Here is a 72,089-nt window from a genome sequence, read left to right as displayed (position 1 = left end):
CAGCTGGGGATTTGGAGTGTTGCCGATATGACTCTTTCTGCTGGGGATTAGAGTCCTTTCTGTTGTGGAACAGAATGTTATATTCACCGGTAAGACTCTCATTTGTCTGACTTGGCATCTTTTGAAGACTGATCAGAAGGTCTTTCTTTGAACCGTAATGTAGGTTTTGGATAGGCTAGAAAGAAAGGGTATTTAAAGGCTCAAAAATAAATTTGGGGTTCAAAATTACAACCTTTGGAACCATATTTGCTTACAACAAGCGCAACTCTTGCCCCAGTTTCTTGCTTGGGGATTTTTTTATTTTTGTTATACTATGTTACACTATGCACATTATGCACATTATGTGCCCTATGACCGAGCCGTGAAGCGCCTACGTATCCTCTTTGAGGAATCAGGTCAAACGTAGTTCCTAATTCCTCTTTTCCATTTACCTATTATTTTATTTTCTTTTCTTTTTTTTCTTTTCTCTTTTTCCGTTTTGTTGTTTTCTTTTCTTTCCCTTTTTTTTCCTTTTGTTTACCTGCCATGCTTGCGTTTTCTAGTCGCTGCTACTGATTCTGAACGAGGGGTATGAAAGAAAAACAATAAGGCTCAAAAGGGGTTAACGAAGGATAAAGTGTTTAGATAGCAGAACAAAATTCCTTCGTCATTCCAGTCTTCAAAACATACCAAGTGCAAACAACACAATTTAAACAAAGATTTATAGTCTTTTCTGATGGTGCTGGACTTGACAATTATATTCAGCATATTGCTTTTCATTTGTCTTTTCTAAAACACCGTTGGGCGACACTCTCACTCTCATTATCATGAAAGGTGAATCTTGCTTTTAACGGTTTTCTTTATGTTTTACTTGCCCCAGTTCCATATGACTCGAGCTCTGAATAATCTCAAACCGTCCTTATTTTCTTTAAATGTTCTGATCACCTTTCCGGGATTTTATGATTTAACTTTTAAAATTAAGCCCAAACTGTGTGCGCATGTCATGTCACTAGAATCAGCGCTGAACAAAAATGATAAAAGGACTAAGCAAAAATGACTGGAAATAATAAAGGACCGGATTTGCTTTAGACTACCGGTGGAAGGGTTTGAATAACAAGACGAACAAAACAAATCAAAATAAAATCCTAAAACAAACTGGACAAAACTTAAACAAACTGCTATGACCAAACGGAAAGATAAGCGGAAAGATATTGACACAGAACAATATCCGAATTGCAATCCTAATAACCCGAACAATAGAAATGACAACAAAATAAGCCACCACAAGCTTCTCTCTTGCTAACCAAGGAACGGAGCGTCCTCCCACTTTATCAAAATTGGCATCTTAGCCACTAAGCTTCGCATTAATACTGCCAAGACCATTACCAGCTTTAATATCATCAACCTCCGTCAACAAGTCACCAATAGGATTCGAGTGCTTCTGTTATCAGGCCTGATCCCCGCAGAGTGTGTATCATGAGGTGCAAGTAAAGGATTCCGCGCGACATTCTGGGTGTCATTATCCGGCTTACCACAAACAAACCACCTTAACTTTCTTTGCGATTCAAAACAAAGCAGGTTAGAATGGACTCAGTCGGTCCTCATTATTAACAACATCTCTTTTTTTTCAAATCATTTTTTCTTTTCTTTTTCATTTTTTTTCATTTTTTTTTCAAATCATTTTTTTCATTTTTTTCTTCATTTTTTGTTGTGGTCTAATCTTATGGAGATTGCCTATGTATCATGACCCCGCATGAATCAGACCTTGCGTAGTTCGGACCAATAAAAGATAAACAATACTAAACATTTTTTTTCAATTTTCAAATTAAAACAAACTGGGTTTCAAACTCCAAAATCAAACAACCCACATATTCTAATTAAAAGATTTACAAACTCCAAAACAAATGGCCGGCTTCCTTTCTCCGTTTGACAAAATGCAACCGAACGGTTATTTTTGCAAACGTGGCCCCTTCCAAATTTCACATGAATTTTGAGGCCGGGGAGGATTATTTTATGACACTTTACAAACTTGTCCATTCTTTTACGAAAATAACCTTTCGACAACTGAAAGATACTCTAAGGCTATTTTGGAAAGAACGGTTTAAGACGCGGCCGAAGCTGGCTTGGCTTATTTTTGACTAAAAATTCAAACGGTGTTCACCTAACCGCTGACTCTTTTTTTTTCAAATTACAATGAAAACGTGGTGTTGCAAACACGGCCCTTCAGCGCCCCGGGGACGAAGATTTTTAAGGCTGTGTGGGTCAACTGGACCAAAAATCCTAAACATGACCCAAAAGGTGGCTGTTTATGCAAAGTCAGCCTTCCGGCGCCCCTTTCGGGAACATTCAGCTATTTATGACAAGACAACATCACCTGGTTATTTATTTATTTGATTCTGGCTATTTTAGCAAAAGGTGGGGTTGGACCCGATGAGGGTTGCCTACGTATCTCACATCCGGTGAGAATCAAACCCGCGTAGTTTGGGTAATTAACTGAACTATTTTAAAACAGGATTTTTTTTCATTTTCAGCAGCAAATAACAAAACCACTTTCAAAGCACGACTCTTTTCATTTTCATTTTAACATTTTCAGAAACAAATAAAAAACTATTTTAAAAGTAAGACTCTTTTTCATTGTCATTTTTCAGGGGAAGACAAACTATTTTCCTTTTCTATTTTTTTTTTGAAAAATAAGACAGAACAACGGCTCTTTTTTTTTCTATTTTTCCTTCGCTTTTAATAAAACTAACTAATAAGACATTTTTTTTTCATTTTCTCAAAATTTCGGCATAGTTTTGACGGTATTCGGGCATTGGTTTTTTTTTCAAAAATAAACAATCAATTCCCTAACCGCTATTTCTTTTTTTCTTCAATTTCACAATATTCCTGATATTCAAAAGTCGGTCAACACACAAGTCTGAATCAAATAAATGCGCAAGTAGCAGCAAGTAAGATGCATCAGGATGGTCATTTTCATTTTTTTGGTACACCTGTCCTAGACAGACCCAACCCCTGTGTTGAGCCTCCAAAGTCAAATGCACGTGATGCAAAACAAACGTTCCTACTAGGGATCCGACATGAAGCTGAGTTATTCTAGGTTCATAACCTGGGTATTTGTTCTAGACTGTGTACCCGAGCGGACAACTCGAGTCGAGGAGGGGGCTATGTACCGGGGACCCGCGGGATCGTCCGGTTTTGTAACTTGTCCGGCCTCTTTCTTATTTCAGGTATTGACACTAACAGAATAGGGAGTCTCGACCAGCAAGCACATCCCCGGAGGTGAAGAGAGAAGGGTTCGGCACAGTTTATATATACAGTCAAATAATATCAAAGCGGTAAAAGCAGCATTTAGCACATTAGGCTCAAACATGTAAAAATCAGATAAAGCTAAACATAACAATTTATTCTAAGCTCTGGCGACTCTGCTGGGGAATCAAACCCAGAAAACCGAAACGGGATTTATTTCAAATGTGGATTTATAAAAATAAAACGCCTTTCCTCGTTTCAGCAAGGTCCGTAAGTTGCTTGGTATAAGGAGCTCGATTTCTAACCCTGAACCAGTGGTTCTGGGTTTGATTCCCCAGCAGAGTCGCCAGAGCTTAGAATAAATTGTTATGTTTAGCTTTATCTGATTTTTACATGTTTGAGCCTAATGTGCTAAATGCTGCTTTTACCGCTTTGATATTATTTGACTGTATATATTGTGAGCACGTGATTTTTGTTTTTGCGCGACAGTCGCTCCAAGAGAATAAAAATTGGTCCTGCTGTACAATTTTGGATTTCTGTACGACACTTTGTTGATTTATTTGCGACTTTGGCCCATTTTTATTTATTTACTTTATTAAAACAAAATTCAAAAAATAAATGTGTACGTGTCATGCATAATCTGAACCGCAACATAGAAAGGCATAAACAGGCCCCTTTGTCCGTAATTTTGTTTTGTTTGATTTTACCTGTTTGAAATATCTTTAGTGTGTGTGCAAATAAATGTATTGAGTGTGTATTTAATTTTAATTTGATTTTTTTTTTGGCTTAGTTTTGTTTTTAAAATAAATAAGGAAAGAAATAAAAATAATAAAAAAAAAAGAGAAAAGGGCCCTTTCTTCTTCCGGATTGGGCCAATTTATTAAATAAATTGGCCCAAAACAAAATCAGCCCAAACCCGGTCCAGACCAGCTGGCCTCAGGGGCCTTCCAAACGACACCGTTTTACTGCAGTCTGATCTGGGCCGTTGATCTCAAATTGATCAACGGCCAAGATCACATTCCCCGTAACCCACCAACAAACCCGACCCGTTTCCACCCGGACCAACCCAAACCCCTTACCCTCGAAACGACACCGTTTCACTTAAGCCATCAGATCCAGACCGTAGATTTAAATTGATCTAACGGTCGAGATCCGCCTACTCATTCCATATATAAGACCTTAACATACCCTACCCCCCTATCCAATACCCCGGCCTCCGTCTTCAACCTCATCCCCCATCAAACCCTAGAGCCGCCCCTGTATCCTTCACCATGGAAGCCGGCGGCATGAACGCCGGTGACCTTCCCCTGAACACCATAGAACCCCCATGCCATCCTGAACCCAAATCTATCAACCCCATGCTTCGAATCTTATCCCACCTTCTCGAATCTTCATTTGAAGATTCGAGTCGGAACCTGATCTACACCGATCTGCTTCAAATTCATACCAGACACTCCCCAGACCCCCCTCGTGACCAAACCATACTTGGTTTGGTCCGAATCTGACCAGGGAAGCCCGAATCCTGGATCTAATTTTTTGGAACTTTAAAGGTCCTCGTCACTGGTCCATATCCGTTCAAACCAAAGGATTAAGGTCTAATGGACCTTAATCGAAGTGTTTCTCATCTGAGAAACACTTCGATTAAAGCCCGTTCAGCCTTAAGAAAGGTCTGTCCGAATCCGAGTTGGAATCTTTTGATTTTTCAAAGATATGAGGTGAGTCTTGCTTTTTCTTTTCTTATTTCTGTTTAGTCCATGTGATTGGCTAAAAGTTTGTTCATGTTTGTTTTGATTTTGTGTCTTTGAATTTTATCAACTGTGCCCTGTCCACCTCTCCTGAACCTTTGTTGTTTGATTGAGTCTTTCTTCTAATTGTTCTGATAATTTGTATGTATTTGCTGTGCAATTAATTGAAATTTCAAAGGTGAACTGACCAACTGATTCCTCCCATGTAATTTTGCTTAGTCAGTGCAATCCGAATCATGTGTTCGATACTGTTAAATGTCTGATTTTAGGTTACGATTGTATGAGTTATAACTAGTATAGTCGAGTCGACATATGTCGTCAATTAGTTTCAGATGTTTGAACAACATACAAATTGATCTGCTTCTGTTTAGCATTGTTGAATCAGTTAGGAATTGAATTCAGCTACTTATAGTTTGTTAATCTGAATCAGAAGTATAAAAGGTTTGGTTTTGTTTAGTTGCAGTCAGAATTGGAGGGCATGTGCACTTGTGCACAACATGTGCATTTGTGCACAACATGTGCATAAAGGCTTTTGTTTGATTTAAAAATAGTTTGACAGCATGTGCTGTCAGACTACATCCTGCTGCCCATATTCTGTTGTAAGTTTCAGAAATAATAAAACATTGCTAAAAGTTAAAGCCTGCCAAGGGAATGTCATGGGATTAATACTTAAATAGCTGAGTGGAAACTGAAAAGAGATGGGCACATGGGAGGGGTATCTGATTAATTTAACAGGCTGTAAAAGGTTTGATGTTGAGGCTTATAAAAGGGAGGCACATTAAGAGATAGAGGGAGAGACAGACATAGAGGGCATCTGATAGGCTGGAAGAGAGAAGAGAAGAGAGGGGAAAGAAAATACACACTCTAGACTTTGAGAGCTGATAGAAAATAGACACACACAGTGGAGAGATTAGAGAAAGAGAGTTGAAATACATACAGAGAGAGTCTACAGAGATAGAGAGAGACACTGAGAGGGAACACCTGAGAGTTCAAATTCCGAAAACAGAAACTGGAAAAGAATTCTTTTTGATAACCCAAATAGATTTCAAAACTGAGGATTGACATTCGAACTTGAAAAGAAAGATAGGGAAAGGGATATCGCAAAGATCAGAAATTGTCTCCTTCCTACTATTTGTTAGATTCTCGATTCTCAGTTTTGTTCAAACTGTCCAAATCAGTTCTGTCTTCTTTCAAGTGTCGGCTAAGTCTATTGTTTGGATTTGTATTGTTTGTTTCTTCTGGAATTGGATTGCCTGGATCTCTTATTCCATACTACTGGGAATTTGTTTCATTCTACCCTTCCTCCATTGGCTTTACTGGTCTTTTGCACTGGGATTTTGTTCTATCGGTACCTACTGTTACTGCTGCTGTTTGGTATCACTTCTATTGCTCAACTGACTGCCCTACTTTCTTCATTGTAAGCATTTCCTCAGGTACACATTTCGAATCTGTCTGATGTTGCAATAAAAGTTTGAATCGAAAGATCTGAAGGATGTTATAATCATCTGTTGCATTGCTTACAAATTTTTATATAAATGTTGTTAAGATATGTAAGTTTTCTAGTCCGTTAGCCTAATAGAGATACATTAGTAAGGTTGTAATTAATTAAAGTCTATGCCCATCTGAAACTGCGACATTTTATTCGTTTAGTAGCATACAAGATGTAAATACAATTCATGAAACGTGCAGCTATTCAATACGGTTGTTAACTTAAACTCGCTCTTTCAGCATGCTTTAAATATGTAAGGGCAAATGGTTGTTTTAAGTCTAGCTAAAGATAATGCAGTTTCAGATTCTTGAGTTTTCAGTTTCATTAGGCAGTTTATAGGATGAGTTTCAAATATCATTAGTCGCATTTTTCTAATAAGTAGTTTTAATTAATCTTGCCTAAATAAGTTAGGGTTAGGGAGCTCTTGCAGCAGTCGTAGCATTTCATCAATCTCGTATATAATTCTTCTATCAAGTTAAAAGCATGTTTCATGAGGTACAACGTCTCTTCATTCTGTAAATAATTAATCAGACGATTAACTAAAATCTTAATTCGGCCAAAGCATACAATTGTATTAGCATGCATCTTTTCTTCTATTTTAGAGACAAACACATTAAAAATGTAGTCTCTTTAGGATATCCTTTCTAAAATAGAGATGAGCCTCGCCAAATAAAAATGCAAAATTGCGGGGCCCTCAATAAATAACCATGATAATTATTTAGAATTCAGGATAGGCCATTTAATAAATTTCATGGCCTTCTACAAAATAATAACGCGTTAGATTCCGTAGGCGCGGCTTAATTAAATCATATTCTTAAATTCGGGTGCACATTGATGTGACCCAAATCCGAATCTCAACGAAGTCCGAATGTGTCGACGATCACGGGTGCATTGATTGTAACGTGGTTCAACATGCATTTTCACGACGTTGCAATTCTATAAAAATAAATGATAATAATAAAAGCGGTATAAATCTAATAAGAAGCATATAAATCACAACATGTACTTAGCCATTATAACAATTTAAGCGACCGTGCTAGAACCACGGGATTCGAGGGTGCCTAACACCTTCCCTCGGGTCAACAGAATTCCTTACTTAGAATTTCTGGTTCGCAGACTTCATTTGGAAAAGTCGAAAATTTCCTCGATTTGGGATTCAAGATAAATCGGTGACTTGGGACACCAAAAGCCAAACCTTTCCCAAGTGGCGACTCTGAATTAAATAAATAATCCCATTTCGAATATTGTCACTTAAATTGGAAAAAACTCCACCCGCGCATTTTAACCCTTCGGGGCTGGGCGCGCAAAAAGGAGGTGTGACAGCTCTGGCGACTCTGCTGGGGACTGTGACCCAGAACCACTGGTTCAGGGTCCAAGAATTCGAGCTTAGAATAATTGTTATATCTGGCTTATTATCTGATCTTTATTACATGTTTTGCATAAAAGTGCTAAATGTTGTCTTTTACCGCTTTTGATATTATCTGAACTGTATATAAACTGTGCCGAAACCCTTCTTTTCTTACCTCCGGGGAGAAGCTCGCTGGTCGAGACTCCCTATTCTGTTAGTGTCAATACTTGAAATAAGAAAGAGGTCGGACAAGTTACAAAGCCGGACGATCTCGCGGGTCCCCGGTACGTAGCCCCCTCCTCGACTCGAGTTGTCCGCTCGGGTACACAGTCTAGAACAAATACCAAGGTTTGAACCTAGTATAACTCGACTTCATGCCGGATCCCTAGTAGGAACGCTTATTTGCATCATGTTGCATTTGACTTAGGGGGCTCAACACAGGGGTTGGGTCCGTCTAGGACAAGCAACCTGAAATGAAAAGACCAACTTGCTGCATCCTATTTGTTTTGCGCATTTATTTGCTTCGGTTCCGCATGCTGACCGGTTTCTAAAAAAAAAGAAGGAAAAATAGCAGCGTAGGAAGATAATTACTTATTTTGGAAAAATAAAACCAATATCCCAGTAGTGTCGAAACCTCGTCGGAATTTTTCTAAAAAAAATATATAAAACCAAAAGTTGTCTTTTAGTTTGATTCATTAAAAAAAAAACATATAAAAATTGTTTCTTTTCTTTTAAGAAAAAAAAAGGGTATTTATTTCAAAAAAAAAAATAAAAAAAAAATGGAAAACTCATAATTCAAAAATGTGTTGTTTCTTTTGTAATACCCTTTTATAAATTCGGACTAATAGTCCAAATAGTGCAAAAAAAAAAAAAAAAAAAAAAAAATATTTTTTTTAGTATTTATCTTTCTCCAAAAATAATAAAAATGCTTATTCTTGATTACTAGGTTTATTTAATTTTCTCTATGACCGAACTACGCGGGTCTGATTCTCACCGGGTGTGAGATACGTAGGCAAACCTCATCGGTTCCGGCCCCAATTTTCAAAAATCCAAAAAAATATATTTTCCTTTAGTTCTTTCTTTATAAATCTTTCTTTAAAAAAAAAATAATAAAAAATAATATAGAAGTTTAAAAAAAAAAAAAAAAAAAAAAAACCAAACATATTTTAATTTCCAGAATTCAAGTCAGAAGCAAATAAATTTTTAGAAGCTTTTCTTTAAAATAAAACAAAAATCAAATAAACAAAATTTTCTTTCTTCTTTTAAAGTATTTCTTTCAAAAAATTTCCAAAAAAAAAAATGAACCAGTAAATAAACAAAGAATGGTCAAATCTTTTGAGTCCTATGAGCACTTGCTTCTTTATTTTTTTTAGCTTCGAACTACGTAATGATCTGATTCACGTAGGCATCGTGATACGTAGGCAATCCTCATCGGATCCGGTCGCGCTTCTTTTACTGCAAAATAATAAAACAAAAAGAAAAGAAAAGGAAAGAAAAAAAAACTAATAAGAGGGAAATACCTGAACGACGCATGCTCTCGTAGCAAACATATAGTAGTCCACTTAACTGTATAGGTGCATCATGCCTAACGTGAGATTAACTATCTGTTATTTGCTACAAATTAACCGTGCGCTTGTCGTTGAGTATATCCAGGGTTTTTGAAAAGACGGTTGGTTTGGTGAAAGTCTGGCCTCGCACTCATACTTCACAAGGTCGAGGGGAAGTGTTCAACTGCCTGTTGTTAGGGCCAGAAGCAGTACTCACACTTACTTCACCAGGTCAAAAGGAAGTGTGGAAATGTCTTCAGAAATTCCGTTGCAAACAACCCCGGTTTCCGAGGAAAGCTCGATCTCAGCCGTCCTCACACCTGAATCCGCAACTGCGGAGGAAAATAGAATCCTACGGCTCCGCATGCTGGAAATGCTGGACGACTGGAATAGTGGGAAAGAGCCGCCAAGTGTCATCCCCGGATTCCCTGAATTATTCTCCAGGTCAAGTGGGACTTCAAATGTTCCCATAAATTATCCTGCTACCCCATTCGGGTACCCAGCCACCTCAGCCTTCTCTGCTGGATCGCCTTCTGACCCTCATCCCCGAATGTCAGCCACCGATGCAAGCATGAACATCTTTACTGCATCGCCTTGCCCGATTACGGCACAGCCTGCCACGTACAAGCCAAGCTTTGACTCATCCTCTTTTACATTCCAAGCACCATCGTTCTCAATGGAACCAACTAGATTCGCTACCAGCACTAATCCTCTACCGCCTCAGTGCGAGCTTGCGCCCAGGCAGGATCAGAGCCCCAGGATTGCAGAACAAAATGAGATTGCCAAAAGAATGAGAAGCCTTGAACAAAGTTTGAAAAATATGCAAGGATTGAGCGGACAGAAGAGCGTCTCTTACGCCGACCTATGCATGTTCCCTCACGTGCACCTGCCAGCGGGTTTCAAGACCCCGAAGTTCGAGAAATACGATGGGCACGGCGACCCCATTGCACATCTTAAGAAATACTGCAACCAATTGCGGGGAGCCGGCGGAAAACAAGAACTGCTAATGGCATATTTTGGAGAAAGTTTGGTGGGAGTCGCTTCGGAATGGTATATGGACCAGGACATATCTCGCTGGCATATATGGGATGATCTTGCCAGAGACTTCGTAGGGCAGTTTCAATATAATATTGACATCGCACCAGACAGAAATGCTTTGTCAAACTTAAAGAAGAAACCCTCGGAAAGTTTCAGAGAATACGCCATCAAATGGCGTGAGCAAGCGTCAAGGGTAAAACCTTCCATGGACGAGATAGAGATGGTCACTACTTTTCTCCAGGCTCAAGAGTCCGACTATTTCCAAAACATGATGTCGGCCATGGGAAAGCCTTTCGCAGAAGCGATTAAGATCGGAGAGATGGTGGAGAACGGTTTGAAAACGGGAAGAATTTTGAGTCAGGCAGCCATAAAGGCAACCTCCCAAGCCGTCCAAAGCGGGTCTGGAGGAATAGCAAGAGGGAAGAAGAAAGAGGAAACATCCATGGTAGTGTCAGAGGTGGGAGAATATCATAATCCCGGGCTTTGTTCTTCGGAAAGAACCTCGCAACATTATTTCCCCCACCAAAATGCGACCTACGCTCCTCAGCCTTACATGGTTATGAGCACCCAGCCTTATATCCAGCGGTCATAACCAGTCAATCGGGGGCAGGCCCCACATCCTAGGAATCAGCCTCATCACCGAAACCACTACAATCCTCGACCTATTCAGAATAATTTCCGTCCTCGGGAACCACCCAGGAGACCCAACTACACACTAATCGGTGAACCCTATTCCGCACTATTCCCTAAGCTTGTCCAAATGAATTTGTTGCAGCCCATACCACCAAACGGGCAGAACCCGGGATCACCATCATATCAGCGGGGTGTTAGATGTGCATACCATTCAGGGGTAGAAGGGCACGACACCAACGACTGTTGGACATTGAAACAAGCTGTAGAGAATCTGTTAGACCAAGGGAAGATTGTGTTGAGAGACGAGGATATCCCAAATGTGACCAATAATCCGTTGCCCGCCCACGACAACGGGCCGATAGTTGGGATGATTTGTGAAGACGAGGAAGTCGATCTGGCACTGAAAGCCATAATTGCTATTGCTGATACAGAAAAGGGACCCAGGGTAACTCCGGAACAAGAAAAGGGAATAAGTGATGTATTCAAGCAGGCCTCCATGGTATGGGGGACGGTCAAAACATCTCGGCCGAACGAGCCAGTGTTTGTCGGACGCATACCACATGAGCCAAAATACAACAAAGAGGAAGATGATAAGGTGTCCCCGCTCGACGAAAGTGAGGAAATATGTGAGGCAACAAAGGAAAAGCTATGCGAAATGCACATGGTCCAGCCAGGAGAGGGCACTAGCACCGTTGAAGTATCGTACATGGGGCCAAGCACCAAGCTTCAAAACTAGAAGGCTACACCATTCTTGATCAAACGGAAGTCCTAATGAACCTGTCTTGCCACTTTCTCTGCATCACGAGTAACCCCCGAGGGTGACTCAGATGTTTTTCTTCAGTTTCATGTTTTTAATTTCCTGAATGTCGACCTTTTTCCTTATCTTCCCCAAAATGCCAAGAAATGAAATCGTGCTTGATTACTCACTTTCTTCTTCTATGTTTTCTTTTGTGTTCTCTTCAATTCTGATAAATGCAGCTTTAAATAACATGACATGTTTGAGGACTTCATGCCCGGATCACGAGAACTCCGATCAGATTTCAAATAATGAGTCAAAAATTTGAGATATAAAGGATTTGAAAAATAGGAACAACTAAAGAAAATTGGTTCATGGTTTGGAAAATGTCCGTCACTAAAGTAGAGTTTGAGAGCATGTAAATGGGTTTAGACCCGTACAGAATGATAACCTTAATAACTGCGGTTTGTCACGAGCAATTGTACCAAAAAGAAAGAAGGGTCCATACGTCATCGAAAAACGTTACCAAATGGAGCATTTGTATCTGGGCGACGTCGGAAGAAACGACGTCAGCCTTGCTTGGAAAGCAAGTGCAGTGATATGTCTAAATCACTCTGGCGATATCTTTGCACAGTTTGAGATGACGAAGGCTTTCATTCTCGCTACCCAAACACTATCAACCCTTTGCAAACCCATTTGAGCTAGTTACTCTTCTTTGATTACCCTCTTTGGAACCTGAAAATATTATTGAAAAAAAAATGAAAAAAAAAAAAAAGAAGAAGAAAGAATTGGAAGAATGAGGAAATATATACATAAAAAAAAAAATTTGAAATGAAAAAGAAAAAAAAAGAAAAAAAAAACAACAACAAAAATCCAAAAAAAGGGACCATATGAACTACGTCTGACTTGATTCCGAAAGGATACGTAGGCAACCTCTCCTTGGGGTTCAGTCACATCAAAATAAAATCCAGGAATTCCCCCGAAAGTAAAACTGGGGCAGAAGTTATAACGATTCAGCGATAATCCCACCCAAAAGGTTCCAAAGTTGTAGTTCAATCCAAATTCTTTTCACCCCAAACCTTTTTCAAGTCCTTCTGATCAATCAATGAAGCATTCCAAAATAGGAAGACGGAGTTATTTGGGTCCGATACAACAAATGAGGAGAATAAAGATAAGAGAGTCTTGTCGGTGAAAACCTTTGGGCACCGTGAGGCGATGCGAGAAGAGAAATTGAAAATGAGAGAGCTTGTTTAGTAAAAACTCGCAAAGAGTACTAGCAGGCGACAGTAAGAAGAGAAATGAGAGAGGTCGACTAGCGAAAACCCGCAAAGGGCGTTGTCGGCCAAAAAGATGATTCCACCTCAGAAAGTCCTGGCAAGGTTCCCGGGTTTTTGAAAAAAAAAATATATAGATCTGTTTTGATTCATGAGGAAATGCAAGTTCTCGGAGGTCGGGCATCCAGTCCAAAAGGCATGTCATGTCAGTTTGAAACTGGCATACACTCCAGATAAGTCCCTCTTTTCTCCCCGAAAGGGGCGTTTCTCTTTAAACTCATATGTTCTCCTTTACATAGTTTTCTTTGAGTTCTTTTTGATCTAACTCTTAATTCCGTAGTAATCGCAAAGAAAGGTGGCGGGACCGGTTTTACAGGGCTCCGTTTGGTGAGAGTCGAATAAAATGTACAACCTCGGTGGCGCGTCAGTCCCATCCCGACTAGCCATGATAGTTAATTTGCTTCCAAAACCGACAAATCCCCATAAGCTATCCCTTGTACAATTCCCCAAAGAAGTCCACCCCAGCACATCCCCAACAAGTTTGCTACAAAAAAAAAAAAATCCCCACAGAGTCTCCCTGATAAAATCCCCACCAAAATCCCCAAGCAGAAAGGGACAGAAAAGCCAAAGCCTTATAAGGCAAATCATCATAAAATCTGGAAACACAAGTCTTAGTAGTCCAAGAGTTTTCACATGTGAAATCCAATCAATAGCAGAGTTTCTCAACAAGAATTGGGCCAAGACAAAGCAATTGGAACAGTCAAGGCCCCCAAACCAACCGCCGTTTTCAAACTAATAATCTTTCTTTGTTTAGGAAAATTGAGACAGGTGCGACACAAAGCAGTTGTGCAAGAAGCAGGTGTAGCCCAAAAGAGATAAAGTGCGCAAGCATTGAAACAACCTTGCAGCAGAAAACGGCCAAAGGTAATATTTTTTTTCATGCATTTTGATTGAAAACCATGGATCTCCCTGGCATAACCCAAGGGGCTTTATCCACCCAAATTTTCCCGGCATAACCCGATGAATCTTTTCGGCATAATCCGATAAATCCCCCCGGCATAACCCGATGAATCTTCCCGGCATAACCCGATGAATCCTCCCGGCATAACCCGATAAACCTTCCCGGCATAACCCGATGAATCCCCTCGGCATAACCCGATGAATCCTCCCGGCATAACCCGATGAATCCTCCCGGCATAACCCGATGAATCTTCCCGGCATAACCCGATGAATCTTCCCGGCATAATCCGATGAATCCTCCCGGCATAACCCGATGAATCCTCCCGGCATAACCCGATGAATCCTCCCGGCATAATCCGATGAATCCTCCCGGCATAACCCGATGAATCCTCCCGGCATAACCCGATGAATCCTCCCGGCATAACCCGATAAACCTTCCCGGCATAACCCGATGAATCCCCTCGGCATAACCCGATGAATCCTCCCGGCATAACCCGATGAATCCTCCCGGCATAACCCGATGAATCTTCCCGGCATAACCCGATGAATCTTCCCGGCATAATCCGATGAATCCTCCCGGCATAACCCGATGAATCCTCCCGGCATAACCCGATGAATCCTCCCGGCATAACCCGATAAACCTTCCCGGCATAACCCGATGAATCCCCTCGGCATAACCCGATGAATCCTCCCGGCATAACCCGATGAATCCTCCCGGCATAACCCGATAAATCCTCCCGGCATAACCCGATGAATCTTTTCGGCATAATCCGATGAATCTTCCCGGCATAATCCGATGAATCCCCTTGGCATAACCCGATGAATCCTCCCAGCATAACTCAATAAATCTTTTCGGCATAACCCGAGAACTCTTTTCCATGTAATCAGCATTAGGGTTTTAAACCCTAAACTGAACTTTGTCCTTTCAGCCAACATTAGAGTTTTAAACTCTAAACTGAGCTTTTCCATGCAGTCAGCATTAGGGTTTTAAACCCTAAACTGAGTTTTCCATGCAATCAACATTAGGATTTTAAACCCTAAACTGAGTTCTTCCTTTGATCGGCGTTAGGGTTTTAAACCCCAAACCGAACCTCTCCCCAGCTAGCCGGTGTTAGGGCTCCAGCCCTGAACTGAGCATGCATATCCTCTTTCATCAATTTTATGAACTTCCTGGTGAATAATTAACGAAATTTTCCTAGTGAAACTGGGGCAGAAAATTTCGTTCGTTTGTTTGTTTTTTCCCGCAGGTCTAACCTCGAGCCACACGGATCGAAATGACCCACGAAATGAGTCTCAACTCAGAATCAAAGAAGAAAAAGAGATGTCCCAAGATTCGGAGTAAATGGAAGGCGGATTGACTCCAGCATTTAATTGAGGTCTTGAACCCTGCCAATCGCGCCTCACTCAGTATCCCAGAGATTAAACAGGTCACCACAACTCGCAAGCATCAAGATTCAGATCGGAGTCTACAAGCAGAATCAGCTAAGACCCAAGATCAAGTCGTAAAAGAATCATAGATAAGAATCTTGTAACTAGCAGCTGACATACACACAAGTAGTTAGCTCAGTTTCCAATTTCCATTTGGTTGTAATAAGGCGGTCAGTAACGTAGCAGTGACAACAGCAGAAGCAGTAGCAGCAAGCATTACAGTCTCATGGTAGTCCTAGCTACCAAAACTTTTCGAACTACATTGACCTGATTCATGTTTAGCCCAGGATATGTAGGAAATCTTTGAAGCAAGATTCGGTCAGATCTTTCAAAAAAGAATGCTTCATACGGAGTGGTCCATTGGCAAAAATCGCTCATACACGCTCACTTTATCTTTGCACGAAAACTCTTCGTGTTTCTGAACAAAGAGGGGCAGCTGTGAGCACGTGATTTTTGTTTTTGCGCGACAGTCGCTCCAAGAGAATAAAAATTGGTCCTGCTGTACAATTTTGGATTTCTGTACGGCACTTTGTTGATTTATTTGCGACTTTGGCCCATTTTTATTTATTTACTTTATTAAAACAAAATTCAAAAAAATAAATGTGTACGTGTCATGCATAATCTGAACCGCAACATAGAAAGGCATAAACAGGCCCCTTTGTCCGTAATTTTGTTTTGTTTGATTTTACCTGTTTGAAATATCTTTAGTGTGTGTGCAAATAATTGTATTGAGTGTGTATTTAATTTTAATTTGATTTTTTTTGCTTAGTTTTGTTTTTAAAATAAATAAGAAAAGAAATAAAAAAAATAATAAAAAAAAAGAGAAAAGGGCCCTTTCTTCTTCCGGATTGGGCCAATTTATTAAATAAATTGGCCCAAAACAAAATCAGCCCAAACCCGGTCCAGACCAGCTGGCCTCAGGGGGCCTTCCAAACGACACCGTTTTACTGCAGTCTGATCTGGGCCGTTGATCTCAAATTGATCAACGGCCAAGATCACATTCCCCGTAACCCACCAACAAACCCGACCCGTTTCCACCCGGACCAACCCAAACCCCTTACCCTCGAAACGACACCGTTCCACTTAAGCCATCAGATCCAGACCGTAGATTTAAATTGATCTAACGGTCGAGATCCGCCTACTCATTCCATATATAAGCCCTTAACATACCCTACCCCCCTATCCAATACCCCGGCCTCCGTCTTCAACCTCATCCCCCATCAAACCCTAGAGCCGCCCCTGTATCCTTCACCATGGAAGCCGGCGGCATGAACGCCGGTGACCTTCCCCTGAACACCATAGAACCCCCATGCCATCCTGAACCCAAATCTATCAACCCCATGCTTCGAATCTTATCCCACCTTCTCGAATCTTCATTTGAAGATTCGAGTCGGAACCTGATCTACACCGATCTGCTTCAAATTCATACCAGACACTCCCCAGACCCCCTCGTGACCAAACCATACTTGGTTTGGTCCGAATCTGACCAGGGAAGCCCGAATCCTGGATCTAATTTTTTGGAACTTTAAAGGTCCTCGTCACTGGTCCATATCCGTTCAAACCAAAGGATTAAGGTCTAATGGACCTTAATCGAAGTGTTTCTCATCTGAGAAACACTTCGATTAAAGCCCGTTCAGCCTTAAGAAAGGTCTGTCCGAATCCGAGTTGGAATCTTTTGATTTTTCAAAGATATGAGGTGAGTCTTGCTTTTTCTTTTCTTATTTCTGTTTAGTCCATGTGATTGGCTAAAAGTTTGTTCATGTTTGTTTTGATTTTGTGTCTTTGAATTTTATCAACTGTGCCCTGTCCACCTCGCCTGAACCTTTGTTGTTTGATTGAGTCTTTCTTCTAATTGTTCTGATAATTTGTATGTATTTGCTGTGCAATTAATTGAATTTCAAAGGTGAACTGACCAACTGATTCCTCCCATGTAATTTTGCTTAGTCAGTGCAATCCGAATCATGTGTTCGATACTGTTAAATGTCTGATTTTAGGTTACGATTGTATGAGTTATAACTAGTATAGTCGAGTCGACATATGTCGTCAATTAGTTTCAGATGTTTGAACAACATACAAATTGATCTGCTTCTGTTTAGCATTGTTGAATCAGTTAGGAATTGAATTCAGCTACTTATAGTTTGTTAATCTGAATCAGAAGTATAAAAGGTTTGGTTTTGTTTAGTTGCAGTCAGAATTGGAGGGCATGTGCACTTGTGCACAACATGTGCATTTGTGCACAACATGTGCATAAAGGCTTTTGTTTGATTTAAAAATAGTTTGACAGCATGTGCTGTCAGACTACATCCTGCTGCCCATATTCTGTTGTAAGTTTCAGAAATAATAAAACATTGCTAAAAGTTAAAGCCTGCCAAGGGAATGTCATGGGATTAATACTTAAATAGCTGAGTGGAAACTGAAAAGAGATGGGCACATGGGAGGGGTATCTGATTAATTTAACAGGCTGTAAAAGGTTTGATGTTGAGGCTTATAAAAGGGAGGCACATTAAGAGATAGAGGGAGAGACAGACATAGAGGGCATCTGATAGGCTGGAAGAGAGAAGAGAAGAGAGGGGAAAGAAAATACACACTCTAGACTTTGAGAGCTGATAGAAAATAGACACACACAGTGGAGAGATTAGAGAAAGAGAGTTGAAATACATACAGAGAGAGTCTACAGAGATAGAGAGAGACACTGAGAGGGAACACCTGAGAGTTCAAATTCCGAAAACAGAAACTGGAAAAGAATTCTTTTTGATAACCCAAATAGATTTCAAAACTGAGGATTGACATTCGAACTTGAAAAGAAAGATAGGGAAAGGGATATCGCAAAGATCAGAAATTGTCTCCTTCCTACTATTTGTTCGATTCTCAGTTTTGTTCAAACTGTCCAAATCAGTTCTGTCTTCTTTCAAGTGTCGGCTAAGTCTATTGTTTGGATTTGTATTGTTTGTTTCTTCTGGAATTGGATTGCCTGGATCTCTTATTCCATACTACTGGGAATTTGTTTCATTCTACCCTTCCTCCATTGGCTTTACTGGTCTTTTGCACTGGGATTTTGTTCTATCGGTACCTACTGTTACTGCTGCTGTTTGGTATCACTTCTATTGCTCAACTGACTGCCCTACTTTCTTCATTGTAAGCATTTCCTCAGGTACACATTTCGAATCTGTCTGATGTTGCAATAAAAGTTTGAATCGAAAGATCTGAAGGATGTTATAATCATCTGTTGCATTGCTTACAAATTTTTATATAAATGTTGTTAAGATATGTAAGTTTTCTAGTCCGTTAGCCTAATAGAGATACATTAGTAAGGTTGTAATTAATTAAAGTCTATGCCCATCTGAAACTGCGACATTTTATTCGTTTAGTAGCATACAAGATGTAAATACAATTCATGAAACGTGCAGCTATTCAATACGGTTGTTAACTTAAACTCGCTCTTTCAGCATGCTTTAAATATGTAAGGGCAAATGGTTGTTTTAAGTCTAGCTAAAGATAATGCAGTTTCAGATTCTTGAGTTTTCAGTTTCATTAGGCAGTTTATAGGATGAGTTTCAAATATCATTAGTCGCATTTTTCTAATAAGTAGTTTTAATTAATCTTGCCTAAATAAGTTAGGGTTAGGGAGCTCTTGCAGCAGTCGTAGCATTTCATCAATCTCGTATATAATTCTTCTATCAAGTTAAAAGCATGTTTCATGAGGTACAACGTCTCTTCATTCTGTAAATAATTAATCAGACGATTAACTAAAATCTTAATTCGGCCAAAGCATACAATTGTATTAGCATGCATCTTTTCTTCTATTTTAGAGACAAACACATTAAAAATGTAGTCTCTTTAGGATATCCTTTCTAAAATAGAGATGAGCCTCGCCAAATAAAAATGCAAAATTGCGGGGCCCTCAATAAATAACCATGATAATTATTTAGAATTCAGGATAGGCCATTTAATAAATTTCATGGCCTTCTACAAAATAATAACGCGTTAGATTCCGTAGGCGCGGCTTAATTAAATCATATTCTTAAATTCGGGTGCACATTGATGTGACCCAAATCCGAATCTCAACGAAGTCCGAATGTGTCGACGATCACGGGTGCATTGATTGTAACGTGGTTCAACATGCATTTTCACGACGTTGCAATTCTATAAAAATAAATGATAATAATAAAAGCGGTATAAATCTAATAAGAAGCATATAAATCACAACATGTACTTAGCCATTATAACAATTTAAGCGACCGTGCTAGAACCACGGGATTCGAGGGTGCCTAACACCTTCCCTCGGGTCAACAGAATTCCTTACTTAGAATTTCTGGTTCGCAGACTTCATTTGGAAAAGTCGAAAATTTCCTCGATTTGGGATTCAAGATAAATCGGTGACTTGGGACACCAAAAGCCAAACCTTTCCCAAGTGGCGACTCTGAATTAAATAAATAATCCCATTTCGAATATTGTCACTTAAATTGGAAAAAACTCCACCCGCGCATTTTAACCCTTCGGGGCTGGGCGCGCAAAAAGGAGGTGTGACAGCTCTGGCGACTCTGCTGGGGACTGTGACCCAGAACCACTGGTTCAGGGTCCAAGAATTCGAGCTTAGAATAATTGTTATATCTGGCTTATTATCTGATCTTTATTACATGTTTTGCATAAAAGTGCTAAATGTTGTCTTTTACCGCTTTTGATATTATCTGAACTGTATATAAACTGTGCCGAAACCCTTCTTTTCTTACCTCCGGGGAGAAGCTCGCTGGTCGAGACTCCCTATTCTGTTAGTGTCAATACTTGAAATAAGAAAGAGGTCGGACAAGTTACAAAGCCGGACGATCTCGCGGGTCCCCGGTACGTAGCCCCCTCCTCGACTCGAGTTGTCCGCTCGGGTACACAGTCTAGAACAAATACCAAGGTTTGAACCTAGTATAACTCGACTTCATGCCGGATCCCTAGTAGGAACGCTTATTTGCATCATGTTGCATTTGACTTAGGGGGCTCAACATAGGGGTTGGGTCCGTCTAGGACAAGCAACCTGAAATGAAAAGACCAACTTGCTGCATCCTATTTGTTTTGCGCATTTATTTGCTTCGGTTCCGCATGCTGACCGGTTTCTAAAAAAAAAGAAGGAAAAATAGCAGCGTAGGAAGATAATTACTTATTTTGGAAAAATAAAACCAATATCCCAGTAGTGTCGAAACCTCGTCGGAATTTTTCTAAAAAAAATATATAAAACCAAAAGTTGTCTTTTAGTTTGATTCATTAAAAAAAAAACATATAAAAATTGTTTCTTTTCTTTTAAGAAAAAAAAAGGGTATTTATTTCAAAAAAAAAAATAAAAAAAAAATGGAAAACTCATAATTCAAAAATGTGTTGTTTCTTTTGTAATACCCTTTTATAAATTCGGACTAATAGTCCAAATAGTGCAAAAAAAAAAAAACAAAAAAAAATATTTTTTTATTATTTATCTTTCTCCAAAAATAATAAAAATGCTTATTCTTGATTACTAGGTTTATTTAATTTTCTCTATGACCGAACTACGCGGGTCTGATTCTCACCGGGTGTGAGATACGTAGGCAAACCTCATCGGTTCCGGCCCCAATTTTCAAAAATCCAAAAAAATATATTTTCCTTTAGTTCTTTCTTTATAAATCTTTCTTTAAAAAAAAAATAATAAAAAATAATATAGAAGTTTAAAAAAAAAAAAAAAAAAAACCAAACATATTTTAATTTCCAGAATTCAAGTCAGAAGCAAATAAATTTTTAGAAGCTTTTCTTTAAAATAAAACAAAAATCAAATAAACAAAATTTTCTTTCTTCTTTTAAAGTATTTCTTTCAAAAAATTTCCAAAAAAAAAAATGAACCAGTAAATAAACAAAGAATGGTCAAATCTTTTGAGTCCTATGAGCACTTGCTTCTTTATTTTTTTTAGCTTCGAACTACGTAATGATCTGATTCACGTAGGCATCGTGATACGTAGGCAATCCTCATCGGATCCGGTCGCGCTTCTTTTACTGCAAAATAATAAAACAAAAAGAAAAGAAAAGGAAAGAAAAAAAAACTAATAAGAGGGAAATACCGGAACGACGCATGCTCTCGTAGCAAACATATAGTAGTCCACTTAACTGTATAGGTGCATCATGCCTAACGTGAGATTAACTATCTGTTATTTGCTACAAATTAACCGTGCGCTTGTCGTTGAGTATATCCAGGGTTTTTGAAAAGACGGTTGGTTTGGTGAAAGTCTGGCCTCGCACTCATACTTCACAAGGTCGAGGGGAAGTGTTCAACTGCCTGTTGTTAGGGCCAGAAGCAGTACTCACACTTACTTCACCAGGTCAAAAGGAAGTGTGGAAATGTCTTCAGAAATTCCGTTGCAAACAACCCCGGTTTCCGAGGAAAGCTCGATCTCAGCCGTCCTCACACCTGAATCCGCAACTGCGGAGGAAAATAGAATCCTACGGCTCCGCATGCTGGAAATGCTGGACGACTGGAATAGTGGGAAAGAGCCGCCAAGTGTCATCCCCGGATTCCCTGAATTATTCTCCAGGTCAAGTGGGACTTCAAATGTTCCCATAAATTATCCTGCTACCCCATTCGGGTACCCAGCCACCTCAGCCTTCTCTGCTGGATCGCCTTCTGACCCTCATCCCCGAATGTCAGCCACCGATGCAAGCATGAACATCTTTACTGCATCGCCTTGCCCGATTACGGCACAGCCTGCCACGTACAAGCCAAGCTTTGACTCATCCTCTTTTACATTCCAAGCACCATCGTTCTCAATGGAACCAACTAGATTCGCTACCAGCACTAATCCTCTACCGCCTCAGTGCGAGCTTGCGCCCAGGCAGGATCAGAGCCCCAGGATTGCAGAACAAAATGAGATTGCCAAAAGAATGAGAAGCCTTGAACAAAGTTTGAAAAATATGCAAGGATTGAGCGGACAGAAGAGCGTCTCTTACGCCGACCTATGCATGTTCCCTCACGTGCACCTGCCAGCGGGTTTCAAGACCCCGAAGTTCGAGAAATACGATGGGCACGGCGACCCCATTGCACATCTTAAGAAATACTGCAACCAATTGCGGGGAGCCGGCGGAAAACAAGAACTGCTAATGGCATATTTTGGAGAAAGTTTGGTGGGAGTCGCTTCGGAATGGTATATGGACCAGGACATATCTCGCTGGCATATATGGGATGATCTTGCCAGAGACTTCGTAGGGCAGTTTCAATATAATATTGACATCGCACCAGACAGAAATGCTTTGTCAAACTTAAAGAAGAAACCCTCGGAAAGTTTCAGAGAATACGCCATCAAATGGCGTGAGCAAGCGTCAAGGGTAAAACCTTCCATGGACGAGATAGAGATGGTCACTACTTTTCTCCAGGCTCAAGAGTCCGACTATTTCCAAAACATGATGTCGGCCATGGGAAAGCCTTTCGCAGAAGCGATTAAGATCGGAGAGATGGTGGAGAACGGTTTGAAAACGGGAAGAATTTTGAGTCAGACAGCCATAAAGGCAACCTCCCAAGCCGTCCAAAGCGGGTCTGGAGGAATAGCAAGAGGGAAGAAGAAAGAGGAAACATCCATGGTAGTGTCAGAGGTGGGAGAATATCATAATCCCGGGCTTTGTTCTTCGGAAAGAACCTCGCAACATTATTTCCCCCACCAAAATGCGACCTACGCTCCTCAGCCTTACATGGTTATGAGCACCCAGCCTTATATCTAGCGGTCACAACCAGTCAATCGGGGGCAGGCCCCACATCCTAGGAATCAGCCTCATCACCGAAACCACTACAATCCTCGACCTATTCAGAATAATTTCCGTCCTCGGGAACCACCCAGGAGACCCAACTACACATTAATCGGTGAACCCTATTCCGCACTATTCCCTAAGCTTGTCCAAATGAATTTGTTGCAGCCCATACCACCAAACGGGCAGAACCCGGGATCACCATCATATCAGCGGGGTGTTAGATGTGCATACCATTCAGGGGTAGAAGGGCACGACACCAACGACTGTTGGACATTGAAACAAGCTGTAGAGAATCTGTTAGACCAAGGGAAGATTGTGTTGAGAGACGAGGATATCCCAAATGTGACCAATAATCCGTTGCCCGCCCACGACAACGGGCCGATAGTTGGGATGATTTGTGAAGACGAGGAAGTCGATCTGGCACTGAAAGCCATAATTGCTATTGCTGATACAGAAAAGGGACCCAGGGTAACTCCGGAACAAGAAAAGGGAATAAGTGATGTATTCAAGCAGGCCTCCATGGTATGGGGGACGGTCAAAACATCTCGGCCGAACGAGCCAGTGTTTGTCGGACGCATACCACATGAGCCAAAATACAACAAAGAGGAAGATGATAAGGTGTCCCCGCTCGACGAAAGTGAGGAAATATGTGAGGCAACAAAGGAAAAGCTATGCGAAATGCACATGGTCCAGCCAGGAGAGGGCACTAGCACCGTTGAAGTATCGTACATGGGGCCAAGCACCAAGCTTCAAAACTAGAAGGCTACACCATTCTTGATCAAACGGAAGTCCTAATGAACCTGTCTTGCCACTTTCTCTGCATCACGAGTAACCCCCGAGGGTGACTCAGATGTTTTTCTTCAGTTTCATGTTTTTAATTTCCTGAATGTCGACCTTTTTCCTTATCTTCCCCAAAATGCCAAGAAATGAAATCGTGCTTGATTACTCACTTTCTTCTTCTATGTTTTCTTTTGTGTTCTCTTCAATTCTGATAAATGCAGCTTTAAATAACATGACATGTTTGAGGACTTCATGCCCGGATCACGAGAACTCCGATCAGATTTCAAATAATGAATCAAAAATTTGAGATATAAAGGATTTGAAAAATAGGAACAACTAAAGAAAATTGGTTCATGGTTTGGAAAATGTCCGTCACTAAAGTAGAGTTTGAGAGCATGTAAATGGGTTTAGACCCGTACAGAATGATAACCTTAATAACTGCGGTTTGTCACGAGCAATTGTACCAAAAAGAAAGAAGGGTCCATACGTCATCGAAAAACGTTACCAAATGGAGCATTTGTATCTGGGCGACGTCGGAAGAAACGACGTCAGCCTTGCTTGGAAAGCAAGTGCAGTGATATGTCTAAATCACTCTGGCGATATCTTTGCACAGTTTGAGATGACGAAGGCTTTCATTCTCGCTACCCAAACACTATCAACCCTTTGCAAACCCATTTGAGCTAGTTACTCTTCTTTGATTACCCTCTTTGGAACCTGAAAATATTATTGAAAAAAAAATGAAAAAAAAAAAGATGAAGAAGAAAGAATTGGAAGAATGAGGAAATATATACATAAAAAAAAATTGAAATGAAAAAGAAAAAAAAAGAAAAAAAAAACAACAACAAAAATCAAAAAAAAGGGACCATATGAACTACGTCTGACTTGATTCCGAAAGGATACGTAGGCAACCTCTCCTTGGGGTTCAGTCACATCAAAATAAAATCCAGGAATTCCCCCGAAAGTAAAACTGGGGCAGAAGTTATAACGATTCAGCGATAATCCCACCCAAAAGGTTCCAAAGTTGTAGTTCAATCCAAATTCTTTTCACCCCAAACCTTTTTCAAGTCCTTCTGATCAATCAATGAAGCATTCCAAAATAGGAAGACGGAGTTATTTGGGTCCGATACAACAAATGAGGAGAATAAAGATAAGAGAGTCTTGTCGGTGAAAACCTTTGGGCACCGTGAGGCGATGCGAGAAGAGAAATTGAAAATGAGAGAGCTTGTTTAGTAAAAACTCGCAAAGAGTACTAGCAGGCGACAGTAAGAAGAGAAATGAGAGAGGTCGACTAGCGAAAACCCGCAAAGGGCGTTGTCGGCCAAAAAGATGATTCCACCTCAGAAAGTCCTGGCAAGGTTCCCGGGTTTTTGAAAAAAAAATATATAGATCTGTTTTGATTCATGAGGAAATGCAAGTTCTCGGAGGTCGGGCATCCAGTCCAAAAGGCATGTCATGTCAGTTTGAAACTGGCATACACTCCAGATAAGTCCCTCTTTTCTCCCCGAAAGGGGCGTTTCTCTTTAAACTCATATGTTCTCCTTTACATAGTTTTCTTTGAGTTCTTTTTTTGATCTAACTCTTAATTCCATAGTAATCGCAAAGAAAGGTGGCGGGACCGGTTTTACAGGGCTCCGTTTGGCGAGAGTCGAATAAAATGTACAACCTCGGTGGCGCGTCAGTCCCATCCCGACTAGCCATGATAGTTAATTTGCTTCCAAAACCGACAAATCCCCATAAGCTATCCCTTGTACAATTCCCCAAAGAAGTCCACCCCAGCACATCCCCAACAAGTTTGCTACCAAAAAAAAAAAAAAATCCCCACAGAGTCTCCCTGATAAAATCCCCACCAAAATCCCCAAGCAGAAAGGGACAGAAAAGCCAAAGCCTTATAAGGCAAATCATCATAAAATCTGGAAACACAAGTCTTAGTAGTCCAAGAGTTTTCACATGTGAAATCCAATCAATAGCAGAGTTTCTCAACAAGAATTGGGCCAAGACAAAGCAATTGGAACAGTCAAGGCCCCCAAACCAACCGCCGTTTTCAAACTAATAATCTTTCTTTGTTTAGGAAAATTGAGACAGGTGCGACACAAAGCAGTTGTGCAAGAAGCAGGTGTAGCCCAAAAGAGATAAAGCGCGCAAGCATTGAAACAACCTTGCAGCAGAAAACGGCCAAAGGTAATATTTTTTTTTTCATGCATTTTGATTGAAAACCATGGATCTCCCTGGCATAACCCAAGGGGCTTTATCCACCCAAATTTTCCCGGCATAACCCGATGAATCTTTTCGGCATAATCCGATAAATCCCCCCGGCATAACCCGATGAATCTTCCCGGCATAACCCGATGAATCCTCCCGGCATAACCCGATAAACCTTCCCGGCATAACCCGATGAATCCCCTCGGCATAACCCGATGAATCCTCCCGGCATAACCCGATGAATCCTCCCGGCATAACCCGATGAATCTTCCCGGCATAACCCGATGAATCTTCCCGGCATAACCCGATGAATCTTCCCGGCATAATCCGATGAATCCTCCCGGCATAACCCGATGAATCCTCCCGGCATAACCCGATGAATCCTCCCGGCATAATCCGATGAATCCTCCCGGCATAACCCGATGAATCCTCCCGGCATAACCCGATGAATCCTCCCGGCATAACCCGATGAATCCCCTCGGCATAACCCGATGAATCCTCCCGGCATAACCCGATGAATCCTCCCGGCATAACCCGATGAATCTTCCCGGCATAACCCGATGAATCTTCCCGGCATAATCCGATGAATCCTCCCGGCATAACCCGATGAATCCTCCCGGCATAACCCGATGAATCCTCCCGGCATAACCCGATAAACCTTCCCGGCATAACCCGATGAATCCCCTCGGCATAACCCGATGAATCCTCCCGGCATAACCCGATGAATCCTCCCGGCATAACCCGATAAATCCTCCCGGCATAACCCGATGAATCTTTTCGGCATAATCCGATGAATCTTCCCGGCATAATCCGATGAATCCCCTTGGCATAACCCGATGAATCCTCCCAGCATAACTCAATAAATCTTTTCGGCATAACCCGAGAACTCTTTTCCATGTAATCAGCATTAGGGTTTTAAACCCTAAACTGAACTTTGTCCTTTCAGCCAGCATTAGAGTTTTAAACTCTAAACTGAGCTTTTCCATGCAGTCAGCATTAGGGTTTTAAACCCTAAACTGAGTTTTCCATGCAATCAACATTAGGATTTTAAACCCTAAACTGAGTTCTTCCTTTGATCGGCGTTAGGGTTTTAAACCCCAAACCGAACCTCTCCCCAGCTAGCCGGTGTTAGGGATCCAGCCCTGAACTGAGCATGCATATCCTCTTTCATCAATTTTATGAACTTCCTGGTGAATAATTAACGAAATTTTCCTAGTGAAACTGGGGCAGAAAATTTCGTTCGTTTGTTTGTTTTTTTCCCCCGCAGGTCTAACCTCGAGCCACACGGATCGAAATGACCCACGAAATGAGTCTCAACTCAGAATCAAAGAAGAAAAAGAGATGTCCCAAGATTCGGAGTAAATGGAAGGCGGATTGACTCCAGCATTTAATTGAGGTCTTGAACCCTGCCAATCGCGCCTCACTCAGTATCCCAGAGATTAAACAGGTCACCACAACTCGCAAGCATCAAGATTCAGATCGGAGTCTACAAGCAGAATCAGCTAAGACCCAAGATCAAGTCGTAAAAGAATCATAGATAAGAATCTTGTAACTAGCAGCTAACATACACACAAGTAGTTAGCTCAGTTTCCAATTTCCATTTGGTTGTAATAAGGCGGTCAGTAACGTAGCAGTGACAACAGCAGAAGCAGTAACAGCAAGCATTACAGTCTCATGGTAGTCCTAGCTACCAAAACTTTTCGAACTACATTGACCTGATTCATGTTTAGCCCAGGATATGTAGGAAATCTTTGAAGCAAGATTCGGTCAGATCTTTCAAAAAAGAATGCTTCATACGGAGTGGTCCATTGGCAAAAATCGCTCATACACGCTCACTTTATCTTTGCACGAAAACTCTTCGTGTTTCTGAACAAAGAGGGGCAGCTGTGAGCACGTGATTTTTGTTTTTGCGCGACAGTCGCTCCAAGAGAATAAAAATTGGTCCTGCTGTACAATTTTGGATTTCTGTACGGCACTTTGTTGATTTATTTGCGACTTTGGCCCATTTTTATTTATTTACTTTATTAAAACAAAATTCAAAAAAATAAATGTGTACGTGTCATGCATAATCTGAACCGCAACATAGAAAGGCATAAACAGGCCCCTTTGTCCGTAATTTTGTTTTGTTTGATTTTACCTGTTTGAAATATCTTTAGTGTGTGTGCAAATAATTGTATTGAGTGTGTATTTAATTTTAATTTGATTTTTTGGCTTAGTTTTGTTTTTAAAATAAATAAGAAAAAGGAAATAAATAAAAATAAAAAAAAAAGAGAAAAGGGCCCTTTCTTCTTCCGGATTGGGCCAATTTATTAAATAAATTGGCCCAAAACAAAATCAGCCCAAACCCGGTCCAGACCAGCTGGCCTCAGGGGGCCTTCCAAACGACACCGTTTTACTGCAGTCTGATCTGGGCCGTTGATCTCAAATTGATCAACGGCCAAGATCACATTCCCCGTAACCCACCAACAAACCCGACCCGTTTCCACCCGGACCAACCCAAACCCCTTACCCTCGAAACGACACCGTTCCACTTAAGCCATCAGATCCAGACCGTAGATTTAAATTGATCTAACGGTCGAGATCCGCCTACTCATTCCATATATAAGCCCTTAACATACCCTACCCCCCTATCCAATACCCCGGCCTCCGTCTTCAACCTCATCCCCCATCAAACCCTAGAGCCGCCCCTGTATCCTTCACCATGGAAGCCGGCGGCATGAACGCCGGTGACCTTCCCCTGAACACCATAGAACCCCCATGCCATCCTGAACCCAAATCTATCAACCCCATGCTTCGAATCTTATCCCACCTTCTCGAATCTTCATTTGAAGATTCGAGTCGGAACCTGATCTACACCGATCTGCTTCAAATTCATACCAGACACTCCCCAGACCCCCTCGTGACCAAACCATACTTGGTTTGGTCCGAATCTGACCAGGGAAGCCCGAATCCTGGATCTAATTTTTTGGAACTTTAAAGGTCCTCGTCACTGGTCCATATCCGTTCAAACCAAAGGATTAAGGTCTAATGGACCTTAATCGAAGTGTTTCTCATCTGAGAAACACTTCGATTAAAGCCCGTTCAGCCTTAAGAAAGGTCTGTCCGAATCCGAGTTGGAATCTTTTGATTTTTCAAAGATATGAGGTGAGTCTTGCTTTTTTCTTTTCTTATTTCTGTTTAGTCCATGTGATTGGCTAAAAGTTTGTTCATGTTTGTTTTGATTTTGTGTCTTTGAATTTTATCAACTGTGCCCTGTCCACCTCTCCTGAACCTTTGTTGTTTGATTGAGTCTTTCTTCTAATTGTTCTGATAATTTGTATGTATTTGCTGTGCAATTAATTGAATTTCAAAGGTGAACTGACCAACTGATTCCTCCCATGTAATTTTGCTTAGTCAGTGCAATCCGAATCATGTGTTCGATACTGTTAAATGTCTGATTTTAGGTTACGATTGTATGAGTTATAACTAGTATAGTCGAGTCGACATATGTCGTCAATTAGTTTCAGATGTTTGAACAACATACAAATTGATCTGCTTCTGTTTAGCATTGTTGAATCAGTTAGGAATTGAATTCAGCTACTTATAGTTTGTTAATCTGAATCAGAAGTATAAAAGGTTTGGTTTTGTTTAGTTGCAGTCAGAATTGGAGGGCATGTGCACTTGTGCACAACATGTGCATTTGTGCACAACATGTGCATAAAGGCTTTTGTTTGATTTAAAAATAGTTTGACAGCATGTGCTGTCAGACTACATCCTGCTGCCCATATTCTGTTGTAAGTTTCAGAAATAATAAAACATTGCTAAAAGTTAAAGCCTGCCAAGGGAATGTCATGGGATTAATACTTAAATAGCTGAGTGGAAACTGAAAAGAGATGGGCACATGGGAGGGGTATCTGATTAATTTAACAGGCTGTAAAAGGTTTGATGTTGAGGCTTATAAAAGGGAGGCACATTAAGAGATAGAGGGAGAGACAGACATAGAGGGCATCTGATAGGCTGGAAGAGAGAAGAGAAGAGAGGGGAAAGAAAATACACACTCTAGACTTTGAGAGCTGATAGAAAATAGACACACACAGTGGAGAGATTAGAGAAAGAGAGTTGAAATACATACAGAGAGAGTCTACAGAGATAGAGAGAGACACTGAGAGGGAACACCTGAGAGTTCAAATTCCGAAAACAGAAACTGGAAAAGAATTCTTTTTGATAACCCAAATAGATTTCAAAACTGAGGATTGACATTCGAACTTGAAAAGAAAGATAGGGAAAGGGATATCGCAAAGATCAGAAATTGTCTCCTTCCTACTATTTGTTAGATTCTCGATTCTCAGTTTTGTTCAAACTGTCCAAATCAGTTCTGTCTTCTTTCAAGTGTCGGCTAAGTCTATTGTTTGGATTTGTATTGTTTGTTTCTTCTGGAATTGGATTGCCTGGATCTCTTATTCCATACTACTGGGAATTTGTTTCATTCTACCCTTCCTCCATTGGCTTTACTGGTCTTTTGCACTGGGATTTTGTTCTATCGGTACCTACTGTTACTGCTGCTGTTTGGTATCACTTCTATTGCTCAACTGACTGCCCTACTTTCTTCATTGTAAGCATTTCCTCAGGTACACATTTCGAATCTGTCTGATGTTGCAATAAAAGTTTGAATCGAAAGATCTGAAGGATGTTATAATCATCTGTTGCATTGCTTACAAATTTTTATATAAATGTTGTTAAGATATGTAAGTTTTCTAGTCCGTTAGCCTAATAGAGATACATTAGTAAGGTTGTAATTAATTAAAGTCTATGCCCATCTGAAACTGCGACATTTTATTCGTTTAGTAGCATACAAGATGTAAATACAATTCATGAAACGTGCAGCTATTCAATACGGTTGTTAACTTAAACTCGCTCTTTCAGCATGCTTTAAATATGTAAGGGCAAATGGTTGTTTTAAGTCTAGCTAAAGATAATGCAGTTTCAGATTCTTGAGTTTTCAGTTTCATTAGGCAGTTTATAGGATGAGTTTCAAATATCATTAGTCGCATTTTTCTAATAAGTAGTTTTAATTAATCTTGCCTAAATAAGTTAGGGTTAGGGAGCTCTTGCAGCAGTCGTAGCATTTCATCAATCTCGTATATAATTCTTCTATCAAGTTAAAAGCATGTTTCATGAGGTACAACGTCTCTTCATTCTGTAAATAATTAATCAGACGATTAACTAAAATCTTAATTCGGCCAAAGCATACAATTGTATTAGCATGCATCTTTTCTTCTATTTTAGAGACAAACACATTAAAAATGTAGTCTCTTTAGGATATCCTTTCTAAAATAGAGATGAGCCTCGCCAAATAAAAATGTAAAATTGCGGGGCCCTCAATAAATAACCATGATAATTATTTAGAATTCAGGATAGTCCATTTAATAAATTTCATGGCCTTCTACAAAATAATAACGCGTTAGATTCCGTAGGCGCGGCTTAATTAAATCATATTCTTAAATTCGGGTGCACATTGATGTGACCCAAATCCGAATCTCAACGAAGTCCGAATGTGTCGACGATCACGGGTGCATTGATTGTAACATGGTTCAACATGCATTTTCACGACGTTGCAATTCTATAAAAATAAATGAAACTTAATAAAAGCACATAAGTCACAACCTGTATTTAAATCAGATACTTAGCCATTATAACAATTTAAGCGACCGTGCTAGAACCACGGGATTCGAGGGTGCCTAACACCTTCCCTCGGGTCAACAGAATTCCTTACTTAGAATTTCTGGTTCGCAGACTTCATTTGGAAAAGTCGAAAATTTCCTCGATTTGGGATTCAAGATAAACCGGTGACTTGGGACACCAAAAGCCAAACCTTTCCCAAGTGGCGACTCTGAATTAAATAAATAATCCCATTTCGAATATTGTCACTTAAATTGGAAAAAACTCCACCCGCGCATTTTAACCCTTCGGGGCTGGGCGCGCAAAAAGGAGGTGTGACATATATAAACTGTGTCGAACCCTTCTCTCTTCACCTCCGGGGATGTGCTCGCTGGTCGAGACTCCCTATTCTGTTAGTGTCAATACCTGAAATAAGAAAGAGGCCGGACAAGTTACAAAGCCGGACGATCCCGCGGGTCCCCGGTACGTAGCCCCCTCCTCGACTCGAGTTGTCCGCTCGGGTACACAGTCTAGAACAAATACCCAGGTTATGAACCTAGAATAACTCAGCTTCATGTCGGATCCCTAGTAGGAACGTTTGTTTGCATCACGTGCATTTGACTTTGGAGGCTCAACACAGGGGTTGGGTCTGTCTAGGACAGGTGTACCAAAAATGAAAATGACCATCCTGATGCATCTTACTTGCTGCTACTTGCGCATTTATTTGATTCAGACTTGTGTGTTGACCGACTTTTGAATATCAGGAATATTGTGAAATTGAAGAAAAAAAAGAAATAGCGGTTAGGGAATTGATTGTTTATTTTTGAAAAAAAACCATTGCCCGAATACCGTCAAAACTTTGCCGAAATTTTGAGAAAATGAAAAAAAATGTCTTATTAGTTAGTTTTATTAAAAGCGAAGGAAAAATAGAAAAAAAGAGAGTCGTTGTTCTGTCTTATTTTTCAAAAAAAAATAGAAAAGGAAAATAGTTTGTCTTCCCCTGAAAAATGACAATGAAAAAGAGTCTTACTTTTAAAATAGTTTTTTATTTGTTTCTGAAAATGTCAAAATGAAAATGAAAAGAGTCGTGCTTTGAAAGTGGTTTTTGTTATTTGCTGCTGAAAATGAAAAAAAATCCTGTTTTAAAATAGTTCAGTTAATTACCCGAACTACGCGGGTTTGATTCTCACCGGATGTGAGATACGTAGGCAACCCTCATCGGGTCCAACCCCACCTTTTGCTAAAATAGCCAAAATCAAATAAATAAATAGCCAGGTGATGCTGTCTTGTCATAAATAGCCGAATGTTCCCGAAAGGGGCGCTGGAAGGCTGACTTTGCATAAACAGCCACCTTTTGGGTCATGTTTAGGATTTTTGGTCCAGTTGACCCACACAACCTTAAAAATCTTCGTCCCAGGGGTGCTGAAGGGCCGTGTTTGCAACACCACATTTTCATTGTAATTTGAAAAAAAAAAGAGTCAGCGGTCAGGTGAACACCGTTTGGATTTTTAGTCAAAAATAAGCCAAGCCAGCTTCGACCGCTTCTTAAACTATTCTTGCCAAAATAGCCTTAGAGTATCTTTCAGTTGTCGAAAGGTTATTTTCGTAAAATAATGGACAAGTTTGTAAAGTGTCATAAAATAATCCTCCCCGACCTCAAAATTCATGTGAAATTTGGAAGGGGCCACGTTTGCAAAAATAACCATTCGGTTGCATTTTGTCAAACGGAGAAAGGAAGCCGACCATTTGTTTTGGAGTTTGTAAATCTTTAAATTAGAATATGTGGGTTGTTTGATTTTGGAGTTTGAAACCCAGTTTGTTTTAATTTGAAAATTGAAAAAATGTTTAGTATTGTTTATCTTTTATTGGTCCGAACTACGCAAGGTCTGATTCATGCGGGGTCTTGATACGTAGGTAATCTCCATAAGATTCGACCACAACAAAAAATGAAGAAAAAAATGAAAAAAATGATTTGAAAAAAAAAATGAAAAAAATGAAAAAAAAAAAGAAAAGAAAAAATGATTTGAAAAAAAAAAGACGTTGTTAATAATGAGGACCGACTGAGTCCATTCTAACCTTCTTTGTTTTGAATCGCAAAGAAAGTTAAGGTGGTTGGTTTGTGGTAAGCCGGACAATGACACCCAGAATGTCGCGCGAAATCCTTTACTTGCCCTCATGATACACACTCTGCGGGGATCAGGCCTGATAACAGAAGCACTCGAATCCTATTGGTGACTTGTTGACGGAGGTTGATGATATTAAAGCTGGTAATGGTCTTGGCAGTATTAATGCGAAACTCAGTGGCTAAGATGCCAATTTTGATAAAGTGGGAGGACGCTCCGTTCCTTGGTTAGCAAGAGAGAAGCTTGTGGTGGCTTATTTTGTTGTCATTTCTATTGTTCGGGTTATTAGGATTGTAATTCGGATATTGTTCTGTGTCAATATCTTTCCGCTTATCTTTCCGTTTGGTCATAGTAGTTTGTTTAAGTTTTGTCCAGTTTGTTTTAGGATTTTATTTTGATTTGTTTTGTTCGTCTTGTTTTTCAAACCCTTCCACCGGTAGTCTAAAGCAAATCCGGTCCTTTATTATTTCCAGTCATTTTTGTTTAGTCCTTTTATTATTTTTGTTCAGCGCCGATTCTAGTGACATGACATGCACACATAGTTTGGGCTTAATCTTAAAAGTTAAATCATAAAATCCCGGAAAGGTGATCAGAACATTTAAAGAAAATAAGGACGGTTTGAGATTATTCAGAGCTCGAGTCATATGGAACTGGGGCAAGTAAAACATAAAGAAAACCGTTAAAAGCAAGATTCACCTTTCATGATAATGAGAGTGAGAGTGTCGCCCAACTGTGCTTTAGAAAAGACAAATGAAAAGCAAATGTTGAATATAATTGTCAAGTCCAGTACCATCATAAGAGACTATAAATCTTTGTTTAAATTGTGTTGTTTGCACTTGGCATGTTTTGAAAACTGGAATGACGAAGGCATTTTGTTCTGCTACCTAAACACTTTATCCTTCGTTAACCCCTTTTGAGCCTTATTGTTTTTCTTTCATACCCCTCGTTCAGAATCAGTAGCAACGACTAGAAAATGCAAGCATGACAGGTAAACAAAAGAAAAAAAAGGAAAGAAAAGAAAACAACAAAACAAACCTATGACCCAGAATGATAACCGAAAATATGGGATTTCAAATAGCGAATGGCAATGCAGTAAAGCTGGTAACTTCATCGAGTGTTGGTGTTAGCTCACAGTCGACAAACTTAAAAACCACCTTGGCTGGATCCCAAAATTCTATCAACAACTTGGTAAGCACTCTATCGACTCGGACATTCATCAACGCAATCAGTGCTCAAAGATGTGTCCTTATTCATCTCCATGCTCTCGTCGGATGTTTTTCCACCATTGTTTCAGCTTGTGGAGCACTCCCATGACCATGCTAATTTTAGGGATGTTATGGTTGATTCCATCTAAAAGAGAAGAAAATTCTAGGTAAATGTTTTGCTTCGAACCCTTGGTGTCTTAATCTAGATTGATTTGTGATTTCACACAAGGCATGTTGTTAAGTGCATGAACCGTTGATATCAGGGAGGCTTTCCTACTTGTGATTCAATGCTAAGGATCGACTCATCTAGGGGTGCAACATGACTTATATTTACTAAGAATAGAGTGTTCCCTAAACTTTGGAGTAAGATTGAATAGCTGCAAGACTACATGTCAGTTGGCCTCACAATGTCGTTCTCTAAAACTAGAGAATTTTGAAAAGAAGGTTTGGAGGTGTGAAAAGATAGCCCTTGCATGATTTGTGTGTGATTGTGTACGACCAAGACTCGATAGAAAAATGTAATGACAGTGTATAAAAGCAGTAAGAAATAATCGTGATAAATTAGTGATAATATTAGGAATAAAGAAGGTAAACACATAATTGCAAATTATGAAGATATGCAAACATATAATGAAGTGTCAAGCACATAGAATATAAACAAACACCCCCAAGCATTTAAAATCTAGCCTAAACCTGCTAAGGTAAGAACCTAAGTGTGTAATCCCTATTAGAGTCGCCATATTGTTGCACTCTATTTTACACAAGTCAAGACAAAATACAACTTGTGGTTTCCCTGAATTTGATAAAAGAAGAGTCGCCACCTAATATTTAAAGGTATACTAGGGTACCTATAAGTATATAGAGATCATTACCTTCGGTCTGGCGGGAGATTTCAGCAATAGCCTAGGTGTGGGAAGATGCACTTTGGAGCCTACTTCATGCACCAGCCCATATGCTACAGGTGTGGTATAAGGGGTTACATTCAAAAGGATTGTCGTTCGTCCTACTAGAGCATGGGCAGGGGTGCAACACAGCTAGCCAGTTCTGTAGCTACTATATTTGCAGCACCTCTTCCGGCTCGAGGCACTCCAGCACCCACAGGGTGTGGTGCAGCTAGGGGTGGTGCACAGAGTTTGGGAGGACCCAGCCGTTTCTGTGCTATGAAAGGTTGCTAGAGTTTAGAGGCTTCTCCAGATGTCATCACACGTATATTAACTGTCCAATCTCATGATGTATATGCTCTTATTGATCCCGATTCTACCTTATCATATGCCACTCCCTATGTTGCTATGGAATTTGGTATAGGAGGAGAACAACTTCATGAGTTGTTCTCTATATCTACTCCGGTTGGTGAGTTTATTGTGGCTGCGCTGGTTTATAGGGACTGTGTTGTCACTGTACGTGGTCGGGATACCATGACCGATCTCATTGAATTGGGGATGGTTGATTTTGGCGTAATCATAGGGATGGACTCGCTTTATTCATGTTTTGCTAAGCTTGATATCGAACCAGAACCATTAGATTTGAATTTCCAAATGAGCCAGTTATTCAATGTAAGTGGGATGATGTGGCACCGAAGGGTAGGTTTATTTCTTACCTTAATACCACCAAGATGATCAACAAGGGGTGTATTTACCATTTAGTCTGGGTTACGGACACCGACGTTGAGGCACCTACACTTGAGTCTATACCAGTTGTGAATGACTTTCTAGAGGTCTTTCCGGATGAGCTCCCCGGGATCCCACCAGATAATGAGATTGATTTTAGGATTGATGTGATGTCAGGCACGCAACTATATCCATTCATCCCTACACAATGACAATAGCAGAATTGAAGGAACTAAAGGAGCAGTTGAAGGACTTGTTAGAAAAAGGCTTCATCCGACCGAGTGTTTCTCCTTGGGGCACACAGGTTCTCTTTATAAGAAAGATAGATGGGTCACTGAGAATGTGTATTGACTAACGGCAGCTCAACAAGGTCACATCAAGAATAAGTACCAACTGCCAAGGATAGATGACTTGTTTGACCAATTGCAGGGTGCTAAGTACTTCTCCAAGATTGATTTAAGATCCGGGTATCACCAATTGAAGATCAAGGAGCAGGATATTCCGAAAATAGCATTTAGGACCCGGTATCGGAACTTTGAATTTTTGGTAATGTCCTTTGGGCTAACAAATACACCGACAACTTTCATGGATCTTATAAATCGAGTCTTCAAGCCTTTTCTTGACTTAATTGTGATAGTGTCCATTGACGATATTCTGGTATATTAATGCAGTGCAGAGGACCATGCCGATCATCTTAGGACAATTTTGCAGACCCTGTATCAACACCAGTTGTTTGCGAAGTTTTCGAAATGTGAATTTTGGCTTGAATCTGTCACATTCTTGGGTCATGTTGTCTTTATAGAAGGAATTAAGGTTGATCCTTAGAAGATTTCATCGGTGAAAAATTATAGAGATTCGCAATTTCTTGGGCTTAGCTGGATATTACAAGAAGTTTGTGGAGGGGTTCTCTACTCATGCCTCTCCATTGACAAAATTGATGCAGAAGGTGGTTAAGTTCCAGTGGTCAGATGCTTGTGAAAAGAGCTTCCAGGAGTTGAAATCAAGATTGACTACGGCACCGATGTTGACCTACCAGAGGGTACAAATGGGTTTGTGGTTGTTATATCCCGTACTTTAATATTAGGATGAGTCGTAGTAATCCCTATGAGCTTGAAGGGATTAAAACGATTCATGAGGTTATAAAAGATTTGTGACTATGTTATTATAAGACCCCGTAAGTTTAACAATATTGATACTGTTATATACATTTGATATGGTAATTTGAGTGGAATATTTTTGTAAAATAGTTTGAAAAAAAATATGGTTTTATATAGTTATTAATATTACTACTTTCAATTATATACATAATATGAGAAAGTTTATGAGAATTTCTTTATTGTAAAGATAAAAAATATTTTCTCACAAGAAAATAAGGTTATCTTTTTACCATTTTAAGAATTAAGCGTACGAAATTTTTTACTTTTTATATGAGATTAGGAAAATTAGAAGTTGAGAAAATATGTGCATTTTTTACATGGATATTTTAATGAAATAATAGTGTATGTACTAATTTTATATGGTACCACATGACCATGATAGTAAAGTATTTTATAGTAAGATATATATAAAGTGTGTTAAAAGTGAGTAGTATCTTAAGTAATTTGAGATAATTCTTAATTGTATGGGCATTAATCCATGTGTAAGTAGCTAGAATGACTAAGTACTGCTTAGCAGGTGGACGTGTATGCTTGACAACATAATAAATCTAAAGTGTAACACATGTGTCAACAAGAGTTACACGTAATCATGGCACTTGGAAACAAAGTAAAACTATCTCATTTTCTATACTACTACTAGAATATTAGTAGAATTCATTCAATTATCAATAATCTTACATCATACAAAGCAAAATAACATTAACCACCTTTGAAAACATTCTAGCACTATGCTCTAAGCCTCTAAATAACTTCTGTTACAAGACTTTACCAAAATAGTCGGCATGATGATTGAGGCGTGGAGGAGATTTTTCATGGATACAAGCAGAAAGTTGACCTTAAAGGTATGTTAAGGCTAATCCTTCCTCATTTTGGCATGATCCATGTAATGATACGTAAACATAATGTTATTCCATAAGTGGTTCTACTCTTAGCAGTTAAGGATGTCTATGTCCTGTAAAAGTGATATTCAAGCATGTCTAAATATGTATCTAGTTTCCTATTGAGATATTTGATAAAGATGTTAATGTTTATACTATAGTGATACACGTACATGCATCTTTATGCATTTACCACTGCGTTACGGCCGATCGTGCAGTTACCACCGGTTGGGCAGTTATGTATCATTATTTGCCACCAGTCGGGAAGTCATGAATTTACCACCGAGCTACGGCCGGTTGGACAGTTACACATTTACCATCGAGTTACGGTCGGTTGGGCAGTCATGCATTTACCACCGTGCTACGGCCGATCGGGCAGTTACCACTGATCAGTTGGGCAGTCATGCACCATACGATATAAATAATAGTCTAAAAAATAAGCATTATATATATAAGTATAATAAATATGCATATATGGTGGCACTTTAGAGATTCAGGCTGATTCTTATATGTCTTTAATTAATGTTGAATTATGGTTATGTTTCAATTCTGCCTTACATACTTAGTACATTACTCGTACTGACGTCCTTTTGTTGGGGATGCTGCATTCATGCCTGCTGGTATAGATAATCAGTTTGACAAGCCCTCATAGTAGACGAGATGAGCATTAAGTGAAGGATCAGTAAGACTCCACCTCATTCAGAGTGCAACCAAGTCTAGGAGTCATTGTGACGACCCGACCGGTCGTCTTGAGAATTAACGCCCCGATCCCCTATTAAATGCTTTCCCCAAGTTTAATTTTGCTATTTTGATTTGCCTGGATGTTCGGTTTTGAGTTTCGAAGAGTTTTGGGACACTTAGTCCCTAAATTAGACTCAAGTGTTGGAGAGTTGACTGTAGTCAGAACAGTATGAAGACAGCCTTGGAATGGAAATCTGATGATTTCGTTAGCCCCATTGGGTGATTTCGGGTTTAGGGGCATATTCGGATTGTGTTTTGGAGATTCGAAGCTAATTTAGGCTTGAAATGCCGAAAGTTGAATTTTTGAAGTTTCCGGTTCGATAGTGAGATTTTGATCCGAGGGTCGGAATGGAGTTCCGGAAGTTGGAATAGCTCCGTTGTGTTTAATGTGACTTGTGTGCAAAATTTCAGGTCATTCAAACAAGGTTTGATAGATTTTTTGATCGAAAGCGTATTTTTAGAGTTTTTGGAATTCTTAGGCTTGAATCCGATGAAAAATAGGTGTTTTGATGTTGTTTTGAGCATTCTGAAGGTTGGAACAAGTTTTAATGATATTTTAATATTGGTTGGCAGGTTTGGTTGAGGTCCCGGGGGCCTCGAATATGTTTCGGATGCTCAACGGGTCATGTTAGAACTTAGAGAAATTACAGAAAATTGCAGCAACCCAGTTCTGGCTTTCTTCTTTGCATTCGCGAGTGGGGTCTCGCGTTCGCTAAGAGGAGCTGGGGCTAGGGGAGATTTAATGCTTTGTGTTCGCGAAGTTTCTCCCGCGTTCGTGAAGCTAAGAGGTTTTATATATACGTGTTCGTGATGGTGTTCCCGTGTTCACGTAGGAGGATGATTTTGTGCAACGCGTTCGCAACTAGGGCATCGCGTTCGCGATGAAGGAAAGCTGGACCAAGTGAAGTTGTGCTTCGCGAACGCGATTGTGAGCACGTGATTTTTGCCTCATATTGTAAAGGAAAAACCAAAATGAGAGAGGCTTGATAGTGAAAACCCTTCGGGCACTACAAGTCGAATAAGATTGAGAATCAGACGGGGAATCGCCAATTGAAGGTCTTGAAAGACGATTGACGGCGGATGATAGGCCACATGTGCATGTCATGATTATTAGAGTCGGTATCGGCGTTTGATAGGCTTTTATTTATAGTTTCTTTTGTTAAAGAGTCATTTTTTTCCTTTGTCTTTTATTCGATTCCCCTTTTGTTTATCTTTCTCCTTTCATAGAAATATTCCCTAGCAGAGTCGTCAGAGCTGTCACACTTTCTTTTTCCGCCCCCGCGAGGGGTGAAGGAGTTTTTTCCAATTAAAGGACAATCAAAACGGGATTTGTTTATTTATTTCAGAGTCGCCACTTGGGAGATTTAGGGTGTCTCAAGTCACCAATTTAATCCCGAATCGAGGAAAAGAATGACTCCATATTACAATCTGCGCACCAGAAATCCGGATAAGGAATTCTGTTAACCCGGGAGAAGGTGTTAGGCATTCCCGAATTCCGTAATTCTAGCACGGTCACTCAACTGTTATATTCGGCTTGATTATCTGATATAATACATATTATAAGCTTATGTGCAAATTTTATCCCTTAGCCGCTTTTATTATTATATTTCAAAAGAATATGAACATCGTTTAAAAACATGTCTTTGGATTGCGTCACATGAAATGCACCCGTAATCCAAAACACAATTTTATTCAATGTTTTGGGATTTGGATTTGGGTCGCATGAAATGCACACCCGAGTTTAAGAAGGTAAGATTATTAAAATGCGCGCCTAATGCAATTAGCGTACTATTATTTCTGGGTAAGGCCGTGGAATTCTGCTAAACGGCTCATCCCGAAATCTAAGTAATTTTAATTAAACATTTATCGAGGGCCCCGCAATTTGTGCGTTTTATTGGGCGAGGCTCATCTCATTTATTTTAAAGGATAATCCTAAAGTGCCTACATTTTTCTATTAAAATTGTCTCTACAAAATGAAAGAGAAAAGGTCTTAATTTATTTACATGCTTGAGTTGTTATAGTTGGGTTTCGAATATGATTCATAAATTCTGAAAATAATGCAAGCAGGGCAGTCCGTTACCAATGCGGGCCCAGGTCCAACGTGTATGGCATAAAACTAGACCTGGGCCGTCTTATTCACATGTTACTACCTAGTTACATTATGCTAGGCATGTTCTCAGTTTGTCAAATTTAAAAAAAAACTTAGCAATCTAATTTTAATCCTAAACCAATTACATGCTGAAATTAACCAATATTATTTAACTAAACAATATTCCTACAAGTTCTAAAATGGTCTATTCGTTTGATTTTTAACTAGACGGAGTTACTACACCATTTATTTATTTTTAGGCAATATATATAGATAGTTCATCCGTTAAGCTATCGTCAGATGTTCCACTATATATATTAAATAGCTACATGATTCTGATTTTTGTAAGCTAAATAATTTATATATACAAATAAAATTCAGAATATAATTAAATAAATTTAGAACTTCAACTCTTCATTTTCGTATTCATGCTTCTTGTTTCAGTTTACAATAATCAGCGTGTCAGTTGTGTACCTGATATTGGAAGCAAAAGAAAAGTGAGATCAGCAGAAACTCAGTAGCATACAACAACAGCAACTCCAGCAACCAGTAACAACCAGCAATGAGAAACTTAGTGACAGATTTTAAAATCAAGACAAAAATCCAGAAACACCAACAACAATCAACGGACAGAAGCAAAGGGAATCTTTTCAGATTTTGAAAGACTAGTTAGTGTTTAACCCTTAATTTCTGAATCCGTATATCATAATATTTGGATTGTATATCAGGTGTATACTATTCTTCTTTTGAATTTCCAGAATGTTTTTCTTTTTATTTTCTGAAGTCTTAGTATTTTTCGGAATTTTCTCTCTCTTAAAATTTTCTTCTGTATTCTCTCTTTTTCTTGTGTATTCGCTGTTCTCTTTTTTTTTTGTTCTTTCTTTGTTCTTAAAATCCCCTCCTTCTTTCTCTCTCTCTCTCTGATTTCATCGTCTTATGGTGTCCGTGAAGATTTTCACCGATAAGACTCTCTCAGTTGTATCACTTTACAGTTGGGGATTTGGAGTGTTGCCGATATGACTCTTTCTGCTGGGGATTAGAGTCCTTTCTGCTGTGGAACAGAATGTTATATTCACCGGTAAGACTCTCATTTGTCTGACTTGGCATCTTTTGAAGACTGATCAGAAGGTCTTTCTTGGGACCGTAATGTGGGTTTTGGATAGGCTAGAAAGAAAGGGTATTTAAAGGCTCAAAAATAAATTTGGGGTTCAAAATTACAACTTTCAGAACCATATTTGCTTACAACAAGCGCAACTCTTGCCCCAGTTTCTTGCTTGGGGATTTTTTTATTTTTGTTATACTATGTTACACTATGCACATTAAGCACATTATGTGCCCTATGACCGAGCCGTGAAGTGCCTACGTATCTTCTTTGAGGAATCAGGTCAAACGTAGTTCCCAATTCCTCTTTTTCATTTACCTATTATTTTCTTTTCTTTTCTTTTTTTTTCTTTTCTCTTTTTTCGTTTTGTTGTTTTCTTTTATATCCTTTTTTTTCTTTTGTTTACCTGCCATGCTTGCGTTTTCTAGTCGTTGCTACTGATTCCGAACGAGGGGTATGAAAGAAAAACAATAAGTCTCAAAAGGGGTTAACGAAGGATAAAGTGTTTAGGTAGCAGAACAAAATGACTTCGTCATTCCAGTCTTCAAAACATGCCAAGTGCAAACAATACAATTTAAACAAAGATTTATAGTCTCTTCTAATGGTGCTGGACTTGACAATTATATTCAACATTTGCTTTTCATTTGTCTTTTCTAAAGCACCGTTGGGCGACACTCTCACTCTCATTATCATGAAAGGTGAATCTTGTTTTTAACGGTTTTCTTTATGTTTTACTTGCCCCAGTTCCATATGACTCAAGCTCTGAATAATCTCAAACCGTCCTTATTTTCTTTAAATGTTCTGATTACCTTTCCGGGATTTTATGATTTAACTTTTAAGATTAAGCCCAAACTGTGTGCGCATGTCATGTCACTAGAATCGGCGCTGAACAAAAATGATAAAAGGACTAAACAAAAATGACTGGAAATAATAAAGGACCGGATTTGCTTTAGACTACCGGTGGAAGGGTTTGAATAACAAGACAAACAAAACAAAACAAAATAAAATCCTAAAACAAACTGGACAAAACTTAAACAAACTGCTATGACCAAACAGAAAGTAAGCGGAAAGATATTGACACAGAACAATATCCGAATTGCAATCCTAATAACCCGAACAATAGAAATGACAACAAAATAAGCCACCACAAGCTTCTCTCTTGCTAACCAAGGAACGGAGCGTCCTCCCACTTTATCAAAATTGGCATCTTAGCCACTGAGTTTCGCATTAATACTGCCAAGACCATTACCAGCTGTAATATCATCAACCTCCGTCAACAAGTCACCAATAGGATTCGAGTGTTTCTGTTATCAGGCCTGATCCCCGCAGAGTGTGTATCATGAGGTGCAAGTAAAGGATTCCGCGCGACATTCTGGGTGTCATTGTCCGGCTTACCACAAACCAACCACCTTAACTTTCTTTGCGATTCAAAACAAAGCAGGTTAGAATGGACTCAGTCGGTCCTCATTATTAACAACATCTTTTTTTTCAAATCATTGTTTCTTTTCTTTTTTTTTCATTTTTTTTTCAAATCATTTTTTTCATTTTTTTCTTCATTTTTTGTTGTGGTCGAATCTTATGGAGATTGCCTATGTATCATGACCCCGCATGAATCAGACCTTGCGTAGTTCAGACCAATAAAAGATAAACAATACTAAATATTGTTTTTCAATTTTCAAATTAAAACAAACTGGGTTTCAAACTCCAAAATCAAACAACCAACATATTCTAATTAAAAGATTTACAAACTCCAAAACAAATGGCTGGCTTCCTTTCTCCGTTTGACAAAATGCAACCGAACGGTTATTTTTGCAAACGTGGCCCCTTCCAAATTTCACATGAATTTTGAGGCCGGGGAGGATTATTTTATGACACTTTACAAACTTGTCCATTCTTTTACGAAAATAACCTTTCGATAAATTAAAGATACTCTAAGGCTATTTTGGCAAGAACGGTTTAAGACGCGACCGAAGCTGGCTTGGCTTATTTTTGACTAAAAATCCAAACGGTTTTCACCTGACCGCTGACTCTTTTTTTTTTTCAAATTACAATGAAAACGTGGTGTTGCAAACACGGCCCTTCAGCGCCCCGGGGACGAAGATTTTTAAGGTTGTGTGGGTCAACTGGACCAAAAATCCTAAACATGACCCAAAAGGTGGCTGTTTATGCAAAGTCAGCCTTCCGGCGCCCCTTTCGGGAACATTTGGCTATTTATGACAAGACAGCATCACCTGGCTATTTATTTATTTGATTCTGGCTATTTTAGCAAAAGGTGGGGTTGGACCCGATGAGGGTTGCCTACGTATCTCACATCCGGTGAGAATCAAACCCGCGTAGTTCGGGTAATTAACTGAACTATTTTAAAACAAGATTTTTTTTTCATTTTCAGCAGCAAATAACAAAACCACTTTCAAAGCACGAATATTTTCATTTTCATTTTGACATTTTCAGAAACAAATAAAAAACTATTTTAAAAGTAAGACTCTTTTTCATTGTTATTTTTCAAGGGAAGACAAACTATTTTCCTTTTCTATTTTTTTTAAAAATAAGACAGAACAACGACTCTTTTTTTTTCTATTTTTCCTTCGCTTTTAATAAAACTAACTAATAAGACACTTTTTTTCATTTTCTCAAAATTTCGGCAAAGTTTTGATGGTATTCGGGCATTGGGTTTTTAAAAAAAATAAACAATCAATTCCCTAACCGCTATTTATTTTTTTCATCAATTTCACAATATTCTTGATATTTAAAAGTCGGTCAACACACAAGTCTGAATCAAATAAATGCGCAAGTAGCAGCAAGTAAGATGCATCAGGATGGTCATTTTCATTTTTTGGTACACCTGTCCTAGACAGACCCAACCCCTGTGTTGAGCCTCCAAAGTCAAATGCACGTGATGCAAACAAACGTTCCTACTAGGGATCCGGCATGAAGCTGAGTTATTCTAGGTTCATAACCTGGGTATTTGTTCTAGACTATGTACCCGAGCGGACAACTCGAGTCGAGGAGGGGGCTACGTACCGGGGACCCGCGGGATCGTCCGGCTTTGTAACTTGTCCGGTCTCTTTCTTATTTCAGGTATTGACACTAACAGAATATGGAGTCTCGACCAGTGAGCACATCCCTGGAGGTGAAGAGAGAAGGGTTCGGCATAGTTTATATATACAGTCAAATAATATCAAAGCGGTAAAAGCAACATTTAGCATATTAGGCTGAAACATGTAAAAATCAGATAAAGCTAAACATAACAATTTATTCTAAGCTCTGGTGACTCTGCTGGGGAATCAAACCCAGAACCACTGGTTCAGGGTTAGAAATCGAGCTCCTTATACCAAGCAACTTACGGACCTTGCTGAAACGAGGAAAGGCGTTTTATTTTTATAAATCCACATTTGAAATAAATCCCGTTTCGGTTTTCTTTATGTTTAACTTGCCCTAGTTTCACATGACTCGAGCTCCGAATAATCTCAAACCGTCCTCGTTTTAGCCTTTCGAACAAGGTCCGTAAGTTGGCAAAAAGTAAAATTGGGTTGTGGAAATTTTGGAAAGCAAAGTAAAACAATTGAAAAGGAGATTGGTTAAATAAGACTGGGCTGATTAATCCAAAATGCATACCCTGATCATTGGTGCCAGTGACTCCAATCAGATAAGTTCCTTGTTCCTATCTCCAACATTCATCCAAATTTGGATTTTCTCATTCTTAATTGTCAAAATCGTCATGTTTTATCACTAATAATCTTACTCATCTAAAGCTTTTGAGGTAAGTTTTGTTCCAACAAATAAAAAGGAATGTCAAGGTATACTACCAAGATTCAAAATTGCACAATGCAAAATACGGCCATGATAGGCAGGAGGTAATAGGATGAAAATAAGATATGGGTGTGAGCAAAAGTTGAATCAGAGAAGTGGTTCAGTAATGTCATGAGAGACATATGGTTACGATTGAAAGGGTTTGAAGTGAAAACAACAGTTGGGGATCCTACGGTTAAGGATCAATTATGAGGACAAAACAGTCTTTTCAACCGCTTCAAGGCAGTAAAACAGGACAAAGAGAAACCCACCCAGCAAGAATGCCACAACTAACCACCACGCCTTAAACTAACAAGATTTTCCTTGATTTGAAACAGGGGCAAAAACAATATTTGTTTCAGGAAACACCCGGTGAGGGAAGTAGTAGCAAGCAGGCGTCCACCTGGAGAACAATGAAGAGCAGTGGAAGTATCAGCAAGCAGGCATCCACTTGGAGAACAAGGAAGAGCAATGGAAGTATCAGCAATCAGGCATCCACCTGGAGAACAAGGAAGAACAATGGAAGTAGTAGCAAGCAGGCGTCCACCTGGAGAACAAGGAAGAGCAGTGGAAGTATCAGCAAGCAGGCGTCCACCTGGAGAACAAGGAAGAGCAATGGAAGTATCAGCAATCAGGCATCCACCTGGAGAACAAGGAAGAACAGTTGGAAGTATCAGCAAGCAGGCATCCACCTGGAGAACAAGGAAGAGCCGTGGAAATAGTAGCAAGCAGGCGTCCACCTGGAGAACAAGGAAGAGCAATGGAAGTATCAGCAATCAGGCGTCCACCTGGAGAACTAGGAAGAACAGTTGGAAGTATCAGTATGCAGGCATCCACCTGGAGAACAAGGAAGAACAGTTGGAAGTATCAGCAAGCAGGCGTCCACCTGGAGAACAAGGAAGAGCAATGGAAGTATCAGCAATCAGGCGTCCACCTGGAGAACAAGGAAGAACAGTGGAAGTAGTAGCAAGCAGGCATCCACCTGGAGAACAAGGAAGAGCAGTGGAAGTATCAGCAAGCAGGCGTCCACCTGGAGAACAAGGAAGAGCAATGGAAGTATCAGCAATCATGCGTCCACCTGGAGAACAAGGAAGAACAATTGAATATCAGCAATCAGGCATCCACCTGGAGAACAAGGAAGAATATTTGAAGTATCAGCAATCAGGCGTCCAGCTGGAGAACAAGGGAATATAATTCAAATTTCAAGAGATCAATACCCCCCCTCCCCCCGAAGAAAGGAATGACAATTTATTTTCAAAAGATGTTGTCGAGGTCAGGAGCCCCCCTGAAGAACAGAATGGCGATTTATTTTTGACATTGTTGATTGAGGTCAGGAGCCCGCCCATATAATAGAGGAATACACCTAGAGTCAATAAGGTAGAGGAATCCAACCGGAATCCCCAGCGGGAAACAACAAGAATCCCAAGCAGAGGAAGGAAGTAGTAGACTCGATGAAAAAAAAACAATGCAAAAAGGAAATAAGCAGTTCAATATCGATAGTCTAAGGAGAATACAAGACAAATCGGAAGCAAAAGATACCAAAGGAGTCACCAAGACATCAAAGCAACAAGAGACACAAGGGCATGGTCTAGATAAGATTTTATAATTCATATACCATGGTCTAGTCTAGCTTTTTGTTTTTCTTTAAGCAGGGTGTAATAAGGAGGTCAACAAGCAGTAAAAGCAGCATGCAACAGCAGTAACATCGCAGTCCCATGGTATTCCCAGCTACCAAAACTTCTCGAACTACATTGACCTGATTTCTTTTATAGCTAAGGATATGTAGGAAACCTTTGAAGCAGAGGTTCGGTCAAATCTTTCAAAAGAAATGCTTCCCACGGAGTATTCAAACAGGCAAAAATCGCTCGTATCCGCTCACTTTATCTTTGCACGAAAACTCTTCGTGTTTCCGGACAAAGAGGGGCAGCTGTGAGCACGTGATTTTTGCCTCATATTGTAAAGGAAAAACCAAAATGAGAGAGGCTTGATAGTGAAAACCCTTTGGGCACTACAAGTCGAATAAGATTGAGAATCAGATGGGGAATCGCCAATTGAAGGTCTTGAAAGACGATTGACGGCGGATGATAGGCCACATATGCATGTCATGATTATTAGAGTCGGTATCAGCGTTTGATAGGCTTTTATTTATAGTTTCTTTTGTTAAAGAGTCATTTTTTTTCCTTTGTCTTTTATTCGGTTCCCCTTTTGTTTATCTTTCTCCTTTTATAGAAACATTCCCCAGCAGAGTCGCCAGAGCTGTCACACCTCCTTTTTCCGCCCCCGCAAGGGGTGAAGGAGTTTTTTCCAATTAAAGGACAATCAAAACGAGATTTGTTTATTTATTTCAGAGTCGCCACTTTGGAGATTTAGGGTGTCCCAAGTCACCAATTTAATCCCGAATCGAGGAAAAGAATGACTCCATATTACAGTCTGCGCACCAGAAATCCGGATAAGGAATTCTGTTAACCCGGGAGAAGGTGTTAGGCATTCCCGAATTCCGTGGTTCTAGCACGGTCGCTCAACTGTTATATTCGGCTTGATTATCTGATATAATACATATTATAAGCTTATGTGCAAATTTTATCCCTTAGCCGCTTTTATTATTATATTTCAAAAGAATGTGAACATCGTTTAAAAACATGTCTTTGGATTGCGTCACATGAAATGCACCCGCAATCCGGAACACATTTTTATTCAATGTTTTGGGATTTGGATTTGGGTCGCATGAAATGCACACCCGAGTTTAAGAAGGTAAGATTATTAAAATGCGCGCCTAAAGCAATTAGCGTACTATTATTTCTGGGTAAGGCCGTGGAATTCTGCTAAACGGCTCATCCCGAAGTCTAAGTAATTTTAATTAAACATTTATCGAGGGCCCCGCAATTTGTGCGTTTTATTGGGCGAGGCTCATCTCATTTATTTTAAAGGATAATCCTAAAGTGCCTACATTTTACTATTAAAATTGTCTCTACAAAATGAAAGAGAAAAGGTCTTAATTTATTTACATGCTTGAGTTGTTATAGTTGAGTTTCAAATATGATTCATAAATTCTGAAAATAATGCAAGCAGGGCAGTCCGTTGCCAATGCGGGCCCAGGTCCAACGTGTATGGCATAAAACTAGACCTGGGCCGTCTTATTCACATGTTACTACCTAGTTACATTATGCTAGGCATGTTCTCAGTTTGTCAAATTAAAAAAAAACTTAGCAATCTAATTTTAATCCTAAACCAATTACATGCTGAAATTAACCAATATTATTTAACTAAACAATATTCCTACAAGTTCTGAAATGGTCTATTCGTTTGATTTTTAACTAGACGGAGTTACTACACCATTTATTTATTTTTAGGCAATATATATAGATAGTTCATCCGTTAAGCTATCGTCAGATGTTCCACTATATATATTAAATAGCTACATGATTCTGATTTTTGTAAGCTAAATAATTTATATATACAAATAAAATTCAGAATATAATTAAATTAAATTTAGAACATTCAACTCTTCATTTTCGTATTCATGCTTCCTGTTTCAGTTTACAATAATCAGCGTGTCAGTTGTGTACCTGATATTGGAAGCAAAAGCAAAGTGAGATCAGCAGAAACTCAGTAGCATACAACAACAGCAACCCCAGCAACCAGTAACAACCAGCAACGAGAAATTTAGTGAACCACGGAACTCGGGAATGCCTAACACCTTCTCCCGGGTTAACAGAATTCCTTATCCGGATTTCTGGTACGAAGACTGTAATATAGAGTCATTCTTTTCCTCGATTCGGGATTAAAATTGGTGACTTGGGACACCCTAAATCTCCCAGGTGGCGACTCTGAAATAAATAAAAAAATCCCGTTTCGATTGTCCTTTAATTGGAAAAAACTCCCTTGCACCCTCGCGGGTGCGGAAAAAGGAGGTGTGACAATGAGAAATGTTGGCATGTTTGGTTGTGGTCCCGAGGGGCTCGGGCGCATTTTCGGATTGATTTCAGGCTATTTTTCCTTCATGTTTCACTGCTGTATTCTGCTGGTATTTGGTGCCTCAGTCCTTCATCGCGTTCGCTAGGCACGTATCGCGAATGCGTAGTGTGTTCCTACGGCAACAGCATATTGCTCTTCGCAATCGCGAAGTATGTCCCGCGTTCGCATAGTGTAAGGGGAGGACCTCTTCGCGTTCGCATATGGTATATCGTGTTCGCATAGAGTTGAGCTAGGAGATGGGCTGAAGGACCTTTCTTTATCGCGTTCGCGAGTATTGGGCCGCGTTCGCGCAGTTCAGTATCAAGTTTGTATCGCGTTCGCGAGGCTGGTGCCGCAAATGCGTAGAGCAATTTTTGATGGCTGGTGTTTTGTTCATCGCAAACACGATGGTTATCCCGCGTTCGCGAAGAAGGTTTTTAAAGCCTGGGTAGAATGTTTAAATAGCCCATGCCCACAATTTTGGGGCTAACTTTCACCATTTTGGGGCAATTTTGGAGCTTTTTGAGAGGATTTGAAGAGAGATTCAAGAGATAACACCTGGGGGTAAAATTTTTGAACTCAATACTCGATACTATGTTGATTCTTACTTGTTTAATAATGAAATATGTGGAAATTAGAGCCTAAAATTAGGGAATTAGGGCTTGAATTTGGAGAGTGTAAATTGGGAATTTGAGTGGGCAATTGAGGTCCAATTTTGATGTTCTTGGTATGTATAGACTCGTGAGAGGATAAGATTGATGTAACTTTTATCAGATTTCAAGACGTGGACCCGGGGGCTGAGTTTGAGCAATTTTGGAATTTTTGATGTAAATCGGATATTTTTGAGTGGGCTTTGTTCCTTCAGCGTATTTTAATGGTTATGTACTGATTGTGGCTAGATTTGGAGTATCCGGAGGTTGATTCGTGGGGGCAAAGGCATCTCGGACTAGAGTCTATACCGGATCGAGGTAAGTAATGATTGTAAATGTTGTCCTGACGGTATGAAACCCCGGATTTCACATCGTTGTGCTACTTTGAGGTGACACACACGCTATATGAAAAGCGTAGAGCCGTGCACTGTTGGGGATTGTGACTTGGTCCGTCCTGTATGACTGTTAAGTTGTGTATTTGATTTGAAATCTTCTGATATTTCATATTTTAGAGATTGATATTATAATTTGGGCTTTATGCCATGTTTGGGGCCCTGTGCCGACCTGTTGAGACCCCTAGGGGCATTTTCACTATTTTTCCTCACTTTATTTGTTTTGAAAGCATATCCTCAGTCATGTTTTACCTGTTTATTGTTTAATCTGGTTTTATCACTTTACTTCTTGAAAACTGTTTGGGCTGAGTTCCCTGATTTACTGATGGCCCAAGTGATTGTGAGGTTGATGACTGAGATAGACCGAGGGTCTGATTGTGAGGTTAATGACTGAGATAGACCGAGGGTCTGATTGTGAGGTTAATGAATGAGAGAGGTCGAGGGCCTAGTTGTGAGGATTATATATTTATGGTTTGGGCTGCAAGACGCAGTAATATATATGTGTGTGTATGTGTGTGTGTATGTATGTGTGTGTATGTGTGTGTGTGTGTGTGGATCGGGTTGCACGCCACAAAGATATGTTGGATCGGGCTGCACGCCTCAAGGATAGAGCACTTGGGCTGTAGGAGCCCCTCCGGAGTTTGCACACCCCCAGTGAGCGCCGTCGACGAGATATATGGATCAGGCTGCACGCCGCCGCATATCTGGATCGGGCTGCGCACCGGAACAGTTACTATATGGTACCTATTGTGTGTAAATGCTGAGTGTGATCGCTGATTGGTAAGAGTTGAGTCACGAGTGACTGAGAGGCTTGCCCGAGGGGCTATATATATACATGTGCACGAGTGATGCTTGCCTGAGGGGCCTGGTTATGAACTTAGTGTTTTTCACTCCTCCTTAAAGTGAGTTTCTATCGAATATATTGATTTAATTATTGCTTTCACTCATCTTTAGATCGAGCCTCTATTGACAATGTTGAACAAATGCTTTTAACAACTTTCACTTAAACTGAATTTTTTTTGTTATGAAATGGTTATGAATTTCTATTTTGCCGAGGGGCTGTATATGAACTATGCTTTGCCCAAGGGGCCGATTATGATTTCTATCACTTTCACTATGTATACATTTCATTAAACCTATATTGAAAAGCTTAGAAAGATAATTTTAAAGGATTTTACTAAAGTTGGGAGTTTAACGAAATGATTTGAATGGTATCCTGATTTGGGAACATGTTGTAATCACTGTGGTGCTATGACGTGGCTGACGTATTTTCTTACTGCTCAGTCTTTATTTACTCTTATTACTTACTAGGTTGGAGCACTCACATTACTCCCTACACCTCGTGTGCATATTCAGGTATTTCGGAACCCAGTAGCGGATGTTGATTGCTCAGAGGCGGAGTCATCGAAGTTAACAAGGTGGCTGCACGACGTTCGCAACACTACTTTCCTTCCTCTCATTTTCATTACTGTATTTAGTACATTTTTAAACTCTTGTTGTATTCAAACCTTGGTAGATGCTCATGACTAGTGACACCCTGATGTCGGGCTTGTGTAATTATTCCGCATTTTTCTTTAAAATTTCATTATGAGATTATTGGTTTATAAATGGTATAATAACAACTTTTATTGGAAAATAGTTGATTCGGGAGTTGTGTCAGTTAGCCTAGTTTCATGATAGGCGCCATTACGTCGGGTCGATTTTTGGGTCGTGACAAGTTGGTATCAGAGCCTAGGTTACATAGGTCTCACGAGTCATGAGCAGGTTTAGTAGAGTCTCGCGGATCGGTACGGAGACGTCTGTACTTAACCTCGGGAGGATGCAGAACCTTTAGGAAAAACTTCACAATCTTGAATTCTTATCGTGCGTCCTTGATTCAACTTGGAATGTAACTCTTTGAATTCCTTCCACGCGTTCACATGCGCGCATGAATGCTCCGTATTAGATATGCATTGATGGCTTGTGATTCCCTAGTCGAGGGGCGAGATGAGATCTTTGTGTGTTAATGTTGGGCCAGTCTGGAGGACTTAAGGCTAGGTTTTTGCCTGCAGCTTGAGCACCGAGGTGCTGATGGTGTGAGCAAGTGTTTTTGAACTTATATGTTCGGTAGTGTCCCTATTAGTAGAAGGGATGGCTGGATGGCTATGCGATGAGTATGTTATGACCGCGATATGTATTTATATGAGTTGAAAGCAACGAGAAGGGTCTACTAGAAGATAGAAGAACTATTAGGTACTTGATGTTTATCTTGATTTGGGGTATAGCCCCGAGTGATGGGTGTGGTGAAGAATCTTTTCATATTTCCTAGTTGGGAGCGAAGTAAATTTCATGTTGCGACATGAATTAAAACTCAAGAAGATTAAGAGACTGCATAATGCTTGTGACAGTGGAAGGGTATAAAGAGATGTTGGTTGAGGCGAAGCAGGTGGGTTATCTCCTGCGGATTGTTCTAAAGTTTGCGTAATTCCTTATGTCATTTATTGGAAGATCTCTGTTACCAGGGAAATATATGTGTTACAATTTGAATTTGGATTGCTTAAGAGAGTAGGCTTGACTGCTACAAAAATGAATGCAAGATTTGCAGAAGATTTAAAGTACCAAATGGTCTGTGTTTCATGAGCTTATGAAGGATTGAGTCTAATCTCACGATGGTATTATGGCAGCAATAGAGTATATGTGTTATGCGTTATCGTGTGTGTTTTGATCTATGGTTTCGAGCCAAGTGAGGGAGTCTACTATTGATTAGTTGGTTGCACGGTTATGTGCTATGTTGGTTCCAGTTTGAGGCCTACGAATTAACCAGTTATGGCTTATGGAGATTAAGACCGAGGATGGCTCGAGCAAAGGAAAATTTCTACAAAGGTTATATTATGCTTCGTAGATGTATGAGAATCACGGAATGTCTTGAGTGGTTATTGGTAAAGGGGGTGCGGTGCATAGAATAGGAAGTTGTTTGGTTGCATTAAGGTAAGGTTACACTCTGCGGTGTCAGAATGCTAATGAGGCATAGGTTGTTCGGTTCATTTGATCAAGCTAATTGCAGTCTGAGTAAGTGAATGACTCTCGAGAATGGTTCTAATGTGTTCAAGGTTTTACATGTGATAATGGGAGATTTTTCAAGTTTTATTTTTTTGCAAGAAACTGAGGTTTGCATTGGAGGGCGTCAAGACTTGTGGAATTTCTATATCAACTATGGGATTCTATTTATCAGCATCAGGAAGGTGAAGGTAATGGATTTAGATTCGCAGGAAGTCTCTTCAGAGTATAGTATTTTGAATATGGTGCTTTGGGGATATTTAAGAGGGTATTTAGCGAGTTTTGAGCCTTAGACGGTGTGGTTTTATGCTTGGGTCTCGTGTGGTGATTCTGGGTTGAGGAATTGTGATATTATAGCAAAAAAAAGTATCAAGTTGAAGGTAAATTAGAAGAAACTCGGATAGATGGGATAGCTCGGTAGTAGGCCGAGTCCGTATGGTAAGGATATGATTAGTTTTTCGGATGCTTACGGTGTAATGAGTTTTTACAGGTGTTACGCGGAATTTCTCTCGGGTTTTAGGACCTGCATAACTCGGTTGAGTTAGAAGGATTCAGTCCTGATGGTTTAGTTTTGCGCAAATGGAATTCAGAGAGTTCTAGATGGTTTCCACCATAGTTAGGGAGGTATATTTTTCCTATTGGCATGAAGAGCATGGGATGTATAATGATCTTCTCCTAGATGGGATCGAATATAAAAGTTCTTGGCTGGTTGAGTAAGTAGTTTCTTGTAGCTCGGAGTGGATTGCGAAATTCTCATAATTATCATTTAGGTGGTATAGTATATGCGGTATGTTGTGTGGGGTTGAGATTTGCATGTGTAAGGTCACAGTTCAGTTTTAAAAGAAAGGTTATAAATTCTTAGATAGCATAGACAGCTTTAGGTGACTAGATAAATGAGATCACTGATTGGTGTGGCTTGATGCAGGTATACATTTCAGAAAGGGCAATGTGTTTAAGTTATGGATGCTTTATTGGTATTGCGGCACTATCTTGTCTGATCGACTGATGATATTCGAGTTTGTTTGGTGGAATAGAAGATTTATAGGTGTACCTCTCATGGGATGATTGAGTATTAGAGTTGTGTTGTATATTCGAGCGGCGAAATTGGGATCAGATATGGTAATTCGTGTGCCTTATGGACTTGGAGACTGAAAGTTCTCATAAACAGGTTGGCTCGTGGTTGTGGACGGTAAAAATGTGCGCAAGTTAGTCAGATGATAGTATGTGCTATGATTCAGTCATTGTGAACCTTCGGATGGTTATTTATCTATTGTGGGTGACTAGAATTGATATGTGGCTCATTGGTAGACCTATATGGATGTGTTGATTCGGTTGTTATGGAGCTGTTAGTAATCAGGGGGATATATGAGTTATCTTTCCGTATTGCGAGACACTAGGATTTGTTGGTTATAGGCACATGTGGTGCGGTGTTATTGGGGCCTCTCAGTGTAATTCAAGCGGGAAGAGTACTGTGTATTGCTCGGTGGATGGCGTATCGGTTATGTCCTTTCGAGTTGTGTGGTGTTATGTAATTGCCTTGCGGTGGTTATGATGATTGCTTTGGTTTTAGACATCATATTGTGCACGCATGTCGATTTTGAGCATAGTGACTTAAGGTGTCTCATGTGGACCAGTGTTAGGATGAGGTCGCGCATTGGAGCGAAGCTATATGGAAGTATGATCCTGCGGGTTAAATTTGTGTGTTCTGTTTCTACAATATGTGACGGGTTCTCAGCCTTGTGTTGTGGTGGTACTGGTGAACTTGCGGTACAGCTCTCACATTTGAGTCATTTTCATGATTTGAGTATGTTCGGATTGTTGCCTATTGGTGCGCGGATTGCGCAAGTTGTGGCTTTAATCTGTATTGAGGTATCATGTCACCAGAGTAGTTGTGTTGGATTAGATGAGATCGTTGGGATCTTTAGTGAACACAAACGGATTCGATTTCAGCATGTTGGAAGGATAATATCGAGGTTCAGCTTAGAAATTTGCTATGGTCTTTGCCAAAGGAGAAGTGGCTTCATGAATGGTCGATCTGAGAAATGGTTATGGCGTACTGCATGTGTCATTTATAATTGGCAGCATATGAAAGTGTTGGAATGAGACTTTAGTTGATAAGAGGTTTTCTATCGGTATTCGGTCGTTGTGTGCAGCTGTTGGGATTAGAAGTTATCGCTACAAGTGTTTGAGTTATGTGGTATATCATATAATTGCACCTGAGGTTGTAGGTATGCGTTATTACAGCTTGTTCGGGCTTATGCAGAGTAAAGATGTGCGATTTCGATCTCGTGGATGATTTCAGGAATAGAAATGTGGTTCTAAGGTTTGTGGGCTAGGTTGGATTGTGAAATTTCAGTTACATTGTGTTATCGGACCTATATGAGATAGGGTGATGTGGGATCACCCCCGGGTATGTGCATAGTAAGATTATTCAGCGATTGGTTGGCTTTTGGAACAACTCTGGGCACGTTCGAGAACGAACGTATTTTTAAGTAGGGGAGAATGTAACGACCCGACTGGTCGTTTTGAGCTTTTGCACTTCGCTCGCCAGTTCTTGGGCATGACTTGCACCGTGTGATGTATTATGACTTATGTAAATCATTGGTTTTGGTTTTCAGGGGAATCGAAAGTAATTTGGAAGAACAGTTCTCAATTTAAAGCTTAAAATTTGAAAGGTTTGACTAAGTTTTGACTTGTTAGTAGATGACCTCAAATTGGAATTTTTATGATTTGGTTAGCTCCGTTATATGATTTGGGACTTAGGAGCATGATCGGAATGCATTTTAGAAGTCCGTAGAAAGTTTAGACTTGAATTGGCAAATTAAGATTTTGGCATTTTTCTGATTGATATGTGAGATTTTGATATGGGGGTCGGAATGGAATTCTGAAAGTTGCATTTGCTCCGTTGTATCATTTGTGACGTGTGTGCAAAATTTCATGTCATTCGGACGAGGTTTGGTAGACTTTTTGATCAAAAGCGAAATTTGGAAGTTCTTGGAATTCTTAGGCTTGAATCTGATGCGATTTTGGTGTTTTGATATTGTTTTGAGTGTTCCAAAGGTTGGAACAAGTTCGAATGAGGTTATGGGATATGTTGGCATGTTTGGTTGTGGTACCAAGGGGCTCGGGCGCATTTTCGGATTGATTCTGGGCTATTTTCCCTTCATGTTTCACTGTTGTATTCTGCTGGTATCTGGTGCCCTAGTCCTTCATCGCATTCGCGAGGCACGTATCGCAAACATGTAGTGTGTTCTTACGGAGGCAGCATATTGCTTTTCGCGATTGCGAAGTATGTCCCATGTTCGCATAGTGTAAGGGGAGGACCTCTGCGCGCTCGCGTATGGTAGATCACGTTCGCATAGAGTTGAGCCAGGAGCTGGGCTGGAGGACCTTTCTTCATCGCGTTCGCGAGTATTGGGCCGCGTTCGTGTAGTTTAGTATCAAGTTTGAATCGCGTTCGCAAGGCTGGTGCCGTGAGAGCATAGAACAATTTTTGATGGCTGGTGTTTTGTTCATCGCGAACGCGATGGTTATCCCGTGTTCGTGAAGAAGGTTTTTAAAGCCAGGGCAGAATGTTTAAATAGCCCTTATCCGCGATTTTAGGGCTAACTTTCACCATTTTTGGGCAATTTTGGAGCTTTTTGAGAGGATTTGAAGAGGGATTCAAGACATAACACCTCGAGGTAAGATTTTTGAACTCAATACTTGATCCTATATTGATTCTTACTTGTTTAATCATGAAATATGTAGAAATTAAAGCCTAAAATTGGGGAATTAGGGCTTGAATTTGGAGAGTGTAAATTGGGAATTTGAGTGGGCAATTAAGGTCCGATTTTGATGTTCTTGGTATGTATAGATTCATGAGAGGATGAGGATTCTATTGATGTGACTTTTATTGGATTCTAAGATGTGGGCCCGGGTCCGGGTTTGAGCAATTTCGGGATTTTTTGATGTAAATCGGATATTTTTGAGTGGGCTTTGTTCCCTTAGCATATTTTAATGGTTATGTACTGATTTTGGCTAGATTTGGAACATTCGGAGGTCGATTCGTGGGGGCAAAGACATCGCGGGCTAGAGTCTGGATCGGATCGAGGTAAGTAATGATTGTAAATGTAGTCCTGAGAGTATGAAAGCCCAGATTTCACATCGTTGTGCTACTTTGAGGTGACGCACACGCTAGATGACGAGCGTGGAGTCCTGCACCATTGGGAATTGTGACTTGGTCTCGTCCCGTATGGCTGTTAAGCCGCATATTTGATTTGAAATCTTGTGATATTCCATATTTTAGAGATTGATATTATAATTTAGGTTGTATGCCATGTTTGGGGCCTTGTGCCGACCTGTTGAGATCCTTAGGGGCATTTTCACTATTGTTCCTCACTCTATTTATTTTGAAAGCATATCCTCAGTCATGTTTTATCTATTTATTGTTTAATCTGGTTTTATCACTTTACTTCTTGAAATGTGAAAATTGTTTGTGCTGAGTTCCCTGATTTACTAATGGCCCGATTGATTGTGAGGTTGATGACTGAGATAGACCGAGGGTCTGATTGTGAGGTTAATGACTGAGATAGACCGAGGGTCTGATTGTGAGGTTAATGACTGAGAGAGGCCAAGGGCCAAGTTGTGAGGATTATATATTTATGGATTGGGCTGCATGCCGCAATATATATATATATATATATATATATATATATATATATATATATATATATATATATATATATATATATGTATATGTGTGTGTGTGTGTGTGTGTATGTGATGATCCGGCCGGTCGTCTTAAGAATTAACGCCCTGATCCTTTATTAACTGCTTTCCCCAAGTTTATTTCTGCCATTTCGATTTGCCGGGATGTTTGGTTTTGAGTTTCAGAGAGTTTTGGGACAACTTAGTCCCTAAATGAGAGCTTAAGTGTTGGAAAGTTGACCGTAGTCAGAAAAGTGTGACGACAACCTCAGAATGGAAATCTGATGGTTCCGTTAGCTCTGTTGGGTGATTTCGGGGTTAGGAGCATGATTGGAATGTGTTTTGGAGGTCCGTAGTTAATTTAGGCTTGAAATGCCGAAAGTCAAATTTTTGAAGTTTCTGGTTCGATAGTGAGATTTTGATCCGAGGGTCAGAATGGAATTCCAGAAGTTGGAGTAGCTCCGTAGTGTTGAATGTGTCGTGTGTGCAAAATTTTAGGTCATTCGGACGAGGTTTGATAGACTTTTTGTCAAAGCGCTTTTTTGAGAATTTTGGAGTTCTTAGGCTTAAATCCATGGTTAATTCGAGGTTTTGATGTTATTTTTGGTGTTTTAAGGATTGGTACAAGTTTGAATAAGGTATTAGGTGATGTTTGTGCTTTTGGTTGAGGTCCCCTGGGCCTCGGGGTGATTTTGGATGGTTGACGGGAAGTTTGAGAAATGGTTGCAGCTGCGGTATTTTTGCTGCTTCTGGTATTTTCACATCTGCGGTTTGGGGACCATAGATGTAGTGACGCAGAAGCGGCTAAGAGGCCGCAGAAGCGAAATTGAGGGAGGTTAGCAGATTCCGCAGATGCGAGGGACAATTTCGCAAAAGCGGAATCGTACCTGCGAGTTGGAGACCGCAGGTGCAGAAATTGGCCATTTAATAAAAAGTCGCAGATGCGACTAAGTCTCCGCAGAAGCGAGACCACCGATGCAGTCCCAGGGTCGCAAATGCGAAAATCGCTGGGCAGAACATATAAATTGTTGCCTTCGCAAATTTGATGGATTCTTTCACCATTTTCGTCCGGGTTTGAAGCTTCTAAGAGAGATTTTTGAGGAAAACTAAGGGTAATAACTTGGAGATAATATCCTTGACTTCATAACTCGTGTTTATGTGATTAAAGACCTAGTTAGTGGTGAGAAATTTGGGAAAAATGGTTAATTAGGGCTTGAGTTTAAGAAGCCTTTAAATAAGGATTTGAGGGGCCATTTGGACTCCGATTTCAGTGATCTTGTTATGTATAGACTCGTGAGAGTACGAGGTTTCTGAAAATATAAATTTCACCCGATTTTGAGGAGTGGGCTTGAGGGGCATTTTGGTCACTTTACATAATTTCACGCATTTGCTTAGACTTTAATTGTAGAATCAGTTACTTGAAGTGTTATTTATATTATGCAATTGAATTGGATAGATTTGGGCCATTTTGAGTCGAGTACTCGTGGCAAAAAAGTGGTGTCAGATTGATTTTGTGCTAGTTCAAGGTAAGTGGCTTGTCTAACCTTGTGTGGGGGACCTTCCCCTTAGGATATGATATATTTGATAATTGAAATGCCTTGTATGTGAGGTGACGAGCGCGTACTTGAGTTAATTGTCGAAAATCCGGTTTTTCCTTAAGTATTTCAATTGAGTTTTTTTCCTGTTCTATTCTACTTGTGAGTTCAGCCTGTTGCTAGTTTAGAAAAGCATGTGTAGTTGATTTAATTGTCTATTTGCTTAAACTGCCTTAATTGCATTACGTGAAGCATGTTAGGGTAGAATTAACTATTTACTTGGTACAAAATTTTGCATTTAATTGAGTATTCTTGTGTTGCTTCTATGTGTTTTTAATTTGGGACTACGGGACGGCATCCCAGGAGATCCCCTGTACGTATTTATGATCTGGACTGAGGTGCGGGATACCAAGAGATCCCTGGCACATATATTGAGGATACCAAGAGATCCTCGGGATACCAAAAGATCCCTAGCATATATTGAGGATACCAAGAGATCCTCGGGATACCAAGAGATCCCTAGCATATATTGAGGATACCGAGAGATCCTTGGGATACTAAGAGATCCCTAGTATATATTGAGGATACCGAGAGATCCTCGGGATACCAAGAGATCCCTAGCACATATTGAGGATGCCGAGAGATCCTCAGGATACCAAGAAACCCCTGGCATATATTGAGGGTACTAAGAAATCCTCGGGATACTGTGAGATCCCCGGTTACTTCCTTGTAGTTTGCCTTCATCTCTGTTTCCGTTATTGTACTCTTAGTATCCTGTGTAGATTTTTACTGTAGATTCTCAAATGTATTGCTTATCTTATCCTGTCATCTCTATATTTATTTAATCTCATTAGAGCCCTGACCTTCCTCGTCACTACCCAACCGAGGTTAGGCTTGGCACTTACTAAGTACCACTGTGGTGTACTCATACCTCTTCTGCACATGTTTTTCATGTGCAGATCCAGGTACTTCTACTCAGGCCTACCATCCTTGAGGGAGGTGACTGCTTAGAGACTTCCGAGGTACATCTGCCGCGTCAGCAAACCGAGAAGTCCCTTTCTATTCCTGCTTCTAGTATTTAGACCTTCTGTACTTTCTGTTTTCATTAGACAAATTCTGAAGTTAGAGCTATGTAGTATTTCCTTTTTTCTTAGCTTGTGATTCGTGGGTTTCCGGGTCTTGAATTTAGTTGGTTTTGAGATTTATATATGGTGTATGCCGAGCGGCACAATTTAAACACTGTTATTGTCTTATTTCTGTTTTTAAATTGTTTAATTCCCCAAGTTTTGGCCATCTTCCGTAATTTAGGCTTACCTAGTCGTAGAGACTAGGTGGCGTCACGGTGGTTCATGGAGGGCAAACCGAGGTCATGACAAGTTGGTATCAGAGCTCTAGGTTCATAGGAGTCATAGATCACAAGCCGGTTTATTAGAGTCTCGCTGATCGGTACGGAGACATATGTACTTATCTACGAGAGGCTATGTAAATGTTAGGAAAATTTCCACTTCATTTAATTTCCTTGTCGTGCGATATTTTGACATCACAATTCTAAACTTTTGTCTTCTATTCTCTCACAGATGGTGAGGACACGTGCTACTCGAGATGATCAGGCACCCACACCCCCTACTACAGCCGTCAGAGGCCGGGGCTGGGGTAGAGGCCGAAGACGTGCGCATGGTGCAGCCAGAGCACTTGTGCAAGCTGCCGCTGAGGTACCACCAGCGGATCCAGCAGGAGTCCAGGCACCTGATACACCTACTGCTACTACCATGCTAGCACTTCAGGAGACTCTAGCACATTTTATGAGCATGTACACCACTTTGGCTCAGGCAGGGTTGTTTCTCCTTGTTGCATCCACATCCCAAGCCGGGGGAGGAGCACAGACTCCCGCTGCCCGCACTCCTGAGCAGCGAGTTCAAGTTGAGCAGGTCCCTAAGATTATTCTTGTACAGCCTACAGTGCCAGCTTAGCCCTAGGACAGGGCAGCTGCTTACGAGGATGAGCAGTTGAGGCTTGAGAGGTTCAAGAAGTACAAGCCTCCTGTATTTAGTGGTCTAGCATCGAAGGATGCTCTGGGATTTCTTGATGAGTGTTACCGCATTCTCCGTACCATGGGTATCTCAGGATCGAGCGGGGTTTCTTTCACTACCTTCCAGGTTCGAGGAGCGACCTATGAGTGGTGGCACACCTATGAGCTAGACAGTCCAGATAAGGCTGCTTCACTGACTTGGACTCAGTTTTCAGATCTGTTCCTGAGGGAGTATGTTCCTCAGAGCCTCAGAGACGCATGGCGCGCAAAGTTTGAGCATTTGCGCCAGGGTGTTATGACTGTTACAGAGTATGCTGTCCATTACACCAGTTTGGCTAGGCATGTGCCAGCCTTGGTTTCTACTGTCCGCGAGAGGGTTCGCCGGTTTATTGAGGGCCTTATTCCTAGCATCACATCTAGCATGGCTCGTGAGTTGTAGATGAATATTTCTTATCAGCAGGTGGTGATTGCTAGGAGGATCGAGGGTATGCATGCTAGGGAGAGAGAGGAGAGGGAGGCCAAGAGGTCTCAAGAGTCGGGCCATTATTCTGGTGCTCGTACCCCAGCTGCAGGTCGTCATGGTAGGGGTTATATGAGTCACCCTGTTCATTCAGCTCTTCCAGCAGCCAGTAGTGCTCCAGCTCTTCCTAGGCCTCAGGAGCCTTATTATGCACCTCCGATTTCTAGCACGCCTCCTGTGCGAGGTGCTTTTAAAGGTCAGTCCAGCAGACCTGGCCCGAGCCAGTCACAACCGCCACATCCTCCCAGAGCTTGTTTTGAGTGTGGTGACACACGCCACATGGTGAGGGATTGCCCTAGACTTGGGAGGAGTGCACCTCCACAGACTTCTCAATCACCGCGTGCCCCACAGAGTTCTCAAGATATGATTACAGCTCCAGTTGCAACCCCACCTGCTCAGCCAGCTAGAGGTGGAGGTCGGGGAGGTAGAGGTCACCCTAGAGAGATAAGCCAAGCCAGATACTATGCCCTTCCTGCCCGTACCGAGGCTGTTTCCTCTGATTCTATCATCACAGGTATTATATTGGTTTGCCACAGAGAGGCATTGGTTTTATTTGATCCAGGCTCTACTTATTCTTATATGTCTTTTTATTTTGCTCCGCATTTGGGTGTACCACAGGATATTTTGAGTTTCCATGTTTATGTTTCTACTCCTGTGGGAGATTCTCTCGTTGTGGATCATGTTTATCGGTCGTGTTTGGTTGCTCTTAGTGGTTTTGAGACTAGAGCCGATTTATTGTTACTCAGTATGGTTGACTTCGATATTATCTTGGGCATGGACTGGTTGTCGCCCCATTATACTATTCTTGATTGTCACGCCAAAACCGTGACGTTGGCTATGCCAGGTATACCACGTGTTGAGTGGAGGGGTACTTTAGATCATACTCCCAATAGAGTTATTTCTTTTCTTAAAGCTCAGTGTATGGTTGAGAAGGGGTGTGAAACATATTTAGCTTATGTGAGAGATGTCAGTATTGATACCACTTCAGTTGATTCAGTTCCAGCAGTACAGGATTTTCCCGGTGTGTTTCCATCTGATCTTCCAGGCATGTCGCCTAATAGAGATATTGATTTATTGATCTGTTGCTAGGCACTCAGCCTATTTCTATTCCTCTGTATCGTATGGCTCCTCCTGAGTTGAAGGATCAGTTGCCGGAATTGCTTGATAAGGGTTTTATTCGACCCAGTGTATCACCTTGGGGTGATCTTGTCTTGTTTGTGAAGAAAAAGGATGGCTCTATGTGTATGTGTATTGATTATTGCCAGTTGAACAAAGTGACAGTTAAGAACCGTTATCCTTTGCCTCGTATTGATGATCTGTTTGACTAGCTTCAGGGCGTACAGGTGTTTTCTAAGATTGATTTACGCTTAGGTTACCATCAGTTGTAGATTCAAGAGCCAGATATCCCGCAGACTGCTTTCAGGACTCGGTATGGTCATTACGAGTTCCTTGTTATGTCATTTGGGCTGACCAATGCCCCAACAACCTTTATGCATTTGATGCACAGTGTATTCCGGCTGTATCTTGACTTGTTTGTCATTGTCTTTATTGATGATATTCTGGTGTATTCCCGGAGTCGGGAAGATCATGAGCAACACCTAAGGACTGTGCTTTAGAGTTTGAGTGAGAAGAAGTTATATGCTAAATTCTCGAAATGTGAGTTTTGGTTGGATTTAGTGGCATTCTTAGGCCACGTGGTATCGAGTGAGGGTATTCAGGTGGATCCGAAGAAGATAGAGGTCGTGCAGAGTTGGCCCCAACCATCCTTAGCTACCGAGATCCGTAGTTTCCTTAGTTTGGCGGGCTACTACCATCGTTTTGTGGAGGGGTTTTCATCGGTTGCAGCCCCTATGACCAGGTTGACCTAGAAGGGTGCTATGTTCTAGTGGATGGAGGAATGTGAGGCGAGCTTTCAGAAGTTCAAGACAGCTTTGACCACAGCCCCAATTTTGATACTGCCTATAGGTTCGGGGTCTTATATAGTCTATTATGATGCCTCGAGGGTCGGCCTCGGAGCGGTGTTGATGCATGATGGTAGGGTGATTGCCTACGCGTCCAGACAGCTGAAGATACATGAGAAGAATTACCATGTTCACGACCTTGAGTTAGCTTCCATTGTTCATGCCCTGAAGATTTGGCGCCATTATTTATACGGGTTCCCTGTGAGATTTATACTGACCATCGGAGCTTGCAACACTTGTTCAAGCAAAAGGATCTAAATTTGGGCCAGAGGAGGTGGTTGGAGTTGCTAAGGGACTAAAATATCACTATTTTGTATCACCCAGGCAAGGCCAATGTGGTGGCCAATGCTTTGAGTCGCCGGGCAGAGAGTTTGGGGAGTTTGGCTTATTTACCAGCATTAGAGAGGCCTATGGCGATGGATATTCAAGCCTTAGCCAACAAGTTTGTGAGATTGGATCTTTCGAAGCCTAGTCGGGTTCTAGCTTACGTGGTTTCTCGGTCTTCCTTATTTGATCGTATCAGGGAGCGGCAGTATGATGACCCTCATTTGCTTGTCCTCAAGGATAAGGTTTATCACGGTGATGCTAGGGATATGACTATTGGTGATGATGGGGTATTGAGGATGCAGGGTCGGATTTGTGTACCCAATGTCAATGGGCTTCGAGAGTTGATTCTAAAGGAGGCCTATAGTTCGCAGTATTCCATTTATCCAGGTGCCACGAAGATGTATCAGGATTTGAGACAACACTATTGGTGGAGGCGGATAAATAAAGATATAGTTGGATTCGTAGCTCGGTGTCTCAATTGTCAGCAGGTGAAGTATGAGAACCAGAGACCGGGTGGGTTGGTTCAGCAGATAGAGATTTCGAAGTGGAAGTGGGAGCGGATCACCATGGACTTTGTAGTTGGGCTCCCACGGACTTTGAGAAAGTTCAATGCTATTTGGGTGATTGTGGATCGGCTGACCAAGTCCACTCATTTTATTCCCGTATGTAGTATTTATTCCTCGGAGCGGCTGGCGGAGATCTACATCCGGGAGATTGTTCGTCTGCATGGTATTCCAGTGTCTATCATTTCAGATAGAGGCACTCAGTTCACATCACGGTTCTGAAGAGTCGTTCAGCATGAATTAAGTACTTGTGTGGAGTTGAGTACAACATTTCACCCTCAGACGGACGGACAGTCTGACCGCACTATTCAGATTCTTGAGGATATGCTTCGTGCGTGTGTGATTGAGTTTGGAGGGTCTTAGAATTAGTTGGAATCAAGTCAGGCAGTCAGAAATCCAATCCTTGCTCCCACAGTCAGTCCTTGGGGTTGATCTACAGGTTCTGATTCTACCTCATCTGATAATAGAAGTACCTCCGTAAGTACTCCATCTCAACATCAATTCGCATTTGATGGATGTGCACTAACTACCTTCTTTTTTCTCGCCTAATGGCTCTATCTCTGAGGTAACCCGGACTAGTAGCAACCGATTCTAGTAAATAAGATATTCTTAAATAGAATTGGTTCTTCTTTCTCTCTCCTTTCTTATAGATCGGCCCGTTTCCTGTCTTCCAGGACGCTAATGCGATCCCGGATCCACTGCATGGATGCAGCTACAAGTGCTGGATCGATGGGAGGCAGGTGCTCCCAAAAGGCAGACAAGGTTTGATGCCTTTGTTCTTTTTCATTTTCGACAGCTTGAATTGTTGCAAGACTTTCGACGATATCCATTTCAGTGTTGTTGGAGCAACTTTTATATTGCCCCATGAAAGGCAAGCTATAGTTCCCTTTTTATTCTACACTCTCTTCTATCTTCTACCGTATTTCCCTCATCTCAAATGGATATCTAAGTGGATAGAAGGCTTTGATTTGCTTCTCTTCTTCCTTAGTTTATTTTCCTTCATAGAAGATTCAAGGGCATCTCATGGTAGAAGAGAAGAGGGTACTAACACAAAAGACCAAAGCTTTGACTGTGAGAGTGAGAGTTGGCGTCAATCTCACGCCTTGTCATCAGATAACAAAGTAGATTTCGCCCCAGAACCCTCCGTAGCCCGGGGTCTTTGCTCTTCAACAGCCCTAACAAGTCACTTGAAGCTCTTCCTTTTGCTTTGCCCCATGCTGTCTTCCTCCAGTTGCCCTCACCCAATAGCCAATAGGCCGAAAATGGTTGCAGTCAATTGCCCTTCCCGTTATCATTAAACAAAAGACTACCATACATGCCTTTTGTCGGCCCTACCTACCGAGGAACCACATGAAATGAAGAATAAAACTTCAAACTCGCTAGAATACAATGTAAGGGTTACGACGGATGGGACCTTAATAAGGCAATTTCTAAGATAAGACGGACGACTCGGCTGCCTTCCCCGCTAAATATCGTTCCCAATGGTCGCGATTGAATCTTTCGCGATAGAAATGCACTCTTCCCCCAAATTTCCAACATAGGGGGCTAGCTTGCTTCCACTGGTAGGGGCGGACGAAGGGTCCAGGTCGTATATCAACAGATTATGGTTTCGAGGGTCATCCATTATGAAAAGACCTTCCTCTGAGTGGATATGTGGAAGTACGCTATGATGATCCAGAGAAACGTGTAGTTTTTGAACTCATTGAGATGACCCAAGAATTTCGCTATTTCGATTTTGCTAGTCCTTGGGAACAACGTAGCGACGGATAATTCAGAATCAGAATAGGTACCAGGTGAACTCATATTGGCCAAAGTGGAAGAGAAGAAAATGGTAGAGAGATTCGGCATGGTGCTCACTGAACCTCCGTAGTTCAGATCAAGTCTTACCGAAATAGGATTTCCTTTTCGTGCCATATGCGCCTAGACTTTACTTTTTCCCCTTTTTTCTTCCCGGTCCAATATTTGTTCTCGAAGGTCTTTGTTTCGGTGTAAAGCAAACTCTCCAAATCTATGACCAACCTTTCCTTTAGCAATCTTACAACAAACAGGAGTTTTTCCATTGTAAATTCGTACGGAGCAATCAACGAATTCCGGTGAAATATAAGATCTACATGACCAAATTTTTGTGTAGATAGGCATGGATCTGGTATGAACTTAGAATCCTAATAAGGGAGAGTTTGGGGAGATACTGTCTGTGATCCATGGATCTCCGATCGGGAAACTGTATCCAAGCGTGGCTAGTCTGCACTCTTTGGAGAGCTATTGGGGATCTATTCTCAGGAAGGAATGAAAGGACTGACTTTTCTTACCTAATAACATCTTAATCTACGATCTACGAATACGAAATAGGAGCATCTAGCCGAGTAGCAGTCTGTAAGCGGAGAAGAAGTCAAAGGCGAATATCTCTTTCCCCCCCCCCTCTTCAGTCAATGCTTTGGCCTTCGTCTCTTTTGCCCTTTTAATTAGTTTTTTGCATGTGTAGGGGCACTTTTTCAACTTAATCGATAGTTGTTAGGATGAATCACACATGGGAGAAGTAGTCAGCCTAACCTTCGGTTCCCGTAACCAAGTTTTTATTTCTCACTCCTTATGTACTTTTTTTACTTTATCCATACTTTTTTACTTTTTCTGAAGTGTGGGGCAAATGGCGCCCTCTACTTCTACTTCTAACTAAAGGCGAACAACCGGCATTGCAAGCAAATAGAAAGCCCCTGCCCCTTTGAGCCGGAAAGCCTACCGGTTGTTTAAGTCTTGCCATTGGCGGAGTTTGCTTACAACAATAGCTACCAGTCCAGTATTCAGATGACACCGTATGAGGCTTTATATGGGAGGCAGTGTAGATCCCCGGTGGGTTGGTTTGAGCTGGATGAGGCCAGATTGTTGGGCACAGACCTGGTTCAGGATGCTGTGGAGAAAGTTAAGGTGATTCAGGATAGACTCCGCACAGCCCAGTCCAGATAGAAGAGTTACACGGACCGGAAGGTTCGTGATGTTTCCTATATGGTTGGAGAGCGGGTGTTGCTTCGGGTTTCGCCTATGAAGGGCGATATGAGATTCGAGAAGAAAGAGAAGTTGAGTCCGAGCTTTATTGGCCCTTTTGAGATATTGAGGCGTGTTGGGGAGGTTGCTTATGAGCTTACCTTACCTCCCAGCTTGGCAGGAGTTCATCCGGTATTTCATGTTTTGATGCTCCAGAGGTATCACGGCGATCCGTCGCACGTGTTGGATTTTAGTTCAGTCTAGTTGGACAAGGATCTATCTTATGTTGAGGAGCTAGTGGCAATATTGGACAGACAGGTCAGAAAATTGAGGTCAAAAAACATTGCATCGGTGAAGGTTCAATGGTGGGGACAGCCGGTCAAGAAGGCTACCTGGGAGACCGATCAGGATATGTACAGCTGTTACCCTCATCTTTACACTACTTCAGGTATGTCTCTATGCTCGTTCGAGGACGAATGAATGTTTAAGTGTAGGAGGATGTGACGACCCGGCCGGTCGTCTTAAGAATTAGCGCCCTGATCCCTTATTAACTGCTTTTCCCAAGTTTATTTCCGCTATTTCGATTTGTCGGGATGTTCGGTTTTAAGTTTCGAAGAGTTTTGGGACACTAAGTCCCTAAATGAGAGGTTAAGTATTGGAAAATTGATCGTAGTCGGAACAATATGAAGACGGCCTCGGAATGGAAATTTGATGGTTCTGTTAGCTCTGTTGGGTGATTTTAGGGTTAGGAGCGTGATCGAAATGTGCTTTGGAGGTCCGTAGCTAATTTAGGCTTGAAATACCGAAAGTCGAATTTTCGAAGTTTCCGGTCCAATAGTGAGATTTTGATCCGAGGGTCGGAATGGAATTCCGAAAGTTGGAGTAGCTCAGTAGTGTTGAATGTGTCATGTGTGCAAAATTTCAGGTCATTCGTACGAGGTTTAATAGACTTTTTGATCGAAAGCGCTTTTTTTGAGAATTTTGGAGTTCTTAGGCTTAAATCCATGGTTAATTCGAGGTTTTGATGTTGTTTTAGGTGTTTTAAGGATTGGTACAAGTTTGAATAAAGTATTAGGTGATGTTTGTACTTTTGGTCAAGGTCCCGGGGGCCTCGGGGTGATTTCGGATGGTTGACGGAAAGTTTGAGAAATGGTTGCAGCTGCGGTATTTTTGCTACTTCTGGTATTTTTGCATCTGCGGTTTGGGGACCGCAGATGCGGCGCCGCAGATGCGACTAAGAGGCTGCAGAAGCGAAATTGAGGGAGGTTAGCAGATTTCGTTGATGCGAGGAATAATTCTGCAGAAGCGGAATCGCACCTGCGAGTTGGAGACCGCAGGTGCGGAAATTGGCCATTTAATGAAAAGTCGCAGATGTGACTAAGTCTCTGCAGAAGCGGGACCGCATTAGGGTCGCAAATGCGGAAATCGTGGGGCAGAACATATAAATAGTTGCTTGCGCGAATTTGAGGGATTCTTTCACCATTTTCATCCGGGTTTGAAGCTTCTAAGAGAGATTTTTGAGGAAAACAAAGGGGAATCACTTGGAGGTAATATCCTTACTTCATAACTCGTTTTTATGTTATTAAAGACCTAGTTAGTGGTGAGATATTTGAGAAAAATAGTTAATTAGGGCTTGAGTTTTAGAGGCTTTTAAATGAGGATTTGAGAAGTCATTTGGACTCCGATTTCAGTGTTCTTGTTATGTATAGACTCGTGAGAGTACGAGGTTTCTGAAAATGTAGATTTCAACCGATTCCAAGACGTGGGCCCGAGGGGTATTTTGGTCATTTTACATAATTTCGCGCATTAGCTTAGACTTTAATTGTAGAATTAGTTACTTGAAGTGTTATTTATATTATGCAATTGAATTGGATAGATTTGGGCCATTTGGAGTCGAGTACTCGTGGCAAAAAGTGGTGTCGGATTGATTTTGAGTTGGTTCGAGGTAAGTGACTTGTCTAACCTTGTGTGGGGGACCTTCCCCTTAGGATATGATATATTTGATAATTGAAATGCCTTGTACGTGAGATGACGAGCGCGTACTTGAGCTTATTGTGGAAAATTCGGTTTTTCCTTAAGTATTTAAATTGAGTTCTTTTTCCTGTTCTATTCTACTTGTGAATTCAGCCTGTTGCTAGTTTAGAAAAGCATGTGTAGTTGATTTAATTGCCTATTTGCTTAAAATGACTTAATTGCATTACGTGAAACATGTTAGGCTAGAATTAACTATTTACTTGGTAAGAAATTTTGCATTTAATTGAGTATTCTTGTGTTGCTTCTATGTGTTTTTAATTTGAGACTACGGGACGACATCCCGGGAGATCCCCTGTACATATTTATGATCTGGACTGAGGTGCGGGATACCAAGAGATCCCTGGCATGTATATTGAGGATACCAAGAGAACCTCGGGATACCAAGAGATCCCTAGCATATATTGAGGATACCAAGAGATCCACGGGATACCAAGAGATCCTTAGCATATATTGAGGATACCGAGAGATCCTCGAGATACTAAGAGATCCCTAGCATATATTGAGGATACCGAGAGATCCTCGGGATACCAAGATCCCTGGCATATATTGAGGGTACTAAGAGATACTCGGAATACTGTGAGATCCCCGGTTACTTCCTTGTGGTTTGCCTTCATCTCTGTTTCCGTTATTGTACTCTTATTATCCTGTGTAGATTCTCAATTGTACTGCTTATCTTATCATGTCATCTCTATCTTTATTTAATCTCAGTAGGGCCCTGACCTTCCTCGTCACTACCCAACCGAGGTTAGGCTTGGCACTTACTGAGTACCACTATGGTGTACTCATGCCTCTTCTGCGCATGTTTTTCATGTGCAGATCTAGGTACTTCTACTCAGGCCTACCATCCTTGAGGGAGGCGACTTCTTAGAGACTTCGAGGTACATTTGCCGCGTCCGCAGAACGAGAAGTCCCTTTCTATTCCTGCTTCTAGTAGTTAGCCCTTCTGT

This window comes from Nicotiana sylvestris, chromosome 12 (assembly GCF_000393655.2).
Source record: "Nicotiana sylvestris chromosome 12, ASM39365v2, whole genome shotgun sequence".
Lineage (NCBI taxonomy): Eukaryota > Viridiplantae > Streptophyta > Magnoliopsida > Solanales > Solanaceae > Nicotiana > Nicotiana sylvestris.
The sequence above is the reverse complement of the archived record's forward strand: the minus strand, read 5'-3'. Positions refer to the sequence as shown.